Here is a 50,854-nt window from a genome sequence, read left to right on the forward strand (position 1 = left end):
GCAATCAACTCCTCCATGCACATTGGGAGCCTCCTCAACCTTGAGACTCATCTATTCATCAATGCCTGGGAAAATCACGGTCCTCTTTCTTTGTTAAGAAAATACTTCATTCCACACGCATAAAACCTTTGTGTGGAATGAAGACATAATAGCAAGAGGAATGCTCAAATTATGAGTGCTCCTGAAAGAGGTATGAGTTTTAAGGATTTATCAGTATAGCCATATATGATACAGAGATTGATTGAGAATGTAGGTGTGTGTGTGTGTGTGTGTGTGTGTGTGTGTGTGTGTGTGTGTGTGTGTGTGTGTGTATGTGTGTGTGTGCTTGTGTGCGCGTGAGTGTGCGTGTGCATGTGTGCATGAGTGCGTGCGAATATAAATGTTGCATGCATGTTTTGACGAGGATAGGATTTAAAGGCTGCAATGAGATATCTCTTCGAGAGGGAGTCATATCAAATGTCAAGTTATTGCATGTCAGAATTGGCTCAGTAGAGTGTAAATCTCTGGCTGAGGCATGTCTTAACCTTCCCCTATCTTCCTGTCAGTCTGGATCATGTGACGGCAATGGTTTGGGGAGTGTATGTGTATGAAAAGATGTCGGGCAATGGGGGGTAAGGGATATATAATAAAGGACTGTCATTCATTACATTATTACAGTGCTAGAGTGACAGGCTGCATGGAGACAATTATTTGGACAGAACAACCAGAACATCTTTGTCCTCATCACTAGGAATAGGACAAACATAACGTTATGACCAATTCCTAGTCCAGACATAGCATTCACAGATCAGACTACACTGCGATCTGCAAAGACTACAATGGAAGGATGATTGATTTGTAATGATTAATTCACCAAAATGACAATCTGATGATGTGTTGATGAGCAAACTTTGGAAGCCAATGATGGTGTACATGTTTATCACCCTATAATGGAGACGTCAGAACTTCGATATCAGTGGCATGCACAGATAGACACTAGGTGGTGCTAGAGCCCCTGCCCTTTGCCCTCTGGACAGCAATGTGCCCTTTTGGAGAAAGAAAAATTGTACAGTGTACAGTATGTGGACCATGGTGACATTGATCAATGATAAAAAGCTTCTAATATATTATTTATGCCCCAAAATCTATAAATCTCACACTATTAAGGCAACTGGCCAGTTCCACGCGCTGCACAAGGTGCCGGTTCCACGCGCTGCACAAGGTGCCGGTTCCACGCGCTGCACAAGGTGCCGGTTCCACGCGCTGCACAAGGTGCCGGTTCCACACGCTGCACAAGGTGCCGGTTCCACGCGCTGCACAAGGTGTCCTTTTTCACTTGAGTACCTGCCCCCTCTAAATGTCTGTGCACGCCACTGTTCGATATTTATGGGAAGTAAATTTGCTTTCTGAGAATTTACTCTGATGTCTGACTGGTGTATCCTACAACCTGCATCCTAAGGGCCCACTTTGTTCTGAAGCCGTTTTCTACTCAGTGCTGCTTCTGCATTTCCCCCAGTGTGCTGTTACTCTCCAAGTGGAGTTGCATCAGCATGAGTACAGCATATTGTCACTACATCACGCAAATCGGTATACACTATCTCTATTGTCGTGTGATCAACGCTGATCTGCCCGATTTCCCACATTCTATCCCGATTGGCGAACATTGCCTTCCAAATTAAGTGTTCAGTTGGACAGGAATGTCTTCATTATTTTGTCATTACAACTCATTATACTAGAAATTCACAAATACAATTGACTGCATGTGCTAGAAAGACTGGCTTAATTAAGAAGAGTCAATTGTGTTTATTACACACACACACACACACACACACACACGCACGCACGCACGCACAGAGTGAGAGAGCTTACATGTGTCACACATCACGTCCGAAAGCCCTGCTATGAATTTTTTATTAACTGCAAAGTCAATACTCGTCCACAGGGCTTTAGCTAGGAACCTTTGAGAGTAAACACAATTAGTTGAACCGGTCAGAACATTAGCGAACATTTGCGTGCAAGAGTATCTGTAGGCCTTTCTGCAACAGTAGCCTACGACCAGCTCCCCAGGCAGCTTCACACGTCCAGCCTGGGCGGTAGTTTCCAACTGCATTCTCGTAAAAGAGTTAATTAATTTGTAGAATAGGTTCCACACACAATCCACATAGTAAAGGGGGACCAGGGAATTGTCACATTGAATCTGCACATAAACCTATACAATTGAATAGCCTATTGTTTTAGGCTATTCATGTCATGTGTAGAGGTGTGGATTGTGTTTTTCTTCCCTCTCTTTTCCTTTCATTCATTCATTGATTCATTCTGTAAATATTCACATATTTTCCGTTTTGTGGACACTTTTGCCAAATGTCTTTGGCCGTGGACATACAAAATGTACAATAACATCACCAGAAACACAAAGAGCTCTGAATCTGAATGACCATAACAGGTCTGTAACTCTGAGTGTACACATTTAACCAAATGGACCCTGTACACTCAAAGTTACGGAGGTCCTTGCAAATAAAATGTTTAAGAAGCACCAGTAGTGGACTCATAATGTGCCACATAGTAAATCAGTGTCATGCATATTCTGAAGAGAACCTGGAGAGTGGAGACTTGACATTCAGTAATTGGGTATATTATGATCAAAATAAGAACCTTAATAGTTTGTAAAAATAAAAAAAATTAGCCACGGACATGACCAAGTCTTGACCACGGACACACGTGTCCATGTACGACACATTGATGACCTCTGTGTATTGGTAAGTTACCAGCATCTTTATACATATATACATGCTGTATTATGCATGTTCTTTTAGTGCAGGGAGTGATCATGTCGATTACAATGCCATGCATGTGTTGCAAGTCTGGTGCCCCACCCGCTGACTCACTGAACCCAAGAGGCAAGAGCTACTAGTACTACCAGTGGTGTAGTGGGAGAAGTATGTTTCCTCAAAAGTCTTATATTGAAAATACAAGCAAAATACAAAAGCATTGGCATCAATATATACGCAATCTGGGAACCCATTTGGTAATAATCCTTTGTTTTTGCCTCTGGGGGCACCACGGCCGTTTTTATGTAGAAACAGGAAATTGGTTTGGCTCCTCCCCTTTCTTAGTGCACTTCCTCCTGGGTGCTTCTGTGTGTATTCCTACTATAACTGCTGTCAACTAATCAAATGATTCCCGAGTGCGGCACGGCTGCAACTCACCGCTCCTTGGCTGCAGCTCACCGCTCCTTGGCTGCGGCTCACCTCTCCTTGGCTGCAGCTCACCGCTCCTTGGCGGCGGCTCACCGCTCCTTGGCTGCGGCTCACCGCTCCAAGAGATGGGTCAAATGCGGAGAACAAATGTCACTGCGGTAACGTGTGTGACAAATCGTAGGACTTTGACTTTTTGAAATGTCCATTAGACAAACATATTAAGCTTTATTACACAGCTTATTACAATGCTTGATTCTGATTGGTCAATCACTGAATTTAGAGGTCTGTTATTTCTGGATAATGACCGTTCCGCTCTATAACAGACCGATGCCTAATCAAACCCTCGGAGCACCTGCTGGGCCCCGCTTGATTTACTGCTGTTTCCAACATGACAGCCATGTAAACACACACACAATGTCATTTACAGCTAAACATTGGTCTCAAAAATTTGAGCGAGAAATAAACAAAGCAGTATACAAAGCAGTATACAAAGCAGTATACAAATAGAAATAGACAAAGCAGTACCCGGAAATGGATTCTATTTGATCAACTCACTTCCTTGTTTTCCGAGGCGACTCGTTGCTCATGGGCTGTTGTAGGGTGTGTAAATCAGGAATTAAAGGTAAAGAAAAAGAAGGGTGCTGTCATCAGGAGAGTGCTGCAGCTGGGCAGACGCCGGCCAGCGTGACACTTATTCAATACACTTTACATGTGGACAAGGAAAGGCAAGCAAGGAAATATCTCTTTTTGTTGTGTTTTGGGTAAATGTATTAATTTATGTATTAAGTAGCCATGTATTAAGCTTTGCGATAATTCACCCCATCGGTGAATTATCTCCCGACAATGACCACCTACGCAGACATTATCCCTTACATAACAGACCGCTCCGCACAATAGAGGGTATGCGCGTGACATCATCAAACCAGGAAGTTATGCAGGAACGCCTACTGAGTGGCAAAAACTACTTTCTGGCCTTGACAGCCCATACAACCACACAGAAAAGTCATATCTGATTGCATTAAACAACATTAAACAATGTTAAACTCACTTTGCCTGTTGCTTTGCCACTCGATGTGCCATTCACTTTAAGCATGCGCATACTCTCTATACCAGGCCGCTGCCTAATCAAAGGCTTAGAGCACCTGCTTGCACTGCTTGGATTGTATGCTGTATGCTGTAGTGTACCCAATATGACATCCATGTAAACAAAAACACTAAACATTGCTCTCAAGAATGTTTTTGAAAACATTTGAAGCGATAGAAGATGCAGTACCCAAAAATTTATTCCATTTGATCAACACTCACTTCCTTGTTTCCGAGGCGACTCGTTGCTCATGGGCTGTTGTAGGGTGTGTAAATCAGGAATTAAAGGTAAAGAAAAAGAAGGGTGCTGTCATCAGGAGAGGAACCCAAGGCCCTTTTTGAAACTAGCTCCTCGCCACTCGCCCTACACATTTCCACTTGGTTTCAGCATAGATATATAAATAATAGAGATGGCACTGGGTTTCCCCTCCCATCCAGTGCCGTCTCTATGATTTATATATCTATGCTCAAACCAAGTGGAAGTGTGTAGGGCGAGTGGCAAGGAGCTAGTTTCAAAAAGGGGGCAAGAATGGCTGCCAGTGCCACCCACTCTTTAAGGCTGGGACCGAGGCTACTCTTTTATAGGGCTCCAGGGAGCATTGATCAGGTGCTCCCAGTGCAATGCATGCACTTTTTTATTTTTAGTAGCCAAAAGAAGAAAAAGAAAGGGAGAATTAAAATGAAACAAGAAAAGAAGAAAAGGAGATTGGAGAAAAAAGGGAAAGAGAGAGAGAGAGACAAGAGAAAGACAAAGTGGAAACAGCATGTTGACTCAGGCTCGGATGGCGCATGCACCTCATGAGTTGTGACAATGGTAGATCAAAATCTGCACCCTGAGAGGGTGCCAGTGTTAAAAGGTTTTCAACAGAACCATGCACGGACAGCAAATTTAATCCTTTCTAGTTTCAAAAATGACATTAAGTCCAGCAACCAGGATGGTGTTTGAAGGAGGTAGTTTTTTTTACATAGGTAGTTTTTTTTTTACATTGATTGATTGATTGATTGATTGAAGAATGTATTAACAGTTTGCAGAATTACAGTACATTTCAAGCACAAACTCAATACAAAGGCTGTTAACTGTGAGTGGACGACCCAATTAAGCATTACACTTGTTTCCAATAGGGTCCACCATGTTCAAATCATCAAAACATTTAGAGACGTACAAATAAGAGTAGGATTCGGTGGCGAACAATTTAAAGAAGCAAATTAAATAATTGAGAAACTCAAGCTGGCCGAAGCCTATAGGATCTGTGGGGGAAACACACAGACAGGGGAGTACCGGTAGCCTACACTAGACAGACACTAAACACAACAGAAGCCATACCAACGGGGATAGCTTATACGAGGCATGATTACACATAACATGATTACTAAGTACAATTAGCCAACATTGTTGACATGCATGATTATATATGATTACAATTTACATGATTACAAATTACAATTATGCAACATAGTTGACATACATGATTATAAGATACCATTTAATAAGAATGCATCACTTTAATGTTGCTGCTGGTAAAGACGGATTTTAATATGTTTGAAAATCAAAACTCCAGGAAGGACTGAATCTCATTTAGAGGCCATATGTTCCGTGTGGCCAGGACTGCTAGACTGCTGGATTATTGGGAGGAAGCAATTGGAATCACTGAGGAATTATCTAGGAGCTAATCATTGTGGTCAGCCTCATCATTAACACTCAAATTGTATTTTGTTTGTGCTTGTTTTTCTTTTGTTCTCATGTTGAGTGCAAGAGACTATGGCCCTCATTTATCAACGTGATTTACACCCCAAAACGCAATTTTCGGCATTTATCATTCCAGCGTGACTTTGAACTATGAGGTGGGCCACTCCAAATCTCACGTCTGCTCAGCAGCTGTCATAGGCTTTGTCTGTGTCTGCACCCGTTTTTATGTCGTAGAGGAGAAGGATTGTCTGACCAGCTGACAGGCATCTAAAGGTATGTATTCACTCCTAATAGCTACCAGTAAGACGCCTGAGGGCGAGAAGCCGACTGCTGGGCGAGCGCTTTGGCATGGGGGGTCAGATCAACATCTTCCATTCATTACATTGTGGTTTGTGGTATGAATTAAACTAGAAGCTTTATGTCTAACGGTTTTATTTTCTATGAAAGCTTCATGAGCACAATACAATAGGGGCGGCGGTGGATCAGTGGTAGAGTGGTAGGATGGCAACCGCAAGGTTGCCAGTTCGAACCCGCGCTCCCCCAGAGTTAATGAATTGCATTTTTATAGCGCTTTTCCAAGTGCTCAAAGTGCTTTACAATGGTTCATTCATTCATACATTGGGAGGTGAAGCGGCGAACAGTCGACGCCAGCGTCCTCACTTCCCACATTCAGACACCAATGGTGGCAAGCTCACACCGACCAACTCATTGGAGGCAATGTAGGGTTCAGTGTCTTGCCCAAGGACACTTTGACATGTGGACAGGAGGAGCCGGGATTCGAACCGCCGACCCAGGGATCATTGGACGACCTGCTCTACCTCCTGAGCCACAGCCGCCCACGTTAGTGTCGAAGTGTCCTTGAGCAAGAAACTGAACCCCTAATTGCTATGTGCTGGTTGGTGCCTTGCATGGTTTCCGCCGCCATCTGTGTATGAATGTGTGTGTGAATGGGTGAATTGATGCACAATCTATGTAAAGCACCTTGGATAAAGGTGGTATATAAATGCACCATTTACAATGAATAGACATGTGGTGTGTTTGGCTGGGAGAGGAGAGAGGACGCATGAGCTGGTTACCGTTACCATAGACATAGTATAAACGTAGACGCCCTTTCCGGCTCTGGAGCGTATGTGCTCAAGGGAGGGCAAAACTTTCCCGAGATTCCTTGTGAAGCCCTGCGGAAGCATGAGCGTGCGCCACAAAGCGCATGTTCGGGTCTGATAAGTCCCGGAAAAGATGCGCTGTGATTGGCCAGTAATCACTTGAGTGGCAGCGTGACGTAACGTGCCTTCCACACTTCCGGCTTACTTCCTCTCCCAGTGTAAATTCTTCCCCCCCTCCTTCAACACACAACGAACTGCAGCGGCCAATGAGGCACCTATTTTTTAAATATCTATGACCGTTACCCAAGAGGAGAATTAGCAAGAGAGGCCAACTTTGCTTTACTTCCTGTATCTGCGTGAGGTGGGCGGTAACATTATTAGGAGACAGGAAGAATGTTGGAGTCTATTCATTTCCAATGGGAGAGTGAACCAAGGGGGCAGGCAGACTTTCCAACGTTGAAGCTCTGGGTCCTAGTGGTAGGAGGAGGGACTACAGGCGGACCCGTGGATTCATGACCGGGAAACCCCGTGCAGCTGGGCTTTAACGTTGAGCGCTCGGTTGCCCTACGTCACTCAGGACCTCAAAGTTGAGGTCCTGGGAGGGACTTCCGGCAGTCTTCCGGGTGCTTCAAAACGCCACTGAGCAACTTCCACTGACATGAATAGCTGGGGGGGCGGAGCTTCGCGCCAGTTCAGTCTCTATTATATATATACTCTATGGAGTGAACGTGAACACAGCTTCTGAACCATTCCTTAACTCCATGGTCACTGAACTAAATACTGGACCAAATCATCACAAGGCACACAATATTTACAAGATATTCATAGTAAAATGGCTTCTTTTAGCGAGACAAATCAGGAGAAAATCTACTTTGTTAATGACATTTCTTTATCCCAGCAACAAACTCTCGCGAGATTTGAGAAGCCTCTCTCTGTCCATCTGCAATTTCACGGACAACACATAGGGGGCTCTGACCCCATATTTAAGATGAGAATATGTGAATATTATAATGTGAAATGAATGGACATATTTAAAACGATTAGAAATTATCCTTATGTGCCCAAATTAGAGCTGGCATACTTGGTCTGCATATTGAGACAGGCAGATATGTAGGCACGGTTGAGGAGGATAGATTATGTAGTCTGTGTGATCTAAAGGAAATTGAAATTGAAAAGTATTTAGTTTTGTATTGTCCATTCTACAACTCTATTAGGGAGAGACTTTTTAATGAGATAGATCCAAATCATGAATTTATATGGTTGGAGGACTTCGAGAAACTAAAACGACTATTTCAAAATTACACCTTGTCAGTTGTTTTCAATGTACTTTGTTAAATGACTTGTCAGTGTTGTTGTCTTCTTCTTCTATCGGGTTTAATGGCGGTTGGCAAACCTAAATGGTGCATTACCACCACCTACTAGACTGAGTGTGGAAATAGTGTTGTCAGGGGGGAGGGTGGAGGTCGGGGAGAAGCAAACCACGCCTACTATATTTAGGAGACCATTTGTAGGCTTTGTGTACCATTTCGCCTCTAGTGGCTCCAATGAAGTTGGCCCATCTTCATACATAAACCATCTTTGCCGTTACCACCAGCCTCTTATACCCTTCCTGGTAGGCTGCAACCAATCATCTCCCTTCCTGGTAGGCTGCAACCAATCATGCCTCCGGCATTACCTACAGTCTCAATCATCCACTCAACTCATTAATTCACTCACTCAGAGTGTGGGCACATAGGCGCAAGCACATTGTCACGTCAAAAAACGCCTAGACCACGCGTCTCTTCCGGGATTTTAAACAACTGGTGGTCAGTAGTGTGTGGCTTCAACATGTAGCGTCGGCAAACACTAGGCTACAAGTCGAAGCCGCGCGAGCATCTTTTCCATCCACCAGCTGTCTAAAAACCAGGACGAGACACCTGCTCTAGGTGCTTTCTTGCCACCTCTTGATGCGTATATGTGTCCGCACCTGTATATTATTCCTTCAGCATGAAATAGTGAATGAATTATCATCTGCGCAAGTGTTGCTTAGTTTTAACATGACAGATTATATCAGCTGGTATCGAACTTTGGTTTTACAATTCAAAGATGAGGACCTGCATGATGTTGGTTGGCCTGTATTAAAAGCAGTGACTGAATATGTCAATGTCTGTAGCACGTGGTGTAAGAGTTGCTAAATGAAACAGGATGTAATGTGTCGACTGCAGAGAGAAGTGAAAACCATCCCGTCTTACCCAACCAAAAGGAAGTTAGTCTTTATTTCCCTTTCACTCCATTTTCCAAAAATAAGGTCGAGAACCATTTTGGTTGTCTCAGCAGTTTGTGGGGGTCATGGGTAAATATCCAGGGTCTTTTGTACTAAAAGGTTTAAAAAATGTGTAGGATTTATTTATTTTTAATAGTGAAAATAGGGCATTCGTGATTCATTCATGAGTTCTTGTAAGTTTGGGCCCTGTTGAAAAAGCAAAAAAGAAAAGAAAATTGAGTCTTGAACTAAAAACGTTTCAAACCCCTAGTCTACTCTAGTCTCTTTATTCACACTACCCATAATAATAATAATAAAACAACATTCAGGTGCACATTGCCACAGAATCCATAATAATTTCACGACAGACAACTCCTTTCCTTTTATAGGAAAATTTTAATAGTTATTCAATGTTCTACATTTTACAGTAAATATTATACAATTACAAACTTGGCTTAGTTATAGTACTAAGATCACTAACTGATCTTTCAAAAAAACAAAAGAAAGAAAAAAAAATCAACAACAAAAACATTAAAAAAACAAAAAAACAAAATGAAACAAATTTACACTTCATATCACAAGCCTGACGCAGGTCCTTAACTCTGGACCAAATAGCTAACATACAATTCACTTCTCTCAACGTTAAAGACGCTGGGCTTCAGTTTGTAACACAGACGTATGGCATGAATATACCACCGTATATGTGCAAACTGGGTACCAAACTAAAACTTCCAAAGGCGGGGTTGTTCCTAGTACTTGATCAGGGAGATGCAGGTACTTTTTTCTTTTTTGGAAGACGAGGAATTTCCACTTTTTGCATCACATTTAGTGTCAAATTAGACTAAAACGAGATCAATCTCGGACAAGTTGAAAATAATAAAAAGCTGCAGCAGAACACCGAAGACATTTATAAGAGCCTACTATGAATTTCAATAGTAGTGTTTCAATCAATATTCATGAAATAAATCTGACGACTGCAAGGCAAAAAGAAAAGGGGGAGGGGGGGGGGGGGGGAGGGGGAGCTGGACAGAAATGTTTAAATGTATCTCTGAATGCATCTTCACTTCCGTTTCAAGTGTGGAAGCACAAAATTGAAATGTATAGCTAAAAAAAAAGGGGAAAAGGTATGAACTGCATTTAAGTCGATTATTTGGAAAAGTTGCAAAAGTTGGAATGATGCACAAAGTGCAGGAATGAAATGATGAAATATCGAGATTAAGACAACCTTGTTTTTTTTGGCCTCCAAACAGTCTTAAACTGGTCGACTTTTCACATAAGTGCAAACTTAAAAAAAAAGAAAAAAAAGAAAAAAGAAAAAGGAACAAAGATCGTAAGGAAGCCATTTCGCCACCCCGATTCAATGTGACTCCTCTGAAACTAGAAGCCGGAACAGCTAAACCAGTCACCCTTCAGTGAGTACCCCACCAGACAGGGCCAGGAGCACATCTTCCAGAGCCTTGATCCCAGGGTCCACGAGGACACTGCCTTTCCTTTTCTATATGCTCACAGAGCGTCCACGACACATTGTGAGCTCATTTTTGTTTCATGACTCTGTTGTACGACTGTCTGTTGTACTCGAGAGACTGCAGCAAAGATAAAATCATATTTCAGTCCAAAGAATCAGCCAAACTTAGTTTGGCCTCATACTTTCGTCTAGCACTGCTGAAAGGATAATAACTTCTGTACCAAGACATTTATATGAATTATGGCCTAGGTCACATTTCTTTGTCTGCCCAAAATACTCAAGTGGGTCTCATACATTTTTGTACAAGCCAAATATCTGATCATAGGAACTTTGTTTACTTGGGAGAAAAATAATAATGCAGCCTGGTGTGACTGTTTCATTTCAAAAAGGTCTAAACGCTATGGCACATATTATGGTAGCTGTTTTATGGCAACAGTGCCATCTAGTGTTCAAACATGCTAGGTGAAGCTTTCAACATTATCAAGGCCTTCACCAATACTAGTGTTGTCAATTTGGTCATCATCGATTCAATACAACTCTTATTCCGGAGGGGCGGTGTAAAATTGAAAATAAAAAATAAATAAAAATAAGCAAAGGCCAAGAAGAAATGAGCATGAAGAGAGGGAGAGTTGGTGTGATAATGGAGGGGGGTAGGCATGTAGGATTTGATGGCATTTTGAATTACACTACTGTATGGCCTCAGAAGTGAGGTGTGGCATCGTGTGAAAGCAAAGGATCTATTCAGTGCGACCGCCGATATGCATTCAGAACGTGAGAAAACAGGACTGCAACAGGAAACACATCCACAGGAAGCTAGACGTTAAGGACTAGTTTACCGGCTAGTTTACTCAAGAAATAAAGATATCTACTAAATGGTTACATTTTGAAATATGGCACATAATGGAGGGTGTTGGGAAGAAAAGTTTGCAAGAAGTTATTGTAATAGCTATTCACACCACAGAACAAAAATGGATAGGAAGGACACCTTCCTGGTATGTCGTGGTAATCTCTTGATGCACAAACAGTGTATTAGACATTCAGGAATGCTGTCCCCTCATCCATTAAAGTCCTGTGATTGGTCCTCTGGTCGCTTCCTTAAACTCAGGGTCTGTAAATTCAAGGAACAATAATCAGGCAACTAAGTTCCCTGGACAACGATGTGGAAGTTCAGCGACCTTGGGAAAACGGTACTGGTGCCACAAGCATTTGTGACAGCAAAAGGATGTCACTTCTGTGCCTAGCAGCCAACTGTGACGGTCCCTTGATTGCGTCAACAAATCTCCACTTAATCTCGTCATTAAGCATATTCACACGGCAACCACTTTGAATCGGATAAACAGGCCAATATTAATCTGTTTTTGTTCACACTAGGACCAGTGAATTATGTCAAAGGTGAGACTCTTTAATATGTGGAATGATTAGCTGTTGCCCAAGACCTCCCCATTTCCTTACAATAATGATAGTATTGGTGAACAAACTTCATCACTTCATAATGTAAATGTTACCAGCTCCCCTCACCCCCTTACACGAAAACACAGAGCAAAATGGCTGCCGTGTGAATGAGATCAATTGACAGACCTTGCCTTAACTTCCCCCTCCTCTGTGACAAAGTATCTTGAGGACAGAGGTTAAGAGTTAAAAATATATAGATATAGATATATATATATATTAAAAGCACAAACAGTAGCTGCAACACTAATGCAACCATGCTTAGCTAGAAACACACTACTGTACCACTCGCTGTATAAATATACTGCATTTTCTTTCAACTTCCAATGTAATTGTGAAATACACCTGAATATTATGCACACACGTTATGACCACTGAGTGAGGGGGGGGGGGGGATAACTTAACCAAAAAATACTGACACAAGTAGTGGTTGGTTTAATAAATCCTTAAGTCATTCTCTTGGTATTTTTCAGTCAATGACAATTTTAATTCAAATGGCAAGGCCCATTTGGGTTATTTCAGTCATTTCACAACCCTCAGCACCATGCTATGGTCTCCAAACTGCATGGAGGCCAATGGTAAAAGAAGCTTTTACTTTTCTCCTTCCATGGCTTTCCTTCGACAGTGGCCGCTGGCGTTATGCTGTACCCTTTGTTGAAAATTAACATACTAGCGTACAAACAGGACTAAGAACACCTCACCCAACACTCAACCCTATCATTTTACTTTTCTATTGAATTAAATGTCATTGTAAAATGGCCTCTTTCTCCCTCTTGCACCATCATAGCCTAGCTACCCGTTACTTGGCATTAAATGATAGTAATCAAGGTGATAGTAGTTGTTGTATTTTTGTCTTTTTTTGTGCAACATTTCATCTCAAAGTTATTCCATAACCAAATTATTGATATGTTCTATTCTTCTTAGCTGTAACTGTGATCATTCTCGGACAGAGGCTGCATATGTCGCCTGTGATCCATATTTAAAGATTACAATAAGCTTTTACCCCCACCCAAAAACAAAAAATAGATTTAAAATGCTGATAAAATAATTACTGTGCGGTAACAGTTGGAGGCATTCCCTCTTATTATATTATTGCAATATCAAACCACTTGATCTACACACCTTCACTATAAATGCTTTTGTTACAACAATCTGTAGTCTAATATCCGTCACTTTTTTTTTTTTTTTTTTAGATCCTGAAAAACAGCACCGAACTAAACACCCACTCCTCTCAAAGCTACCAACAATAACCAATGACAGGACACTAGTATTTTCAGGCACACAGATGTTGTGAATAATGGCTCATATCCCAGTTGTGTTTTTATCCAAATTCCAGTATATGGATGAAAATTTGTCAGGGTACCATTCCCACCGTACGTGCAAAGCACCAACATAATTCAGCAGAGATAAAAGTCTCCCGATTACCACACACAAATCCTGAGTATTAATTTAAGTGTCTACAAATGAACCCTTGCCCGTCTGTAACTCTGTAAACGTACAAATGGAAAATGTTTTGTTTGTACCTACGGCCTCAGACTTAAACTAACGCTCAGGATTTGACGGTGTACAGTGCATTACGGGTTGGAGTGGATAGAGCTGAATGCAACTGGTCCATTATTCACTGTGTGCCTCAAGCCATCGTCGAGTCCAGATCATTAGTCCTAGTCTAGGAGGAAGAGCGAGAACACCACATGTCCACAGAACTATGTGGATAGGGGAAGATGGAGGTCTATAATATATTGTATATTACCCACTCCACATCCCCACAATATGAATAGATAATATATTCAATGCAAGTTAAAATTGCTGAATTGTGTTTGTGTCAACGTCTGCATGTTTACAACTTGTGACCATCTGTGACTGCATGGTCTTCTCTGCTCCTCAAGAGCTCCTAAAACCCTGTTTGCTCTCCTCTTGTCCCCTCCTAGTGCCACTGATGTCCCTTTAAACTCCTTCTCGTTGACCTGAAGACACAGCCCCTCTACTGGGTGTGTCCACCACACACACCCCTGTGTATGGTGCACGTATGTGTGTGTATGTTTTGGTAACATCATATTCGGAGGTAAGTGCCACAATGTAATCCTGATTAGGTGTTGTGAACTGGGCACAGGAGCCCCTGTGCGTGCATGTGTGTATGTGTGAAAGAGTGCACGACCCCCGCATACTGTTGACACACCATTCTAAATATGTTCATGTCTTATAATAATAATTTATCAGCCTACACTAAGCCACATACATAAAGCTAAATGACATCCTCCAAATAGGTTAACAATAAATGACGTGATGCGTCACTCACAACAAACACACTAGCTTGCGTAGTATGTTTGTACTTGTATGTTTGTACTTGTACTTGATGCGTTGTTCAGTGCATACTAGGTACTACGCTAGTGTGTCTGAAAATAGCCGATCCACAAGCTTGCGGCCCGTCCGTGACATGTTGCGTGCTTATCGGCTGGCTATTTTCGGCGCAATTAAGTATAAATCAGGCTTATCGGTAGGTTTAAGAGCTCCGGTCGTATCGACGGAGCTCACCCAGGGTGACCTGACGGACAGAACACATGGAACGACAGAGGTGACTGACTGACAGACGGACAGGCTACAAGCTGGAAGACAACTGTGGTTAAACAGAAGTGGAAGGTGGACAAAAAGCAGACAGACCGAAACGGAGGATGAAAAAGAGAGGGGGGTAAGAAAGGGGGGTGGGGCCAAGTGTAAAGAGAAAGAACCTCGGTTAAAAAAAAATCCTGAAAAAGAAAAGTCCTAATAAAAGTTAAAACCCTGTGCTGATATCTAGTCGTTAGAAATTTTGGCAGCATAAGTTGATGAGAGTAACAATGGCCGTGAAGATGAATGATAATAATGATAATGAAGTGCCCAATAAGACTCCAGCCAACTTGCACGCACACACACAGTCACACACACACACACACACACACACACAGTCACACACACACACACACACACACACACAGTCACACACAGTCACAGTCACACACACACACCACCCGTGATTGGTCAAAGAGTCCCTCTGGAGTTTTCAATGACAGATACAGCAAAGGAAGTAAAAAAAAAAAAAAAAAAAAAGACATGAAAAAAATAATTAAAAGAAAATGATGTTTGGCCGGTTGGCAAATGAATTGAGAATAAAAAAAAGCAGCTTTTGCAAAAACATTAGAGAATGTCGCATAAAAATAAAAAATTATAGTAAAGTGGCTGTGGCACTTTAGTTTTGTTCTTGCAGACAGGTGCCGAGTTCCCATGGAAACCATTGGGAGCCCATGTAAGACTCGAGTAGTTGCATACGATGGCGGACTCCAGATCTGCTGGGAGGGAGAGGAGATGCCTTGGTTAGTGACAGGGGAAGCCTGTCACTAACCAAGGTTAGTGACAGGCTTCTGTGCTCAAAAGCATGAATACACGTCATTATCAGTCTTCATCATCATCAGGCTTTTCTCAACCCGAACTAGGGCTGGGCGATATGACACAATCTCATATCACGATATAGAATTTTTGTTATCACGATAACGATATACTCACGATATAGCATATTTTCTCCGATACCGATTTTTTATCTAAGAAATAGATTTTTGTTCAGGCAGAGTACTGTACTGTACTGTACTGTACTGTACTGTACTGTACTGTACTGTACTGTACTGTACTGTACTGTACTGTACTGTACTGTACAAGCTCTCCTCCCTGGCATCTGCCTGTGTGTTAGGCTGCACAACAGTGACACTTGGTGGTGACAATACTTATGCTAATTTCGTGCTCGGACACAGGGACATACACACATAACTGTCTATAGTGTGGTTGCACCACTCAAAAAACAGGAAAAGAACAATATCCAGTCTAATTATATGAATATAATACTGATGCCCTGCCCATGCACAGACAGGCCTAAAGCAAGTACAAAAATACAAAATAAAATCTATATAATAATTATATTTATTATTATTATTATTATTATTATTATTATGACAATTAAAAAGCAAAAATAAAAAAATAAGATTTTCCCATTCAGACACAGAAGTACAGGCCTATGTCTGCATTAAATTGTCTAAGGAAAAAGAATACCTCATGTCACTCACTGCTACAGTTGTTTCAGTTAATGTTAAGATCTGTATAGGCCAAGGGATTCAAAATGTTACACTTTCTCTTGTAGTTGTAGTGTAGTTTGTTAAACACGTTGGGAAGCTTAACAATGTTTAATTGACTACAGGCGATAGAGTGAGAGAACGTGTCGTCAACTCTGTATGCCCAGCTGTGCGTATGGGTCGAGTGGATGTTTTTCTTTTTTTAACATGATCACAACTTCAGTTAGCGTCTTGTGTTGTTGTTGGAAGCTGTTGCTGAATTAAGGACTTTTCACTTTTGGAATAATTTATTTGGAACAATAAAACAAGAAGACAGGACTGCGCAGGTAAGAGGAAAGAAGTAGAAGACTAAGTTTGCACCCGACGGACAACCTCCATTGTTCAACCGTGTAAAACATGCGTGGCTCAGTTTATCAATTTGACCCAACATGAAACCTGCATTTATAACAGTGAACAGTTACTTTAGTATTACCCCGCTCTGAATCTCGTCAGCTATCCGATTCATGTTTGTTATGAAATAGCAGCACAGCGTGGCTGGGCGCTGTGATGCAAAATACTGCCGTAACGCTTGTTTTGCGACACAACTAAATAAACGATAGAGAACATTTTTCACGATAGACATTTTCTATCGTCTATACGATATTATATCGTCATATCGCACAGCCTTGCCTTTTGGAAACTGTTAATAAAGTATCCAAACAATCAATATAATATTAACTCTAGAAGACTAAACACGGGTGATTTTCACCCGGACTTATAATTTTGGAATTTTCATAATGTTGCTGATGTCTGAGGTGGGTGGGTCTTTCAGTACCTTCATGATGCTCGTGACATCATAGAAGGTAGGTTTGTTTCCCTGCCCACATCCCTGTTCTTTTTCTACTGGGCAGGTATTCGGGTGAATTTCACCCGTGTTTAGTGATAGAGAAATATTTTTTTAAATTAAGTTTATTCCCGAAGTTTGAGAACAACTGAAAACAAACACATCAGAAAGAAGTAGGTTTCCCAGAGACAACAACTAGTACAAAACCAAAGTAACTCACGTAATGAATGGGCGGGCTCTACCAGTGGGGTGGAACGTAGCTGTATCCAGGTGTCCCCTGGGGCCTATAGGTTGGCACGGTAACGGGGTGTCCTCCGAGCTGAGCGTGCTGAAGCGTTGTCAGCTGGGTCCCTAAAGGGAAACAATGACACCGGTCTGGTACAAAGACTGAGACGTTTTATGAAGGCAAACAACTCAGGAAGGCATTGAAACATTGTAATACAACCTGTGCTGTACCATTATGGAGTAATAAGCTAACATGATGGGCTGAAAGCTATGAACATTGTGGTTAATTGTGATTAAAGCAGCTTGTTTTAACCACTTTCAAATTATTATTAGGGCTTACAGCAAAATGACACTTTGGTTGAGTTTTGGATTGCGTAGTTAACTTGCCATGATGTAACTCTTATGAAAATAATGAAGAAATATCTTCAGTAGTCCGTTAATTATCCGTTTCATTCAAAAAAATTCTCTCCATTGACTGTTTAAGAGAGCCTCCTCCCTCCTGGAGGTCTCGGATCACTTCGGTCTGAGTTTGAACTGTTGCCCTCAGGTCTTCGGTTGAGGGTGCCCACTACAAAGACTAACCGGTTCAAACTATCCTTTGTCTCGGCTGCTATTCAGCTGCTGAACAGAAGATAGCACTTTATTCTTGCCTCTTTGCACAGATTGCCTACTAATGCATATTTGCTGACGCTGCTACTATTGAATGTTATGAATTCTCTGTCTCTAGTGCCCTGTTCTTAGGTTTAAGCCTTTTACAATTAGTGTTTTGAATGTCGTTTGATGTGTGTATTACCTGGCTGCAAACCAATTTTATTTCCCGCAAGGGACAATAAAGCTAACTAACCTTGAACCATGAACCTTTGGTTTTGTAAAGTTATAAGTAAGTAAGCCTTGCCGAGCCATGAGGGTCCAACTCTTTGACGCTGAGTGCAAGCAGGGAGGCACTGGGCCCATTTTTCAGAGTCTTTGGTATGACACGGCCGGGGATCAAACTCTGACGTCCCCCAGTCTCAGGGCGGACACTCTAGCCACAAGGCCACTGAGCTGGTTGTAAAGTTGCACTTGCACCTGATTCACTGCAATATATGTTAGTGGGTCTTGAATGTTTTAATGATCCATTTTAAATTAGACTATTGAACATACTACCTAACTACACAACCCAAACATCTACCAAATTGACATTTTGTGGTTAATCTCTAACAAACAAACTGAATCGATGTGATGACAGAAGGCCACTGGCATTACCTGCGCTCATAGCCATGGTTGTCCCTGCTACCATCCCCATGGCAGCCATTTGTTGTTGGCGGGGATTGGCCATGGGGACCTGGGCAGGGTAAAGAGCTGCCGAGGGGATGCTGTTGGGCTGTACCACAGTAGTGTGGTGGATGACATGTGGCTGAGCCGCATACACTGGCTGGGTATAGTATGCCCCCTGTGACAGCAAACACAGAAACAGCATGAGAACACACAAATATATACATAGTAATTATCACAATAAAGTTCAAGTTGTGGCCTGATTATGTCAGAATATGGAAATCGGCGTTGTTAGGCAACGGTTTCTGTAGTGTCTGACATCACATGGCAGTTCTATGGAGATCCCCAACGTTAGCGCAAATCGATTATGCCCAAATATGGACATGACACATATGACCGTGCAAATCGGCGTTGTTGTGTAGCGTTTTTTGTAGTGTGTGACATCAGACCAGAGCTCGATCAGTGAGAAAGAGAGACAGCGAGAGATAACAGAAACATTTATCTACAAGTTGATGCTAATGCTAAATTAATCTGTCATCACATGCAGGTTATATGGAGATCCCCGAAGCAAATCGATTGTGCCCAAATATGAACATGACTCAGATATGACCACGCAAACCGGCATAGTTGAGCAACAGTTTTTGTAGTGTGATGACTGAAGAGATGTGCTCACATTAGAAACATGTTACGGTTGTCTCCAGCCAGGACACCATTCCCTTCAGCTCAGGTCATTACACACTGGCGAATTAACGATGCGATAATATTATAAATACATAGAGATGCAATGACAGTGTCTTGCCGACTATTTTATCGATTCCTTTTTTAATGAATCAAATACATCTGACTATCTGTTTGTATGTATGTAATGTATGTATGCATGCATGTCTGTAAGTATGAGTATGGCATGGCTGCGGGCTGGCTGCTGCTCTGTTCACAATAACGGTACGTTCACAACTACTGTACAGTACGCCGCTGTTTATAGACCAAAACACAGTTTGGGCTGGATTTTGATTGGTCAGTGTAGCATTCGCCAGCAAATGTCCGCACAATTCGACAGCAGAGCGAAAAAATAACAGACACATTTTTCTCAGTGGAAATGCATTGGTGATGTGGAAGCTTGCATTGACTTTGATAATTTTTTTTTTAAGGGAATTATTTGCATTGAAAATTCACCCACGGTGTGTAAAGACCTTTAGTTTGTGGTGCTGATGTCTGCAGGACTAGGCTAGGCATTCCGGTTTCACTTGTGTGTTAACCACTTAAACACCAACATCCCTAGGGTTTAAGTGGGAAAACCTATTATAGACCCCTGGGGTGTTCCGGTCAACTAAGTATATATATTGGGTTTAAATTGTTAAGACCTCCCTCTGACAGATGAACTAGAACTAGACGGTCTACAAGCTCACAATGCAATGCGTTGTGTGAGCATAATAGACCAGCCATTTTTGTTGAAGAGATTTGATGTAGAGGAAAAGAACTGAGGGTAAAACTACAGTACAGACCCTTGGGTGACCATGGTGAACAAAGGAGGGTTTAGGTGGTTATGCATCAAATATGATTAGTCGTCTGACCTGTGCATATAGGTTCTGCAGGTTCTGCAGGTTCGTTTTTTGTAGTGTGTGACATCAGACCAGAGCAGACCAGACATCAGTGAGAAAGAGAGACAGCGGGAGATAACAGAAACATTTATCTACAAGTTGATGCTAATGCTAAATTAATCTGTCATGACATGCAGGTTATATGGAGATCCCCGAAGTTAGCGCAAATCGATTGTGCCCAAATATGAACATGACTCATATATGACCACGCAAACCGGCATAGTTGTGCAACAGTTTTTGTAGTGTGATGACTGTGAAGAGATGTGCACACATTAGAAACATGTTACGGTTGTCTCCAGCCAGGACACCATTCCCTTCAGCTCAGGTCATTACACACTGTCGAATTAACGATGCGAATAAACCCAAAAATGCGAAATATTTGTCTATACAGACCTAAATGCAACGCGTACATGCGATTATTTGTCACTTCTCTCCACTCCTCATGATATCCTTCATATCTTTCCAACACTTCTTCACTACCGTGATGCAGACAAAGCAATTGTGTTGGGGGTTGGGGCCCAGAGTAATTTGTGGTCCACAGCCGCCCAGCCCATCCGTGCCGTTGGTTATAATATTATAAATACATAGAGAGATGCAATGACAGTTGAGTTGACCAAAGTTTGGCGCAGTCCGTTGGTGGCTGCTGCTCGCACACAAGTGCGAGCAGTAGGTTAATAACGTGGAGAAGAGGCTCCCCCCCAACTCCAGTGCTGTACAGTATAGACTATTTTATCGATTCCTTTTTTAATTAATCAAATACATCTGACTTTATCTGTTTGTATGTATGTAATGTATGCATGCATACATGTCTGTAAGTATGAGTATGGCATGGCTGCGGACTGGCTGCTGCTCTGTAAGTATGAGTATGGCATGGCTGCGGGCTGGCTGCTGCTCTGTTCACAATAACGGCACGTACGTTCACAACTACTGTACAGTACGCCGCTGTTTATAGACCAAAACACAGTTTGGGCTGCATTTTGATTGGTCAGTGTAGCATTCGCCAGCAAATGTCCGCACAATTCGACAGCAGAGCGAAAAAATAACAAACGCATTTTTATCCGTGGAAATTCATTGCTTTGCATTGACTTTATGAGTTTTGAGGGAATTATTTGCATTGAAAATTCACCCACGGTGTGTAAAGACCTTTAGTTTGTGGTGCTGATGTCTGCAGGACTAGGCTAGGCATTCCTGTTTCACTTGTGTATATTGGGTTTAAATTGTTAAGACCTCCCTCCCTCCCTGACAGATGAACTAGACGGTCTACAAGCTAAAGGCCTATCTCACAGCATTTCCCCGCCCCCTTTCCACGCCCCCTTTTGGAGCTAGTGGTGTTATTTTTTTTGCGGTCCATAGGCTTCCATGTTAAAAGAGGTATTTTCACAAGCCACAAACTACCGTTTTGTAAAGGTAAGGTTTATTCTACTTATGAGTTGTTATACCATTGTGTTTTCTTCATATTATTATCGGTCTTTGACATTTTAACATTAGGAAATGTACTTAGATTCTCCAGAGAAAAAAAAGTGTAAATGCCTAATGTTAAATGACACCACTATCTACCGGAAGTGGGCGTGGAAAGGGGGCTGTGAGATAGGCCTATAGACCAGCCCTTTTTGGTGAAGAGATTTGATGTAGAGGGAAAAAAACTGAGGGTACAACTACAGTACAGACCCTTGGGTGACCATGGTGAACGAAGGAGGGTTTAGGTGGTTAAGCATCAAATATGATTAGTTAGTCGTCTGACCTGTGCATATAGGTTCTGCAGGTTCTGCTGAGGGTAGGCACTGCGGATTGGATACATGGCCGTTGGGTATGGGGTAGGGGTGGGAGTGTAGGGAGGGGGGGCTCCATTCGTCTGACCGGGAGGCACTTTGTATTGGGTGCCCGCAGCAGTATATCCTGGAGAGAAAGAGAGTAAAGAGAACACATTAATTGACCGTAACTTATTAGCATGTGTTATCATTCATGATTATTATATATTTATTGACCACTTATATCAACAGTACACCTGTTGAAAGCTCTTCCACCCTGTCATTTCCCAGGCAGTTCCAGTGCAGAGGGCCATATATTTCTGTAGTAGACCTGGTGTCTGGAATAGAGGGCAGCACGGGTCCATAAAATTGGACCCGGTCCGAAACGGACCCGGAGATATCAGAACGAACCGATCCGTGCGTGCGTGTGCGCAAGCGCTCACACGCACAAGCGAAAGAGAGAGCGCTCTCGCTCATGTCGAGGTGCCTGACGAGACCCAGCCCTCGTTGACTCTGTTCAACAGACAATATGGACTTTAGAATGTAATAATTACAACGCACGCATGTCTATTTATGAAACCTATTTTTAAAGTTGAAGGGTTTAATATATAAATCTTGGATCCTCACGGTTATTTCGGGTAACTGCATTTCAAGGTGGATCCGTACCCTGCCCGAGGGACAAGTCAATATTTTGGACCCGAACCGGCTCGGTTCTCGGTTCGGGTCTCAGGTGTTCGGGTCCGGATGGACCCGTGCTGCCCTATAGTCTGGAACTCTTCACTATTTCCATGCCTTCTTCCTGCCGACTCTTTATTTTTGAGGGGCTCTAGCCCCTCTTATATCCAGCTTTTAGTGTGTGCACAAACTTTGTCCTACACAAACATTAAATTCCCATTCCCAATTTTACATCATAAAAGTGTCTGAGCAAATAGACAGTGTCTATTTTATGTCATGATGATGTACGATAAGAGCGCCTCTCACTTCACGCAGGTGTGATTTTTTTATTTCTATTATTAGCATTTGTGTTACTCCTAGGTCCTGTGTAACTTCATGACAAATGCATTTCCACCATGGGATCAATAAAGGTCTATCTATCTATTAAATAGCGCACAACCACTTCTAACCATCTTCTAAATGTTAGTATGCAAGTAATTTGTGTGTGCTGTGTTTTACAGGAGACTCCATATTTACAGACATTATACATTTAGGGCTGCAACTATTATTTCCATGATTGATTAATCTGTGGAATTACTGGAAAATATTCTTTGGGCGGACCAACAGATTGACTGACTGAGTGATTAAGTTACATCAGTCAACTGGTTCGCCCAGCAACAGACTAGCCAATTGCAAAGCAATCTTCCCTCCATGCTATTCTGTACAGTTTGTCCTTGGTTGGCCTAACAACAACTAATGTTAAACTAGCAGACTGTATACTGTAAGTTGTGCATGGGCCTCCTCACCTACTGCCTGCCTGCCTAGATATGTCCCAAACGGCCCCTTCAGGTCCTCCACTGCTGGCCTGCTCAATATGCCGAACAAATGGCAACTAAAAACACGGTGAAGCAGCCCCCAGTTCCTGCCTACTGAAGCACCGGTCCTTCATTGCCACCCCCAGTTACTGCCTACTGAAGCATGTGTCCCTAGCGATGACATCAGGGAACGACAGCTTTCTACCTCTAGTCCGCCCTGAGGCAGGACTCCAGAGAAGAAGGGAAGATATAACCTCATTGTCAGCTCTGTAGCAGTGGCCGGCAAACTGCGCTCTTCTGGATCGAACCAGTGAAGAAACACAGGGAGGGAAGGTTGCCGTATATTAGATTAGTCGATGGGTGGCTCTTCCAAGACAGATTTTGCGCCCTCATTAGAAGGCGGGTGTAAGTGCCATCCAACCGACTCTCTTGTTTCTTTAAAAGTGTCCATGTCTCGGAGCCATAGAGTAGAATCGGCTCAACGGTCGTCCTAAATATTTTTACTTTTAAAACACACTAATAGCTGAATATAGGAGGGGCTAGTGCCCCTCAAAAATAAAATAAAACACGAACAGCAGCCAACGGCCGGCAATTGCCACCCCAGTCCCCAATGACACGTTTAGCCCCGGTGGGCAGGGTGTTCCTTTTTTCTCACTTGTACTGGTTTTTCACCTGTACTGTAACATACGCTGTTGTACACACAGGGCATCTGCACATTTCTATTTAATTAATAAGACATTTTCAATACCAAATTGGCAGAAAGAGGCAGACATTGTGAAAATAGCCGATCTACAAGCTCACAACACCTTGCAGTGCGAGTTGCCGTGAGCTTGTAGTTTGGTTATTTTCACAATATTTATCTGTGGAATTGAGAAAAACTCAGTTTATTATCAAGTTACCTTTACTCCCGACCAGAGTAACAATATCTGCCAGGCATTGTGAAATTGTTGGTCAGACATTTTCGCTACTTTCTTAAAGTTTGTGAACCCCTGTAACAACAACAGACCATAAAACGATGGTAACATAAGGTATTATTAAGGAAGAAAATTATAAATGCTCATCAGAAGTAAATCCAAACCTACACAGACATCTTGAATCTTATTAGAATAAATTAACACGCAGGGAATGTTCTCGTCTCCACTTCCACAGTGTCAGCATATGGTCCCGCATCTTTCTTTCTACAATGTTTGCATTTTCACCAAATGCCAGAAGTGGAGTCTTTCAAATGCAAAACATTTTGGCAAGTGGTTTCGCCCACCTCAACTAACCCTGCCAGCCAGGTGTGTAGAATTAAACTCTTCCTAAAATTATTCTCCTCTATAACACCTTTCAGATCTACTTCCATTCCTCTGAAAATCTTCAATTCGTATTCTTAACCACTTGAACCCCAGCATCCATATCCTGGGGGGGAACATGAGTCAAAAATACCCAATCTACAAGCTCAAAACGTGTGGCAACTCAACGTTTTTGGCAAAGAGATGTGGTGCAGACAGAAAAGAACAGTAGGCAGAGTCTGCTTACATTTCAGCTCGATTACCACAACAAGAAATAAATGGCAACGTTACAGTGTTATCACTTTATAATCTACCTACAAAGTAAGGATCAAAGACTTGAGGTATCCATTCAAGACTGTTGTATTGAGTCAACATGAGCATGGTATTGTCAGCCTGCAGTACCAGGAATGACCAGCTGGAGGAGCCTGAAGGTCAAACATTCACATGCTGCTAGCTAGGGTGCTTATGAAAGCGCTTTCTCTTGCAAGGACAAGAGAACAAAGACATGCTGGAGCCGCTCTGTGTGTGTGTGTGTGTGTGTGTGTGTGTGTGTGTGTGTGTGTGTGTGTGTATCTGTGCATGCATTCTCTCACACAAATTCCGTGCTCTAACATGCATGCAGGGCATTAGAGGACAATGAGGTGTGACAATTAGACAAAGCCGTCCTGAGAGAAAATGGTTCCTCTATTTAACGGTTTTGTGAAGTACTGCAAAGACCCTGGCCAACATGGTATTCTAATCACAATTGGATTCCTTGGGAGACTCACTTCTGGCCTCGGATATAACATTATATTTTAAACTCAATGTGCATTACGCACTTGCTATTGTGTGTGGCAGCATGTCAGCAGAAAACCACACGTTGTAATGGCTCAGCTTATACACAATTTCCTCACTCAATTAAGAGTTAAAACATTTTCTCAATCAATTCACAGTCAGAATTAAGGAACATAAGAACCAAGGAGGAACGATTTAATCCACACATGCAAGATACATATGTGGTTGTCTGTCTACAGCACTATTCTATTAATAGCAGCCATCTAAGGTCATGAATTAATGAATATATGCTGAACCATTTTTGTCAACATGGATTAAAGCTAAATAAAATCTCACGACTGAAACATTTTGTTCCCCCCACACCAGCATTCCGTTTCCTCAACAATAAGCACAATATGTAAAAGATTGTGAGGTTTACTTATCATTCTAAAGCTACATTATCTTCATGCTGTTCCACAGCCAGCCGCAGATTGAGGCTTTAACCCTTTGCTTCTATGAAATATCCGAGAACATTAGGGTTTTATGGAAGATGCTTCTCAACACGTTTTCAATAGAGGGTATGCGCGTGACATCATCGTACCTGGAAGTTAACGCCCACTGAGTGGCAAAAAACTACTTTCTGGCCTTGACAGCCCATTCATCCAAACAGAAAAGTCCTGTCTGATTGCATTAAACAATGTTAAACTCACCAACATTGCAGCTGTACGAAAAGCTTGAATTATCCTCTATCTGCAAAGTTTTTGTTTCATGAAAATCCACCATAGAAACGTTATGAGCTATTTTCTGTCAAGAAATGCCCTGCATTTGATTATTTTTCTAAGTGTCAGAGTTCGGAATTGCTTGTTTTCAATAACACAACATTTTGCTGCCTCCTGCATTATGTGACATTTAGAAACAGGTGGTACGCCGGGACGGTTGAGTGATTTCCAACGAGCGCTTCCAAACTCCAACACTCCATGCTGCTCAATGTTTTGCCACTCAGTCTAGATGAGGGGGGCGTGTCCTGATGGGAATATCATGCATGTGCATACTCTATTGCTACAGTAGTTTGACCGATTCAAACTCTCTTTAAACAATTCTATTAAAGAGAGGCATGTTGTACCTCTGCTAATAAAGTGCTTCTGGGAGCTTGAGATCAGTGTGCGGACGGTCTTCCTTCTTAACTTTAATCCATCAACCACATATACAACATGGGCACACCTCCGCGTAACCAGTGAGGAAAATACACACAGTCAACATGTTTAACTGAGCAGCTCGGGTTTGAGGGTGGTGGGACTACTTTTTCTGTTGGGTTGGGAAAGTTGAAGAGCTTCCTGTATTAAACCAACAGCTACATCCAAACGGTGGCTGGCGAGCACGGTGACAACTGGCATCACCATCTGCTATGGGGACAAGATACTGAGCCCCAACTGTGTGTGTGTGTGTGTGTGTGTGTGTGTGTGTGTGTGTGTGTGTGTGTGTGTGCACATGTCTAGATGGCCAACAGCAGCTGGCAGCTGGCTAGGTGCCCGTTCCTTGGGCACGCATGCTCTCAAGACTAAATGCTAGGTTACACAGGGCTTTCATCTCTCACAGGGGCTAATGAATCACACCGCTATTTAGTTTAGGTTTTTTTTTCTCTTTTTTTCTCACTAAACTGTGTGTCACAGCACATCACAAGGTACTGAAAGATTGGAATTGGGCCGAACTAGGCTTGGGCGATATTGATTTTTTGATATCGGTATTGATAACGTGAATAATACCGCGATAATCGGTATTATCGGTTTTATTAATAAAACATTAATATATCACACTGACTGGCTGAATTTCCCCTCCCCTCCCAAAAAGAGAGGGAGAGAGTATTCCACATGTTCAACAACACAAAGTCAGGTGGAATGTGAACCAGTGTGTTGGGAGTAATCTGTCTACACTAGGCTCTTCATTAGCAGTTCGGTACAATACAGCTGTGTCACGATTCAGTGTATTTCCATGGAAATCTACTAAAACTACGAACATCATAAATCTAAACAACTGTGTGTGTGTGTGTGTGTGTGTGTGTGCGTTTGTGTGTACGCGCACGTGCGTGGGAGAGCTTTGATTCGTAGGGAGGATGAGAGTACGTCAACTGGCATATTAGATTAAATGATCCTGAAAGCATCTCGCCAATTAAAATCTCTAATGTTGAACCAATAGGACCATCATAAATCACACCCTCTAGTCCTGCATTAAACAGAACACCGATCAGTAGACCGTGTGTGTGAGGCACGCTGGTGACTGGTGTAGTTCTACCAGTACCACGGACCCCCTCTTTCATAGAGTACATAGTACACAGTTCAGAGTACATTTGTGACTGAACGACGAACATGTTCAAAAACAAAATAGCCAAACTAAAAGCTAATCACACCAACTAAAGTCTATTTGGAAAACCTGGGGGAGGTCTTCCACTACACTGCAGGGGTCAAGACGACCACACCTGTGCTCTCAACTGGAACTGGAAGTCTCGGGGAGGAGCTCAACACTAGACACAGCCAACGTCAAATCCACAGCGTGGCGTGGTCTTGTTAGATGTGCCGTTCTTATTTAATAAGGTTTACCTGGTGGATATCCAGGACTTCCTTGATAGAGGTTGTTGTAGGTCGGTGCGGCTGTGGGATAACCTCCAGGATAGCCTGAATTAAACACACACAAGAAGAAACAAATATTGAAGTTAGGACAATATATATAAGACACAACTTCAAAAATGTACATACTAGTTGAGAAAACTGAGATCTAAACAACAATGACAGTCGCTTCTTGAAATTGGAAAAAATGTGGATGTTGTGATCCGTTATGGGAACGACGTGGATCTCGGACTTCATGTGATCAGCCTGTGTGACATCAGTACTAGTATTGGCCTATGAATGTACATGGTCTCGAATTCAAAACCAGCTATACTGACAATGCTCTTTAATTTTAAGGTACTATATATATATATATATATATATATATTGGTGAAAAAAACAGCTGTATGCATCCATTTGTTTATACAGTACAGAGCTTGGGTGAAATTCTTTGAGAAATTGGGAGTCAAAGACAGAGAGAGTGGACTTCTTCCAATAATGATGTCACAAAACCATATTTTCTGGGTGATTTCTGAATGTTGGGGGTGGGGCAGATATAGCTATGGTGAGAATGTACATGTATTGTTTATGAGAACGTAAGTACCGTTTATCACATTATTTTAATTTCCAGCTCATTTAGAATTGTCTGTCACCAGCGGCCGTGGCTTGTACTATACATGCAAGCGACACAGATGCACACAAACGGATACGTGGCTCGGACAAAATGTGCACAGATGGCACTCATTAAAAAAATGTCTGGACTAATAACACACAGTCTAGTGAACGCAAAGCGTGCACATGTACACACTGATGAGACACACCTACCCAATATGTTGGGAGGAGGAGATGTACTGTATATATATATATATATTCAGAAACATAATTAGCTACAGTATGTGCGCAGCTGACTGCAAGTGAGCTCAGACTAGGGAAAGGGATATTTCATGTTTGGGGTAATTTTCTACTCTTCCAAGATAAAAAGAGCACCCCAGGCAGTTTAATACTTGATTCAGTATTTAGATATTTGATATTCATTTACTCAAACGCAACACTGTTATCCTTGAAATGTGGCTTAAATGGTTTATGAACTTTTTTCCTTTCTAGAAATGTAGGAGTAGGAATCAAAAGTTCAAAGTAGAGTTAAAGTATACTCAAGTAAAGTATGGTATAGCTAGTACTTGTTACAGTCCACCACTGCCTGCATCTGGTCGTATGTTCATTTCTTCCAAAACAGTGCATTCTCACTCAAACTTTACTATTTAGAACTTTTGGTGAAAATGGTCTTATTCATGAACGAATATTGGGTCTCAAGTTCAAGTGCATGCGTTTGAACTTGGCTCGTGTTCATCACACGATCATTGTGTATTTAAAAACACCAGAGGTGTTTTAACCCATTTTGGGCGGGAACCCCTTTTGGTGTTTTAAACATTATGTTATAATTTACTAAATTTAGCTATTGAAAGATAGCAGATCTACAAGCTCATACGAGCTTGTAGGTCTGCTATTTTTGAAAAATCGTGAAAATATTTATTTCAGAAAACTGGAGGATTTAGAAGATTTTTTTTTAATTTTGAGGTCAGGCCTAAATGGGTTAACTCTATAATTTCAGAGACAATGCAGTGTACCGCGGATATGACTGGATATAATGTGAGAGTTTATTAACTGAATTTTTTACATAAATAAGGAAAAGGGTTTGCACAATCAACAATGGGTTTTCTAAGTGGAGTGCTAGACCCAAAATCCAGTATGCATCAAAAATAGGGATTTAAAAAAATCCCTTCATCAGAGCATGCTCATTTAAACTTTCCTAGAGCGGAGAATGCTCTGATTCGGCTCATAGTCGAAACACATAAGCGTTTGTCTTAATGGTGTGTGCCAAAGTGGAAATGTGAGTACTTTGTCACCTATTATTTGACATTTTGGATGTGCTACCTTGGCTTTTTTTTTCATCTCCATTTTTTAAGTTATGTTTTTAGATTTTATTAGGCAGTTGTTTATCTTGGCCAACTTTTTTTTTTTTTTTTCATCCCACGATTTTGCAACCGATTTTTTCATCCAATTATCTAATGTAATCCTGGGCACTACACTTCCTCTGCCAACCTGGGGGGCAGCGGATTGACCTCATGCTTCCTTCTATGCATGAGGAGTCCAAGCTGCTTCTTTTCACCTGACAGGGGAGAGTTTCCCCGACCGGACGTAGTGCGTTGAAGGAACACGTTATTCCGACCCAGTTCCTTTCCCCTCCATCAGGCACCCCAGCTGGCGAGGGGGAGGCAGTTTAGAGACCAGGATTACTGCATGTTTTTTGTGAGGATACCTCAAGCCCCCAGTGAGGCTCTCCAACGTTGAGGCGCTCGGCCCTAAGGTAAGAGCGGGGACTGCAGGCGGACCTGTGGAACCCTGTGCAGCTGGGGTTTAACATTGAGCGCACATTTGCACTTCCGCATTTTGGACACAAAATTTGGTGTCCAGGTAGACGGTTCTTCCGGGTGCTTCAAAACGCCACTGAGCAACTTCCACTGAAATGAATAGCGGGGGGGGGGGGGGGGGGGGCGGGGCTGTCGCTCCGGTTCAGTCTCTATCCTTTTAATTCTCTATGGGGTACCTAGCCTAGGGCAGGGGTTCTCAACCTTTTTGGCCGGGGACCCCCGAAAATGCTTTGGCAACGTCTCGGGACCCCCGCCCCGCCCCCTCCCGATCCCTAATATAAATTGACTGCTTAATAATAGAGACAATACACCATAAATAAATACTGAAACCATAATCATTAGGGAAGGTGTATGCATGTACTATGTGTACTATATGTAAACTCTTCATTTCCACTTTACAGCCATTCAGTTGGAAAAAATGAAAAAAAAAAATTTGGCGACCCCCCAAAATAATCCCACGGGTTGAGAACCCCTGCCCTAGGGGACACGGGGAGAACATGCAAGCTCCACACAGAAAGGCCTTTTCGCCAACCCCACATCGGGTATGGCCCGGGCACTGATGACGCGGAGGAGAGAACACACCCCCAGCGCCCACAGCGTCCCAAGCAGGGATCGAACCCAGGACCTTAGCTGTGAGACGACAGCACTACTGACTGTGCCACCGTGCCCCCTTATCTTGGCCAACTATTAACTTCAATTCATCCGGTTATTTTCTTCATTTTTGTAATCTTAACACTTCTGGTTGGTGCCGCCAGAATCTTTCAGAATAATACAGTGCCAAGCAGATGAGGGAGATTTTACCAACAACATTTCTAAATGAATTCAAAGCTTCACAGGATGAGTAACTGATGTTTAACACTTTGACAAAGGAAATGAGTATACATGTCCTGTAAATTAACGACGCTGGGTACAGATGACGAGCAGGCTTGCTATAACATTGCTTTGCTTCGTTTCATTTTTTAACCACGCCGGTTGCTATGCACGGTTGCCAGGGCCCCGCCCGCACTGCTTTTGTTTCTCAATAGCCAATAGCTTCTGTTTTAGGCCACGCCTTTGCAAGCTTTTTTCTCTGAAACTAATGCACTGTCCGTGGTGTTAACCAGATCGGCGATGTTCGGAGGTCTTTTCAGATTATCCGGTGAGCACGATGTGAACATTGGCGTTTTCTAGAGCAAGGATTGGCCTTATTTTAGCTCGGTAGCATTAACGCTAATACTTTAGCATCGAAGATGGAGCCAAAACTGGCCAAGAGTCATAGTGGAATAGCCTGAAAACACCCCGTACCCAAGCACCACCACTTTTGTCCACCAGATGGCACTCAATGTGTTAAAATGTGTGTTTCACAATATATCCAGTGGTGTTTCTTACCTGCAAAGGCCATGTTCTTGGGGTTTCCGTAGGGGGCGCCAGGCTGAACGGGGCTGTAGACTGGATTCATACCCGAAGCTAACCTGTTCTTACTGAAAGCGAGACATTTGAGAATGGGACAGAAAACAGGGGACATGGAGGGGAGAGAAAGAGAGAGAGAGAGAGAGTGTGATAAGTCTAAACCATGCAAATTGGAAATTGTTAGGATTATCAGCCTCACACATTCATGTATTAAACGCCACATTCAGATTTCTTACGGCTACATTCAAATGAGCGTAGCTTTAGCTGGTGTCGTGGTGCATGAGTCGTCACCTTCACCTGGTTTCAACATTATTGTTGCAGTGTCTGGCTGGCAGAGACGCACAAGGACATGCTGGTCCACCCACAGTAACATCCTGGGTTCTTCCACAGCACTGGCTCTCAAATGTTTTCATTTCATAACTCTTGAGAGTGTACAAATGAAAACAAATGGACTGGTACAGATCCATTTGGTTCCATTTGTACACTCACAAGAGTTACAGACCTGCAAGGGTCCCTTGGGAACCACCTCGAGGAACCCTGAGGGTCCCTTGATCCCACTCTGAGAACCAATATTCTACAGCCTCAAACAAAGCTAATTCACTAGTGCCTGTTTTTACCTGGATAAGCAGGGATTAATTGAGAGCTCTATAGGCGTGAGAGCCAGACTGATATACTGGATTGGCCAACATATATTGGCTATTAATTCATCAGTAATCGGCAATTATGCAGACCGTTCCCCTATTAAACTTTAAACCTGCTGTCCCCATTTTGGGCATGTCGTTAAACACAACAAATTTCACATTTTCTATTCTAAAAGAGCAAATGTACAGGCTCACATTGCGTTTTGAGCTTGTGAATTGGCAATTTCTTTTTTATAAACTTAGATTCAATCAAATCAACATTTTTCTAAATCGTTTAGAACTGATTTTGCTCTATCCAAAATCTGGAACGGCAGGAACCCAGGAATTTGGCACCAGGACTTCGGGCTCTACGTGACGGGGATAGTCAGGGCTTAATGTAAAGATCTCAATTAATTTCCTCTCCTTTCTTCAGAGTGCTACTGTTTCATTCATTTAGAGCTGGATTTTGTACTTCCACGGTCCACTTGGTCCTTGCAGTCAGATGCTAAAAAATCAACGGCACCTTTCTCTTTTAGAAAAGGCTTTTTTCTTTTTTAGGTTTTACTGTGTGGATGGTAAACTTCACCTATCACATACACTTTTTCTTTTAACTTACCTGATTTGAGTGGGCTCATTTGTGTATATGTGAGTGTGTTTGCAGTTGCACATGTGAGTGCATGTCCCGTACCTCTTGTGCGTGTCTGGTTGATACATGAAACTGAATTTGTCTGTGGGATGCCCGCCTGCCATTCTCGCTGTATGCAAATGAGGAAGGGGTGGAAGTGGATATGCAAATCTGAAATTAAAACAGCGAAGAGGTCATGATTACAATGAACACAGCAAAGGAAAAGACACAGCAAAGCAAAGCGCCACGGCCACAGCGAATGATTAGTGACAGCAACACGAGTGTGTGTGTGTGTATTATACCCCATGAATGTTAAGTGTGTGTGATATACCCTGATCGATTAATGCATCGTGCATGTACACATGGTGGAGTGGACAAAAGATTTACAAATTTATGACGAATACGAAAGTATCCATGTTGTGTGAGAGATCAATTGTTTCTTGTTGTGATTAGTGTATGAAAAATGCTAAGCTATATGTTAATATTTGTAACTCAAGTAGGGGTGTCACAATTCTACAAATCCAGGATTCAATTTGACTTTCGATTGTAATATCACAAGCTGATTACATGTTTGAAAAATGTATTTACTCGCACGCAATTTTTGACCATTTTAATCCTAGTGGCTTTTGCAGGTTAGGAATGTGGTAAAGTACCTTCTGCCATATGGCAGTGCTTCTGTTGCGTAACCGCAGTGTGCACTCTTCACATCAAACAGCCCGTGCCATTCAAGCTCTCAATGACACTTTTCTGCTCATCTTGATAGATCAATTTTGTTCAATTGAAAATGATCATTTTGACACCCATAAACTCAAGTATATTATGGCTATGTTTTGTGTGTAAAGAATAGAGACTGTATGTGTGTGTGTGTGTGTGTGTGTGTGTGTGTAAATTTGTGATGTGCATTAAGATCAAAGAATAGCAGCAAACAATAAAAATATCCAATGAGAAATAGGAGACCAAAAGAATACAAACGAGCAGGAAAATAACAAAAGATAAGCAAACAGACAATGTAATATAGAGTCATTACAAAGCGCTGTAAGCCATGATCCCGTACCCGTACACATGACGTGAGCTTTGACAGAGCGCTGTAAGCAATGATCCAGTGCTGAGCCAGAGTCACAAAGGAGCTGCGAGGGCAGAGAGGAACAGCTGACAACCAAAACAACAACAAAAAAAAACTTGTGATGTGCAGCCTTGACGAGTGCATTCAGTGACTGGGCTTCAGTGTGGACTTGTTCTCCATGTGAAGTGACAGGCAGCCTTTTAATGGTGGTATGGCAGGCATGAAGCAGTCTATTGTTATGAATGTAGGCCTAACCCTGTCATGTCCCGGCCGGGTTTACATGGTTCGTTCTGTGATATCCTCGCTCGCTCATCTGCAGTTTTATTTGCCATTTACAAAAACCCTCCACAATACATCACATGCCACCCAGTCTATAAACGAACAGAATCTCACTGTGTGTCTGTGTCCTCCAGAGAACGTTTGATCCATCGACTTGGAACTTGGCGTGTGTATTTAAGATACGACTGTATTTTAGGCTTCACGTGCTTGTCTAATGTGGCAATAGCTGTTGAAGTACAACTCGTCTACACTGTAAACTAAAGACCATGTTTTATTGTGTATTTATTCATAGTTCATATCATACCGTTTAGGGATGGATCCTATTAATGGATTAATCGTTAATAGTATACGCCTCTCAGCCATTATAAAATACACGGTAACCTGACACCTCTTGTGGTTTATTGCTTCAATCTACTCACACTGCAAGTATACTGTCAGCCGTGTCAGGCTACCATTTTATCAACAGAGTCACACAGACACACTATTAACTCCAGCATCCAGGGACTGCAGTATAGTCTGATTTGTACCAAATCTAGTTAGGTCACACAACGCATTTCAACGCATCATCAAGGAATATAAAAAAAGCCCCACCTGAGGGTTTAAAAACACACTCCAAGATGCCAGTACAGTACCACGTACAGTAGAGAGAGAGGGGGGGGGGTGTACAGAGAGAGGAGAGAGAGAGAGAGAGAGAGATGGGGCATCGCTGCTGATCAATAGTTCTCCCATTACAGAAGTTCTCCCTCTGGCTAGTACAGAGACAGGACAGCTCCGACCCCTAAGGAGTTGATTGGTTCCTAGCCTGTCAACTCAGCACTTATTCTCGCCTCATTCCCTCATTATCTCCATTCACCAACCCATCTCCATTCACCTATCCCTGGCCTAAACTAAATGGCATGTACTTATGTTGGCCGTGAATTTCTGTATACTGTATTGTCTGTATTTGAATGTAGGAAAAGGAGGGGGAAGCATATAAGAAGCACACAAGTAGGCACACAATGTATGGCCTACACACCCAACCTTGAAACGTACTTTAGTTACGTCATCAAGAACAGTGGTCCCTTATTGGCCGTTGGAGTACACCGACATACATACATACATACCCAGCCGATCGCAGTACTTGTGCGCTCTGCTTGCGTAAGTAATTTTATATATATATATATATATATATATATATAAAGGCTGTCCAAATTATCGCGTTAACACTAATTATGCCTTGGACGTGTATACACGTCTTTAGAATCAAAACCACGTGTTGCGTGGACGTGTATAGGCGTCCTTTGCTCTTTTTTTGAGCAGTGACTCCGCTCCATTATGCAGCTTTGTGTGCATGCTTGCATGCATGCATGTACGTGTCCCAGCACAGACACTCCCACACCCTACAGTGGCCAGTAGAGTACAGTAGAGTACAGTAGAGTACAGCACAGCGTGCAGTGGCACAGAGCCACAGACTACACTACAGTACGAGCCCTGGGCACGTTCATTCCGGGGACCCCCGCAAGGACCACCACACGGTAACACTGTCATTTCTCCATCGTTTCGGACACGGGGAGGCTGGGCACGTTCATGGGGGTCCTGGGCACGTTTGTTCCGGGGACCACCCGGGGACCCCTCGAGGACCCCCACGCAGTAACTGTAATTTCTCCTCCGTTTCAGACACGGGCAGGCTCGCCGGAACCCTGGCTGCGCTCATGGGGGTCTGGATGGATGTTTCAAAGACTTTCAAGACTTTTTCCACAAATAATCACAGTACAGAGCACAGTACAATACAGTAACTAACAATAAATGTATAGTTGCACCGCTCATTTCACATGTGATTTTTTATTGATATATTTAAAAATATATATATGATTTGGTTGCCATTTTGTGCATGCGCACTGCCGTTCACTTCCTTGTTTACAGCTCCAAAAGAATGACTTGTAACTCCTAATCTAGGGAACTCTCCATGGTTTTGACCAGAAGGACAACGTTCCGTCTTCATTTCTGACTTCAGTATGCATCTCGTTTGGAATATTAACGCTTCTAGAGAGACTTTAGCGTGACCAGCGTGAGGTAAGAATGGAAGATTATGCCTCCTGGTTTTGGGGGGGAACGGAAGGGAGGGGCTTTTCAGAGTAAAATCTGCCAGATCTCCAGCAAAAAAAAGTGTTAATATTTTAGACTGACAGACAGGTACAAGTGTTCCCTTTCCTTTGGCCAGGTGGTGATGATGAAGTGTTCAGGGGTCCTTTTCTCCACCCAGGGTAAAATTAAAAAGAGCCATTCTAAGCTTAAGCCCCCCATTCAGCACACCACCAATTCTGATTGTAAAGACCATTCTACACTGGACAATCACCTTAAACCAACCAAAACACAAGAGTGTGTGTGTGTGTGTGTGTGTGTGTGTGTGTGTGTGTGTGTGTGAGAGAGAGAGAGAGAGAGAGAGAGAGAGAGAGAGAGAGAGAATGGCAGGACAAAGGACAGGGAAAAAAGAATAGGGATAAAGACAATTTCTCGCATCACTCCACTTTTTGGATGCTCCAGGCATACTTGAGAGAGAGAACAACAAAAACATATACACGGCAAATTGCTGGGTTTGCTTGCAAACGTCCAACTGCCTTGTGAGTTCAAACTGAAAGAGCTGCTAGGCCTGACCCAAATCTCGCAGGTGTTGGGAAAATTGGGAATGTGTGCTCATTTTGAGTGATTCATAAAAATATTGGCTTCCTTTGCTGTGACAATGATTGCCCTTAACCTTTGACGCCGATCTCTCCCAAATGTGTACTTTTAAAGCTATGTTTCAAGCAGTGGCCCAAACAGGTCCAACAACAGTTGTTGTCAAAAGCTCTCTTCTGAAGTTTTAACTAAGCAGAAAGATCCATCCGTTTGATGAGCACTATTATACTATGAGGACAACCACCAACAAAACAGTCACACCACACATCATTGATGATTATTCTTTGTTGTACAATGGTGTCACAAGAATAGTGAGAAAGACAATACACATGTTGGCCTGTCACAATTCTTACATAATCACCAGGTCACAATTATTTGTTATAATCATTTATTACATGGCTTGGTTGAATGCTTGATTCTGATTGGTCAATCGCTTAATTCAGCGGTGAATTATGTGTCGATAATGACCGCTCCGCTGCCTAATCAAACCCTCTGAGCACCAGCTGCGCGGCTGCGCCCCGCTTGATTTACTGCTGTTTCCAACATGACAGCCATGAACACACACACACACACACACACACACACTAGTGACACACAATGTCATTTACAGCTAAACATTGCTCTTAAAAATGTTTTTGAAAACATTTGAGCGAGAAATAGACGAAGCAGGACCCGAAAATGGATTCTATTTGATCAACTCACTTCCTTGTTTTCAGTGCTGCAGCCGTGCAGCTGCAGACGCAGCCATCGCAAACTTATGGAATACTTTTTTTTGTTGTGTTTTGGGTCAATGTATTAATTTATTTTAGTTAGCCATGTAATAAGCGGGATAATATCTGGCTAGGTGGTCATTGTCGGGAGATAATTCACCGACAGGGAGTTTAACCACCGAGGCGAAGCCGAGGTGGTTACACTCCCTGAAGGTGAATTGACCACCACCTAGCCAGATATTATCCCTTACATAATCAGTTATGTGGGATCAATTCCATATTTATGCTGATTGCCTCATTCTCTGCAATTTTACACACAAAATGTACTATACACCTCCAAAGCATGGGCACAAGTACAATCCTGTGGTCCCCAAACTTTATTGGCTGTGCACCCCCTGTTACCTCCTGACCTAGCTGACACACCCCCCAGCGCTAAGTCTCGTTGTATTTGGCCGAAAATGATAAACATTTTAATATGATTATGGCAAATAATCACAGAATGTCACTGCACTGAGACATGCAGCTGCTGTATACTCCCACAGCTGCTCTATACATCTCCTTACAACAGTGGTTTACTGGATTGCCAGTTGTGCTAAATAACACCATAAAACCGCCATTATACCCATTTCCTTTCACGCACCCCCTAGAAGGCGTTCGCGCACCACAAGGGGTGCACGCACCACCGTTTGGGAACCCCACAGCATAGATAACCCTGTTATAGACAGGTAGGGTATAAAAAAATTTTTTTTAATGGGGGGAATTTGTCCCTTATATGCTACAGAGGGGGAGTTAATACACTTCATAGTCCATCTTAGATGCATTTTGACACCCTACTCCACCATAAGGGATTGTCGCTGTAGATGGCAGTTTTCCTCCTTGGTCTCTCAGTGCTCTATTATTGTACCGTCTCCACAGCTTCATGTCTTTCCACCTAACAACTCGGTTAGAAAATAAAGAACTAAAATGAGGTGTAATTAGGTAATGAGTACGGTTACCTGTACCGGTATCTGTGGACTCATACATCCAGTAATGGGTTAGTGGGTTGCGTGTGCGTGCGCGCGTGTTATTGCTGTTTTTTTTTTCTACATTTTTATTCCACGATTTTGTAACCCATTTTTCACCCCTGTGTCAATTATCTAATGTGATACACACCCTCCGCCAACCTAGTCCCCATATATGGGGGACATGGGGAGAGCAACGGACTTGAACTCATGCTTCCTTCATGCCTGATTGTCCAAGTTGCTCCTTTACACCTGACAGGGGGGAGTTTCCCTGGTTGGACGTAGCACGTGGAAGGAACACGTTATTCCAACCAGTTCCTTTCCCCTCCATCAGGCGCCCCGGCTGGTCAGGGGGAGGCCGTTTAGAGACCAGGATTACTGCATGTTTTTTGTGAGGGTACCTACCCTAGGGGACACGGGGAGAACATGCAAACTCCACACAGAAAGGGCCTTTCGCCAACCCAGCCTCGGGTATGGGCACTGATGACGCATCGTCATTTTTTACAAATTGCAGCATTTAACTCCCGTTTCATTTTATATGGTTATAAGTAAGTAGCCTTGCCGAGCCATGAGGCCCATAGCGCAGGAGCCTATCTCCTGTTTCTGTAGCGTGAGGCAGCTTGATGTACAAGTACACCCCCTGGACATGACGCTAGTATGTCGCAGGGACTTACCCCCAATCCAACCCTTGATGCTGAGTGCCAAGCAGGGAGGCACTGGGTCCCAGTCTTTGGTATGACCCGACTGGGGATTGAACCCCAGCCTCCCAGTCCCAGGGCGGATACTCAACCACAAGGCCACTGATCTGGTATTTATATGGTTATAATGTGGTTATATTCATGTAGAAAACAGAAGAAGAAATTATTATTATAACTAAAGCTAGTGTGTGTATTATTTTTTACTGTACACGCCGAGTACAGTAGTGCATCCCGTGGATGCAGAGGTCCTTGTTTTATTGCACCCCTTAACTATAAACTGCGTTTTGGGATGCAAAATGCACCCTATTTTACTCTAGGGATTTTAATGGTTATCCATTTAACCAGAACTGTGTACCTAGTTAATACTAGCTAATGGTTAATGTATTAAATTAAGAAAGAACAGTAAAGAATGATTACTATATGCCAGGATATCTCCCCGTTCAACCCTTATTTTGAAGATCCAAAACACCGTGACCGGAACGGGATATTGACTGAATGGTGCGTGTGTTGTTGGATCAGTTGTTGATCTCTCACTAGCTGATGATAAGTACAGGCCAGCGCCATTACTGCGACCGCCAGGCTCCGTGCAATAAGTGTTGTTTTGACCAGAAATGCCACCTGGGACGGGGATTTGGAGTCTAAAGCGACTGAAAGCGTGGGTGGGTGTACGCGCAAATCAAGATGGCGCACGTAGTCCAGTGTCTAAGCTAACAACAGATAGCCAGCCGAAGTTAATGTGAGTAGCCTTTCCACTTTTACGATTATAACCGTACCCCCTAGGCTAGGGTACGGCATCTGCCACCTACATACATGTTCGTAGACAACCGTATACTCCATATATGAAAGCGGCGACCGTCAATTTACCTTTTAGTATCGCTCCGGTTGCTATGGAGAGCCTCCGTCCTCACTAGCTATGGGACTTTTAAAGCCTCCATTATAACAGGATTTTCAAAGACTGGTATCTCTAAAGCTTCGAGCGCTGTCCATGGTGAGCTGTCGCACATCCCGACGATCGTAAATCATTTGTGACTTTGTCTCGCATGCTGCGGAAATGTAACTGTTTATGACGAGAGCTAAGGGATATGAGCTTACGGCTAACGATCAATGTCCTCACAACAACAACAGCCCCCTCACTGAATACCCCGGAAATGAAACGAGGATCGTAGAGTGAGAGCGGACGGATGGCACAGGTCAGGTGTGCTTATGCTACCACCTAGTGGGAATAATGGAGTTAAGTGGTTACGGTCTATATGTGAAAATATAAAACTAACTAAAATAATAATCTGGAATCTGGATGTGAAACATAATAATACCACATATAAGTGGAATCCTAGTAAATACCACACATGAATGGAATCCTAGTATATACTCTCCTACTCACAAACAAGCAGAGTAGTGTACTGGGACTTCATGAAGAGAAACATGCAGGCACCACCGGTAGCCCTGGACTTGACTGCAACAGGAGCTGCAGCCAGCTAGCTGGTCAGTACAGCTGCTGGATGTCAGCGAGTTCAACGTGCCGCTATATTCAGAACACATCATTGTTGGGCAGAAACCATGTCTCTCCATATTTCAATGTGTGGTTTTCAGGGAAATGTATGCCCCACGGCATCATACAAGAGTGCCACACATACGTAGTTATTGGCTATCCACTAGCGAGGATAGCCAATCTACAAGCTTACGACTCACGGGTTGTTGTAGATCTGCTATTTATGCTATTTTCTTAAGTGAAAGCACTTAAAGGAGTAGTTCACGGCACACAAATTATACACACCATGAAGCCTTGAATTCATGGAGATTTCTTTGTTTTTGTCACATTTATAAGCCAATAATTCACTGACCCACTGGGTGGCTTGTCAGTTACAGTAGGAGACCCGACACTTCACCAAAATGTCATGGAAGAGTGTCCGGATGGAAACCACAAGGTTCCCAGTTCGATCCCGGGCTCCCCCAGAATTTGTGTCTAAGACCCCATTTACACTGGTTGTTCTCACCAGCGCTCAACTAAGAATAAATCAGGCATAGCTCTAAAAATGTTATTGGCCATTTATTTTTTGAGGACCAGGAAAAATTGTCCTCACCATGTCCATTTATCAAATTCTACTATATTTGTGGGGACATTTGGCCCTCACAAGTATAGAATAATGTGTCACACACACACACACACAACCTAGTAAAACATACAATAGAACCCCCCCTCCTACGCAATACCTCCACAAGGCATCTGCTCTGTGGGCACCGTGTCAGAAACAGTGGGCGTCATCACACTACACAGCACAGCATAGAATACAAGTGAATAGGGCTGGTTGAAATCCCCAAGGCAAGGGGTATTTCAGTCATCGGGGAAACACACACACAGTTTAAAACTACACTCTAACGAGTAAGTAAGACTATGCTTTTATTGTTAGCAGTCATACTCATAAGGGACACACACGGTTTGAAAATACACAAGGACCTGATCCCGGGAGTGTTTCTTTAGTGTGCTTAATTTCAATCCTAACTAGATAAAGTGCCCCTCGGGGCACAGGTCTCCACCAGGGCAGGTCAGGTTGTGGCCTCCTGGTGGCGCTATAATAGGCCAATGTGAAAAGGGTGCCATTTCTTCTTACGCCCTGGATGGCAATTGGATGATTTGAGGCATTTTGTTCCAAAAGATTGTTTTGCAAAAATCCACCCGGTGGCACTATAACAGGCCAATGTAAAAAGGGTGGGATATATTCCTCAGCCTAGTAGGAATGCAGCGTAAATTGCACGCTGCATTCATGATTTGAGGCTTTTTGTTCAAAACGGGCCAATCCTGCAAACTTTGAAATCCAATGTTAGCCAATTACATGACTATAGAGATAGTGTGTAACGATTTGCATGATTTTTGGACAGAATCTGGAGGAGTAATATCAAAGAATATGTTTTTCAAAAGTCGGCCTCCTGGTGGCGCTGTAACAGGCCGTTCTGGAGAATTTGGGGCAGAGGTTCATCGATGTGTGCAAAATTTGGCATCGACCAGGTTAACGGTGCCAGAGATTAGCTGTATACAGACGGACGGACACACACAGATGGACACACACGGACGGAGTGCAAAACATACATACTCTCTCCCCATGGCTTCGGCCTGGTGGAGACAATTACATAAAACTGAGGAGGAAATTCTTGCCATTTTTAACATTAACATTTGTGACACTGACTGGAATCTGCTTGAATAGCTGAAGAATAACATTGAGTCAAAGCAGGTAAACAGATTTTTGTGCTATAAGCACATTTTCCTGGGGACCCCCTGGTACCCACTCCCACCTCCCCGGACCAGACTTTGAGAAGCACAGAGATAGTTTTCTGTGACTGTCCATCACCACTTTATCCACATACCGGTATGTTGATAAGTGATTCTAACAAATTCAGATTTTAAAAGTGGATTCAGATTGATCAAATGCGAACCCCAAAAACGAATTATCTCAATCACAAAAACAAGTCATCTAAAATATCCAAAGCCTCTCACATCTAAACCAGTGGTTCTCAACCTTCTCTGGAACAGGGCCCATTTGAAAATCTCAAAAGCATTTCACAGCGGGCTCACCTATTTGGCCACCTGACAGCTCGGACCAACGGATTTTTTTTTTTAAATTTGCATTGGAATTATTTTTATTTTACTTTCACTTCACTTTTCAAGGTTTAAAGAGAAAAGAAATAGCACATTTCTTTTACAAAATTATTTTTAACATTAATGTTACGCTATAATTACAATCTTAGTTACTTGGGGGCCCATTTGCAACATCTTCAAGGCCTACGGAATCACTGATGCAAATCAATGGTAAACGTGATGATTTTTTCCCCCTCCATTCAAGTCTGCCCTGCAGCAAGTGCCACTGTACTGCCCATGGGCTATTTTAGATCTAGGGCAGCATCATACACTGGGGGACAGCATATCTCTTCTTCCTGGCTATAAAGACATCTCTTCTGTCACACACCTTAGGGCTTGCACACACTGGATTAAGTGACAATAATTTGCACTGGCTGCCGCTGGGACTCCTTGGGAGGAAACCATTTATTTTCAGTTAATGGAAAAAAGAGCATGTGTTCCAATGGATGCAATGTATTATTTAGTCACAAGCTCTTGTTAAAATACTTTTCATTGGTTAAATAGTATAAAACCCACAGACAGATTCAACCACTTTCACTTTCAGAATTTGCCAGAAATAGGTTATCTAAAAGGTCACACTGTGTTACGATGTGGCGCGTTGTGAGCTCATAGATCAGCTACTTTCACTGCTTTTGTGTGGGACTCTTCCTCAAATTTGTATCCCATGCTTTTTGTAACCCATTTTTGTCACCCAGTGTCACTTGTCTAATGTAATCCTGGGTGCTACACTCCCTCTGCCAGCCTGGGGAGAGCAACAGACTGACTTCATGCTTCCTTCAATGCATGAGGAGTCCATGCTTTTCACCTTTTGTGTGGCACTCTTATTCATTTATGAAAAGTTTAAACATGGAGATACAAGGTTTCTGCAAGACAGCAACAAAATGTGATCAGTGCTTCCTGACTTTTGAAGATGTTGGACATACACAGCTCTGCTGTTCTACCATGTTTCCTATTAATTCACACTACAGGTTTTTTTTGTATGATTTGTACTTTGATTTGAAAAATTTCTCACACAACATATAACAACACAACAGACAGACAAAAAGTCGAAAAAGAAAGGCAAAACGAACAAACAAATGTGAAACTAAAATTTTGCACAGAAGCATACAGCACAGCAGTCCACCTCAGCCTGAATTCCCTGAATTCCCGACATCAAGTCCTCCAAAAGTACTATGAAAAGATGCAGCTCATTTAGAGCTCAGTCAAAGCCGCAAACGACATCAGAGTCCCGATACGTATATGTGATAATGTGCCCACTTTAAATGGTATTTGTCCATCCTATTAAGCAGCCTGTATAACAGTTGCTCGTAAGCGGCCAATTGTCCAAGCAAGGCGTACCAGTGTGAAGGTGCAGGTGCAGATGAAACGTTCCGCTCCTTAACCACCAGCCTCCTACCTGACATGATAGCAGTTTGAATCCATTCAGCTAAGGGATGAGAAACATTCCTCAACGTGGCAGGATCTCCCAGAATAAACAGACTTGACTACAGTTGTATATTCCATCATGTACTGTACTATGATGCAAATAGGTTTTCAATGTAATGGGTCACAGGACCATTTTACGAGTCCTTCAACGAAGTTAAGAGTACAGTACTGAGTACAGTATTGCATCCCAGGACACCCGGAGGCTTGTAATAATGAACACCTAAAAACATCAGGACAGATGGAACATCAATGAACAATGAATACCACTGCTATGAGTAGTATTATGTAAAATACTACACAAACTACAGTATATCCACCTTACATAAAAAAGTCCATATAATGAATGAATTTAATGATGGCAACCAGGCCCCACACATTATGCACACCTAATATATATGATTGACAAACTGAGACAGTTGAATGTTTTAGGGGGACCTGACCTCACACCATTTATTCTGATTCTCAATGTCCTGCTGTTACATCTCTCACCTGCCACGGTCAGCACCCCCCCCCCCCCCCCCCAATGATGGATGCTGACAACAGTAACATCAGTAACCTCACTGTTCAGTTAGGATTTACACGGTCTGCTTCCTGCCAGCACATTGATGACTCATCCCCAGTGTGACCCCTCTGATGCAGAGGTATTTCCAAGCCCCCAGTGAGGCACTCCAACGTTGAAGCACTCGGCCCTACTGGTCAGAGGTGGGACTGCAGGCGGACCCGTGGAGTTATGACGAGGAAAACCTGTGCCGCTGGAGTTTAACATTGAGCGCTCGTTTGCACTTCCGCATTTTGGGCACCAAATTTTGGCCCAGACCGTTCTTCTGGGTGCTTCAAAACGCCACTGAGCAACTTCCACTGAAATGAATAGCTGGGGGGTGGGACTATCGCACCGGTTCAGTCTCTATCCTTTTAATACTCTATGGGTATTTCACAGTAAATTTACTTACAAATGGAGATAACAAGTACTGCATGGTAAATTGCTGACCAACAACTCTACTTTAAAGACCTAGTGAAATGAAAAAGATGTTTTTCACACTTAATATCCATGGTCATTAGGCTAGGGCAATATACCGATATTACCGTTTACCGCAATATTTTAAATCAATACCGGTAATATCGCAGAGTATATAAATAATACCGAATACCGGTAATATCGCGGAGTATATAAAACATCACTCAATAATACCGAATACCGTCATAATACTAATATCGTAATTTTACCGTCATGTAAATATGAGAGGAGAGGAGAGGAGAGGAGAGGGGAAATTTTGACTGGAGAGGAGAGGAGAGGAGAGGGGAGGGGAGGAGAGGGGAGGGGAGTGGAGGGGAGGGGACATTTTGACTGGAGAGGAGAGGAGAGGAGAGGAGAGGAGAGGAGAGGAGAAATCAGCCCGTCAGTGTGATATATTAATGTTTTATTAATAAAACCGATAATACCGATTATCGCGGTATTATTCACGTTATCAATATCGATATCAAAAAATCAATATTGCCCAAGCCTAATGGTCATCATAATATGGACAATGGATGCAACAATGGATGCCAAAACAACAGGGAAGTTTTCATTTTTGTGTATTATTCTCCATGTTTATATCAAAAGTACATAAAATCCAATTTTAAAATGTGATGCGTGATTTTGTGTAGAGCTACACATGAAGCTTGATTAAATTCACTTGTTTGATTCCCATCTCTGTGCGTCCGTCCAAACACAGCTGCTACTGATTACAGAAATCCTCAGTTTAATCCCATTCAAGATGTCATCCAGACAGTGTATTACTCAGTTTAAACTTCAGCAGCACGCTAAAATATGTATCTGAAAACATTATAGGTTAGAAATAAGCCATGAGCTGCCTGTCTCTCTGTGACTTTGTTTACAAACAGATCTGCATGTGTGTGCACGCGTCGTGCACGTAGCAGGATGTGACGTTCTGATTGGTTCAAAATCACTGAGCTTGCCTTTCAGGGTGAAACTTCAAAATAAATAAATCAATTACCAGCTGCTGCCTTATATCCCATGGCTGAGAGGTCGGCTAGAGGCAAAAAGTGTGTGGTCGAGACGAGGCAGCCAATCAGGACGATAGGTTGTCAGTACAGCCAATGAGAAACATAGGTCTCAACTACAGCAAGTGGGCGTGAAAGCACCGCAGAGAGAACATTGACCAGCTGTGCTTACAAAGCAGCTGGTACTAAAAACCTACAAGAATCACCTATTCCAATGCTGAAATTGATCATCTAAACATAATGCCAAATATTTTCTTTGACACCTTTACCTGTCTCAAATGAACAAACAAAATGTCAACATCTGTTCTTGTCAGAGGGAAGGGGCTTTGCCTGCATTTGACTGACTGACTGACTGACTATGATGTGCACCAAGATGGCCAAACGACATCACATGTGGAAATACTCTTACGAGCACTTGGTTCATTGATCTGTGATGAGCAACTCATTAAGTGGTCCAAACCACAGGGGAATTAAGTGCTGGATGGAGGACAGCATCTGTAACAGAACTGTTGGGAACATGAAGTGACTCCAGCTTTTCTCTGGTCTGACAGTTTTATGGCTGCCATTGTCCAGCCCACGATTCAAACAACATAAGACTGCACGCAACGCAACCCACACCAATACACACTGGGGCTTCTGTGCAAGCATTAACTGTAGCATGGGGCTTCAAAATATTACACTAGATTTGATTTAGCAGACATTTCAAATGTGAAATCAAATATTTTTTATTCTAAGTAATTATTTGTAGTTCTGTAACCATGCTAAAGCGGAATGTTATGAAATGCACAGACATACCCTCAGCAGCTGGATTTCCAAATAGGCCATATATTATCCATTAAAGCCTCAATATGTAATGTTTGTATTGTGTATGGTAGAGTTAATAGAGTATGTTATTACACTCATTATTATTATTTTATTATTACTACATTTGGGGTGTTTGTATTTTGTCTCTGCTCTTCTATTGAGACATTTAGATCATGTCAAAGATCATGTCGCAACTAGACACAGGATCTGACACGAATTTTGACCTGATGGTCAAGATAACAGATCAAACTCATTTCCAGTTTCCACTAAAATAATTTCCACAAACAAATAAAAACAATCCCACATCCTATGTCCATCATGTTGTAAATAGAGCAGTTGTGTGGCTCTATCAGAGAGAGACTACGCAGTACCTGAGAAATCCCTTAACTACAGGGATTCTTGAATTAATCAGGATTAGCAACCAATGACTAACGCAGGTGATTCATCCCCAGAAAGATAGAATCACGAAGGGGATTCATTTTGCTGATAGGGCTCATCATACAAGGAAAGAACTGATCCCTTTAATGGTCAGTATCGCCTGTCTATTTTGTACAATTTATGTTATTATGTTATATGAAGCGAATAAGTGTTATGATGAATTGATGATACATACTGGTAATAAAAATGTTACGACGGTGAGACAACACAATTGTGATTAAATGAAATTCCTACTTCTGGTAACAACTAGGCCATAAAATGCGTGCCATCATGCCGTGATCCACTAGTACACTGGTTCTCAAAGTGGGCTCCAGGGACCCACATAGGTCATTGAGTTGCATACAGGGGGTCCCCAGCAAAATTAAGAAGTTTTAACACTTAAACGCTATTCAATTTTGGGGCTGTTCAGACACAGCCATTCTACAAGTTTAGAACGTGTCATATTGTGATGCTTTGTGGGCTTGTATATGCTTTTTTGTTTATTCTCATGTCCACACAATTTCTCTTATGGCACAAGATGTTTCCAGATGGCATGGAAATGCCACAGTGGGCCGGTAGCCTATTATAATTATAAATGGGTTGGGTTGGGTTGGGGGGGGGATCCTACTACATGATCAGACTGGCATTCATTCACATACCAGAGATAAGGAGCAGTACAGCCACGGCGGTTAGGTTATGGTTTGGTTGGACAGAAACGGTCCCACATTCACACACGAGCTTCTATCCGACACCATTTTGAAAAGTCCACTGATATGTAGATAACAACTGAACTGTGATGCGATGCAGGTCCATGCCACCACACACGCACAATATTTCTGCTGCAACATGAACATCAGTACTTCCAATCCAAAGCGAGAACACTTACATATCAAGATAACTGCGACGAGTTTAATCGCGCGACAACTATCGCTCGATAAAAATGTCATTTTATATATGAGAATAAAACAATAAAGCCTGTCGGCACTTATTTTCCCTAGTTGAAAACACGTCATTTTGTCGCGCTAAACGGCTTCTTGCGACAGAGTATAAATATGATCAATTAATCGCTTAAACCCACTATTACACTTCAGTGTACGACTGTACGTCAAATAGAGAGAGGATCCGATCTACAAGCTCTCACACAAACAGACAGACAGGGCTTTGTAGACCGGCTATCTCCGCCAAGCCGTCTACCACATCATAAACGGCATTTGTATTGGCCCAAATGTAAATGTTTACCCATTATCCACAAATGTTCGCCTATTATTATGATGACAACGTGCCCAGAAGAACAGGGATGCTGCTGCTAGGAGGGGGTTCATGTGGTTAATAGACAGTGGAGTGTGGATGTTAGTTAGCATTTAGCTTTGTGTCCGCTAACCCGCTGTAGCATCTCTGCATCACTCTCTCCCTCTCTCTCTCTCTGTGTCTGTCTCCGCTGGCTGCACGCGCTGCTACAGCCAGCCAGACAGCTAACGGTAACCGTTCATTACCGAAGAGCTAACTGAGATTAGCTCAGTTTAGCAACAAATCCTCCCAGCCGGGACTGAGTGTGAAGTGATTGGAGCCGGGTGGGGAGGACGGGATGACCGCAACTTTGACAAGGTGGCAACAACAACGACAGTGGGCAGTTTGACTGGCATGACGAGCAACAATAAGCACCGATTAAAGTCTAACATTGACGTGTAGCGCTGCTAGGCTAGTTAGCAAGCTAACCGCTGTAGCTACCGAACGGAGGACAATTGAAAGGATACAGAAGAGGGGGGGCACGCACACACAAAACGACCACCACCGAGTATCAAACTCATTCCTTTACATCGCTGACATCCATTACATCCCGCACACAGCTGTAGCGAACAGGACTTACCGTACGAAGCCGCTGGTCTGGACAAAGAGATTCCTTTTTATGATCTCTGTGTCTGACTTCTTGTTTGTTTAAAGGTCTCGTAGTAGGTCTTTCTGTTCTGCTGCCTCCTCGAGTCCTCGCAACGTTGCAGATCTGATGATGGGTCTTCTCGCTACAGCGGCTGGCAGTGGCTGCAGAGACTAGTACACTACACACACATACACACTGAACGGAACAGAACAGCCACGGTGTGGGGGATGGGGATGCATGGTGGTCGGGGAGGGAGGGATGCAGAGATGATGCTAGGGACCAGAGCACAACCGAACCGATAACTTTCTTGATTTATTGATCCCCATTAGTGCACTTGCATAAGCATGGCACAACCATTATATTGTTTGTGTCATAGTCATGACACGAACAATAATAATCAGTACAAGTTAAAGTACAGTACAGTTAAACAAGTGTTAATGCTTTATGGTAACGTCCACTCACAGTTAACAGTTTTTTTGTATTGAGTTGTACTTGAAATGTACTGTAATTCTGCAAACTGTTAATCAATCAATCAATACACACACACACACACACACACACACACACCAAAGACAATATTTCACACCTGTACATTTAAGTATCAGATATGTAGAAATGTTTTAATGTAACACTATAATGACACTTTTGCACTGCATATTTGTTGAAATTCTTTATTGGGAATAACCCTTTAATTGAGATGAACCATCTCGTTTTCAAGGGGATCCACACATACAAAATGCATAACAAAACATATAGTTAGAAAACAAAAACATTTAAGAATAAGAAAAACAAATATTTAACACATTTACAATGTCATATAACGTAGACCTATAATAAGGAAAAAAGGGATTCCACACATTGATTCCATAGTAGCATCCAAACATTTGTTTTGTTCATTAACATCTTCGAAGTGTGTTATTATTACTTGAAAAAGTGTCTTGGGTTATCGGTTCAGGTGTAGTGACTGACAGTGGTGAACAGGTGATGGTCACGGGTCAGGCTGACCATATAAGGAGAGGAGGCGGAGACAGAGAACTCCTGTGGTATCTTTACTGAAACATTGATGCATGTGGTTGGTTCTTGGACGCACACAGGTTGGAGGGTTGCAGAAGGTGGTGGAAAGGTGTGGAGGTTTAAGTTTGGGAGACAGGCAGTAGTGGTGATCCCCTTTTGACAGCCACCCCC

The 50,854-nt window shown here is 42.6% G+C and overlaps 1 protein-coding gene across 2 annotated transcripts; it reads right to left on the reverse strand.

Annotated features, from left to right (window-relative positions):
- Positions 1–9,667: 9,667 nt before the first annotated feature.
- Positions 9,668–49,840, reverse strand: LOC306932686 (myelin-associated neurite-outgrowth inhibitor-like). Of its 2 annotated transcripts, none has more exons than XM_079514576.1 (8): positions 49,661–49,840; positions 33,170–33,277; positions 31,841–31,932; positions 28,038–28,112; positions 21,941–22,095; positions 18,593–18,779; positions 17,343–17,473; positions 9,668–15,525 (listed from the first exon to the last, which is right to left on the reverse strand). In XM_079514576.1, the coding sequence occupies exons 2-7, from the start codon at positions 33,229–33,231 to the stop codon at positions 17,361–17,363; spliced, it is 684 nt and encodes a 227-aa protein (XP_079370702.1). In that variant the 5' UTR covers positions 33,232–33,277; positions 49,661–49,840; the 3' UTR covers positions 9,668–15,525; positions 17,343–17,360. The 2 variants fall into 2 exon arrangements, with proteins under 2 accessions (XP_079370702.1, XP_079370701.1); XM_079514575.1 differs by having other exon boundaries at positions 17,343–17,497.
- Positions 49,841–50,854: the final 1,014 nt, after the last annotated feature.

Source organism: Electrona antarctica, assembly GCF_951216825.1.
Source record: "Electrona antarctica genome assembly, chromosome: 11".
Lineage (NCBI taxonomy): Eukaryota > Metazoa > Chordata > Actinopteri > Myctophiformes > Myctophidae > Electrona > Electrona antarctica.

Coding starts and splice junctions, on each gene's coding strand:
- LOC306932686 (XM_079514575.1), bottom strand. CDS start 33,231: ATGGCAGGCGGGCATCCCACAGACAAATTCAGTTTCATGTATCAACCA. Junction 31,933..33,169: donor CAACCAGACACGCACAAGAG/GTACGGGACATG, acceptor TCTCGCTTTCAG/TAAGAACAGGTTAGCTTCGG. Junction 17,498..18,592: donor AACCATGGCTATGAGCGCAG/GTAATGCCAGTG, acceptor TCTTTGTACCAG/ACCGGTGTCATTGTTTCCCT.